The sequence below is a fragment of the Arachis hypogaea genome, chromosome 16 (assembly GCF_003086295.3).
Source record: "Arachis hypogaea cultivar Tifrunner chromosome 16, arahy.Tifrunner.gnm2.J5K5, whole genome shotgun sequence".
Taxonomy (NCBI): Eukaryota; Viridiplantae; Streptophyta; class Magnoliopsida; order Fabales; family Fabaceae; genus Arachis; species Arachis hypogaea.
Genome location: NC_092051.1, coordinates 58,545,735 through 58,617,823, shown reverse-complemented (window position 1 = coordinate 58,617,823; position 72,089 = coordinate 58,545,735). Strand labels below are relative to the sequence as shown.

Below are 72,089 nucleotides of genomic sequence, written 5' to 3'. Positions count from 1 at the left end.
ATGGACCCATGAAGTCAATGCCCCAAACATAAAAAATTTCACAGAGAAGCATAATCTGTTGAGGCATCTCATCCCTCTTGGATATATTACCAAACCTTTGGCAAAGGGAACAAGATTTACAGAATTCAGCAGCGTCTTTAAAAAGAGTAGGCCACCAGAATCCACAGTCTAAGATTTTTCTAGCTGTCCTTTGAGGACCAAAATGTCCTCCACTCTCAGATGAGTGGCAGGCCTCTAAAATGGACTGGAATTCTGATTGAGGCACACACCGTCTAATTACCTGGTCAGCACCACACCTCCATAAATATGGGTCATCCCATATATAATATTTGGACTCGCTTTTCAGCTTGTCTCTTTGATGCTTAGTAAAATTTGGAGGAAAAGTGTGGCTAACTAGATAATTAGCTACAGGTGCATACTAAGAAACTACTTCAGATACTGCATGCAAACTATCAAATGGGAAAGTATCATTGATAGAAGTGGAGTTGATGGTAAAAATTTGGAAAAACGAATTTTCAAAACACCTAAAACTCACCGGCAAGTATACCGGGTCGCATCAAGTAGTAAAACTCACTTAGAGTGAGGTCGATCCCACAGGGATTGATGGATCAAGCAACTTTAGTGGGTGATTAGTTTAGTCAAGCTAACATTGATGATTTGAGTGAAAAGTGACCAACAGAAGTTTAAATGACATGAAATTTAAAGTTGCAGAAAGTAAAATTGCATGAAACTTAAATTGCAAGAAAAGTAAATTGGCAAAATCTTAAATGACAAGAAAAGTGAATTGCAGCAAAGTGTAAAGGGGAATTGGGTGCAGAGAATTAAAGAAAGCAATAAATCAAAGCTTAGAACTCTTGCAGGAAGCTTAAATTGCTGGGAAGTTAACTGAAAGCAATGTAAATAGAGAAGCAAAATTGCAGTGAATCAGAATTTAGAGCAATTGCAGAGGAATTTAAAATTGTGCAGGAAATGTAAATGAGAATTACAGCAAGCTTAATGTAAATTGAATTGAGGAACCAAACAGAAAGTAAAATGCAGCTCAATTGCAATAGCTAAAGGAAAGTTGAAGATCTCAGGGGTTGGATGAGACTAGAGAACAAGTCTAGATCTCAATTCCTTCCTTGATCCAACAGAGGATAATTGCAGAAGAAAATAGAGAAGAAAGCAGTAAAGACAATTTAGATCCAAATCACAATTCCTTCAAATTATGTAGCAAGTAAACAGAGAGAATTCTCAAGATGAGATTGAAACAGAATTTCTTCAATTCTCAACCTGAGATTCAAAACAAAAATGAAAACTAAGAGAGAGCTCTCTGTTCCAGCCTTTAGTGCTCTCTAATGGAGCTCGCCTCCTCCTTGTGAAATGAAACTAATGCCTTTATATAGGCTTTTACAAAATGAAAATGAAATTGAAATTAACGACAAATTACAATTAAATGAAATTCCTATTTTATCTATCTCTTGTGCCTTTGAGTGATGATAATGGGCTTTCCTTGCTTTGGATTTGGGTTGAAGATGGCCTCTGTTGATTGCTCTTGGTGTTGGAAAGAAACCCACTTGTGAATCGGGCCATGAATCGTTTAAGCTTGAGTCAAAGTTTGAGGCAAACTTTGACTCAAACTTTTTTTAGCAGATTGCCCCTTTGTGCTGCCATCCAAGTTTGGCTCAAAGTTTGAGGTCAAACTTGAGCTCAAACGTGGCTCCTCCCTTGCATCTTTTTTTGGCCAACGTTTGGCCCAACGTTTGAGGCAAACGTTGGCGCAAACGTGGCTCAATTAAACCTTCAATCAGGGACTCTTCTTCATGCTAAAATGGCGCCAACGTTTGACCTCAAGTTTGAGGCAAACGTTGGCGCAAGCTTTTTGGCCTCCTGGGTGAAATTTTTCAAGCCAACGTTTGACCTCAAGTTTGAGGCAAATGTTGGCGCAAGCTTTTGGCTTCCCTGGTACATATGTTATGCCAACGTTTGCCTCCAAGTTTGAGGCAAACTTGGACGCAAACGTTGGCTTCCTCCAGGCCCTTTTTTTTCTTTCGTTCATTGGCATTTAAATGCATGCTTTGAATAATTCTTTGCTTAATGCATGCATGCTTTACCGTGAAGCTTTCTTTTATCAATTCATGCATGTATGTATAATGCTGTTAACGACTTGGCCTAAATTTAAATCATGCATTCATTTCTAATTAGCATTAAATGCTTTATGCATGCATGGCCGTGGCATTCATTCATTAAATGAATAAGCCAATGAATATATAATGCCAATTACTTTATATTAATGCGTGAAGCTTGATTGGCATTTATTAAATGCAAGTATGCTTTAATGAATGCATAAGGCATTACTAAATGCCACGGTTTCATGGTCATGGGCTACGCTTTTAAAAGCGTGGCCTAAGACTCCAAGGTGTGCTCAATCTTCAAAGCGTGCCCAAAATTCCTCTTTTCTTCTTTTTAGCTTATTTTGTGCCCTTTTGCTTCTTTTTCTTCTTATTTTCTACAAAATTTATCAAATCAAAAGATCAAGGAAATATACCAATTAAGTACAAGAGCATTTAATATTTAAGCACAAATCATCAATTTCTTGTATGAAAAAGCATAGAAAAATATGACATGGTGACATGTCATCAGGAGTCATCCTTAATGTGCCCAAGGTGACTCAAGTGGTCTGCCACTAAATTCTGGTTACCACTCCTATCCTTAATTTCTAAATCAAATTCCTGCAGTAGCAGTATCTAACGTATTAGCCTTGGTTTGGACTCTTTTTTAGCTAATAAATATTTTAGAGCTGCATGGTCTGAGTACACTACTACCTTAGTACCAAGTAAATAGGCTCGGAATTTATCCAGAGCAAAAACAATAGCAAGTAGCTCTTTTTCAGTAGTAGTGTAATTTGACTGAGCAGCGTCTAAAGTCTTAGACGCATAAGCAATTATAAAAGGATCCTTACCTTCGCACTGAGCTAGCGCCGCTCCTACTACATGGTTGGAAGCATCACACATAATTTCAAATGGCTGGTTCCAGTCTAGTCCTCTCACAGTTGGAGCTTGAGTCAGGGCGATCTTCAGCTTATCAAACGCTTGCATACAATCCTCACTGAACTCGAACTCAATATCTTTCTGCAGCAATCTGGATAAAGGCAATGCTACCTTACTGAAGTCCTTAATAAATCTCCTGTAAAAACCTGCGTGGCCAAGGAACGAACAGACTTCCCTCACGGAGGAGGGGTAAGGTAAACTAAAAATGAAATCTACCTTTGCTGGATCTACAGAAATACCAGTATTAGACACAACATGTCCTAGTACAATTCCTTGTTTTACCATAAAGTGACATCTTTCAAAATTCAATACAAGGTTTGTACTAACACTCCTGTCTAATACTCTAGATAAATTATCCAAGCAAAGGCTAAATGAATCACCATATACGCTAAAATCATCCATAAAAACTTTCATATAGTTCTCAATAAGATCAGAGAAAAGACTCATCACACACCTTTGGAAAGTAGCTGGTGCATTGCATAAGCTAAAGGGCATTCTCTTATAAGCATAAGTCCCAAAAAGACATGTAAAAGTAGTCTTTTCCTGATCATCAGGAGCTATATGAATTTAAAAACAGCCTGTATAACCATCTAAAAAGCAGTAATGGGATTTACCTGACAGGCGATCAAGCATCTGATCAATAAATGGCAAGGGGTAATGATCCTTGCGAGTGGCTTGGTTTAGACGTCTATAGTCAATGCAAACTCTCCATGAATTTTGCACTCTAGTTGTCAGGAGCTCTCCATGCTCATTCTTTACTGTTGTGACTCCAGACTTCTTGGGCACCACTTGTACTGGACTGACCCATTCACTATCTGAGATGGGGTAAATGATATCTACTTCAAGTAGCCTGGTCAATTCTTTCTTGACAACTTCTAAGATGGTGGGATTCAATCTTCTTTGAGGCTGACGGACAGGCTTTGCTCCCTCATCTAAGAATATTTTGTGTTCACAAACTTGAGGGATGATGCCTACTATATCCGCCAAGCTCCATCCAATTACTTTTTTATGTTTTCTCAACACATTAAGCAGTTGTTCTTCTTGTTGGGAAGTAAGTTCCCTTGCAATGATAACTAGGAACTTCTGATTATTCTCAAGGTAAGCATACTTGAGGTATGGAGGGAGGGGCTTTAATTTCAATTTCTGCTCATAGCTAGGCTCTGGATCATCCGGGGCTGGTGATAAAGGCAAAGTGTCCTCATTGTATTCAGAAGGTGTCCCCACACTTGGACTTTGCTCCATGTGCTTCTCTTCTATTTCTTCTTGGTGAACTTCAGCTACAGTTTCATCAATAATGTCGCACTGGAAGATAGAATGATCTTCCGGAGGGTGCTTCATAGCTTCATTTAAACTGAATTTCACTGCTCTGCCATCTATCTCAAAGGAATAAGTTCTTGAAAATGCATCCAGCTTGAATTTCGAAGTCTTCAGGAATGGTCTTCCAAGCAAGATTGATGATGGTCTTCCTGAGTCATTAGGGGGTATTTCCAGGATATAAAAGTCAATGGGAAATGTGAGCCCCTTAATGCTCACTAATACATCTTCAGCAATTCCAACTACTGTAATAATGCTTTTATCTGCTAACACAAAACGAGCTGCCGACCTTTTTAAGGGAGGAAGCCTCAAAGTATCATATATAGACAAAGGCATTATACTAACACACGCTCCTAAATCGCACATGCAGTCAGAAAATATTACACTTCCAATGGTACAGTTAACCATACATGGACTTGGATCACTACATTTTTCAGGTATACCTCCCATTAAAGCAGATATAGAACTACTTAAAGGAATGGTTTCTAATTCATTAATTTTATCTTTATGTATGCTCAAATCTTTTAGAAACTTTGCCTATTTAGGTACCTGCAGAATAACATCAAAAAGGGGAACAATTACTGGTGAACAAAATTGTGATCCCTGGTAACGGCGCCACAAACGTAATATGCACGTTCATAATCTCAATTCTTTTTCACAACTCCGCACAACTAACCAGCAAGTTTACTGGGTCGTCCAAGTAATAAACCTTACGTGAGTAAGGGTCGATCCCACGGAGATTGTCGGCTTGAAGCAAGCTATGGCCATCTTGTAAATCTCAGTCAGGTAGATTCAAATGGTTATGAGGTTTTGATAATTAAAATATAAATAAAATAAGATAGAAATACTTATGTAATTCATTGGTGAGAATTTCAGATAAGCGTATGGAGATGCTTTGCTCCTTCTGAATCTCTGCTTTCCTACTGTCTTCATTCAATCATTCATACTCCTTTCCATGGCAAGCTGTATGTTGGGCATCACCGTTGTCAATGGCTACTTCCGGTCCTCTTAGTAAAAATGGTCCAAATGCGCTGTCACCGCACAGTTAATCATTTGTCGCTTCTCGATCATGTTGGAATAGGATCCATTGATCCTTTTGCGTCTGTCACTACACCCAACACTTGCGAGTTTGAAGCTCGTCACAGTCATCCCTTCCCAGATCCTACTCGGAATACCACAGACAAGGTTTAGACTTTCCGGATCTCAGGAATGGCCGCCAATAATTCTAGCCTATACCACGAAGGTTTTAATCTTAGATTAGAAACCCAAGAGATACACATTCATGTATAGAGACTCTTTTTGGAGTTAAACGCCAGGTTGTAGCCTGTTTCTGGCGTTTAACTCTGATTTGCAACCTGTTTCTGGCGTTTAACTCCAGAATAGGGCAGAAAGTTGGGGTTTGAACGCCAATTTGCGTCGTCAAAACTCGTGTAAAGTATAGCCTATTATATATTGATGGAAAGCCCTGGATGTCTACTTTCTAACGCAATTGAGAGCACAAAAATTGGGTTTCTTTAGCTCCAGAAAATCCATTTCGAGTGCAGGGAGGTCAGAATCCAACAGCATCTGCAGTCCTTCTTCAGCCTCTGAATCAGATTTTTGCTCAAGGCCCTCAATTTCAGCCAGAAATTACCTGAAATCACAGAAAAACACACAAACTCATAGTGAAGTCCAGAAATGTGATTTTTATTTAAACACTAATAAAAATATATTAAAAACTAACTAAATCATACTAAAAACTCTGTAAAAACAATGCCAAAAAGCGTATAAATTATCCGCTCATCACAATACCAAACTTAAATTGTTGCTTGTCCCCAAGCAACTGAAAATCAAATAGGATAAAAAGAAGAGAATATACTATAAATTCCAAAATATCAATGAAACTTAGCTCCAATTAGATGAGCGGGACTAGTAGCTTTTTGCCTCTGAATAGTTTTGGCATCTCACTTTATCCTTTGAAGTTCAGAATGATTGGAATCTATAGGAACTCAGAATTTAGATAGTGTTATTGATTCTCCTAGTTCAGTATGTTGATTCTTGAACACGGCTACTTTATGAGTCTTGGTCGTGGCCCTAAGCACTTTGTTTTCCAGTATTACCACCGGATACATAAATGCCACAGACACATAACTGGGTGAACCTTTTCAGATTGTGACTCAGCTTTGCTAGAGTCCCCAATTAGAGGTGTCTAGGGTTCTTAAGAACACTCTTTTTGCTTTGAATCACGACTTTAACCGCTCAGTTGATGCCAGGGCATTTTGGCCAGTTTCACTGACCTTTTCTTTACTGTTTTAGGGTAGTTTCATGCATTTTCTTAGGAAATAAGCAAGTTTTAGGTAGAATTTCACTTACATCTTGATTCAAGAAAACATTGTGAATTTTATATGATTTCATGAGAATTATGCATGAATTTAATGACAAATTGGATGATGCATGACTCATAACTTGGATTAGAGCTTTGATGCACTTTATTTGCTTGATTTCAGGACAAAGGACGCAAGGAAAGCCACGTTAGTAGCCATGTTAGTCTAACTAACGTGTCCACTAACGTGGAATGGGAGCCAGCTTGCAACGTTAATGAGAAAAGTGATCGCTGATAAACCACTATTTTATGGTTTATAATGTGTTTAATTGTGTGGTTTTATCATGATCTTTACCCACTTATTCATATAATCAGCATGCATTTATATTTCCTTCCTAAAATTATTACACGATTGAAAACTTGCTTCCTAGAGACTTTTAATTATGTATTTTAATTCTCTCTTATTCCATTCGATGCCGTGATCTGTGTGTTAAGTGTTTCAGGCTTTATAGGGCACGAATGAGTTGGAGATTGGAAAGGAAGCTTGCAAAAATGGAAGGAACACAAGAAGTTAAGGAGATGGCCAGCGAGAAGTGACGCGGCCGCATGGCTCACGCAACCGCGCGAAAGAGAGGAAATCGTAGTGACGCGGCAGCATGGCTCACGCGACCGCACGGATTGTAATAGCACGAGTGACGCGGAGGCATGGACGACGCATCCGCGTGGAAAAGCAAAATGCCAAATGATGCGTCCGCATGAATGACGCGATCGCATGATGTGCGCGATCTGCATAATCTGCAGAATCGCTGGGGGCGATTTTGGGCCCTGTTTCAACCCAGTTTTTGGCCCAGAAAAGCAGACTAGAGCAAGGAACATGCAGAAACCAACAACAACATTTATTCTGCATTGTTTTAGTTTTTCAGATCTAGTTTTCCTCTCCTCTAGGTTTTCTTTTCTCTCTACACATTCATAGTTCTTAGGATTTTTATTGCTTTTTGCATTGGGATTTTGAGAAGAGTTATTACCTCATCAAGACTTCGTCATTTTGGTTTGTTTTCTTTACTTGGCTTTACTTTTCCATGTCCTTTAATTTACTTAATTTTACTATTGGATTATTTTAGAATTTATTAATACAAGAGTTATTTTTATTTTTAATTAATTCCTTTGAGTTTTATTTATCATGTCTTTCTTTAATTCCCTTCCCTATGTTATGAATTCCACATTCACAATGAGTGAATAGTTCCCTAACTTGATGGGGAGTTGATTGAAAGGAACCCTTGAGTTGGAATGCTCAAAGGAGAAATTGTAATTGGGTTTATTGTTGGATTGCTCTCTAGTCACTAACGCTAGTCCTTCCAGGTAAGCGGACTGGAACTTGTGAATAGAAACAACATTCCAACTTGTTTGAATTTCCCTTACCTAGTAAGGGATAACTAAACAGAACAACCCCCAATTATCAATTAATCTTGAAAGTACTGCAACAAGAATAGGGCTTCCAACTAATCTACTCCCAGTCAAGGCTTTTATTTAAATTACATTAATTCTCTGATTTAATTTCCTGTCATTCAACTCAAATCTTTTTTGAAAACCATCTGATTAATAAAATAGCACACTTTCCTTTAAGTCGTTGGAAGACGACCTGGGATTCATACTCCCAGTATTTTAACTTTAATTTTTGTGACACCCTTTTTAAATTGATAAGCAGATTTCTGGTTGGTTGAGAACTATACTTGCAACGCATATCTTATAACAATTCTTAACTCGCCAATTTCTGCCACCATCAATCGCCAATAACGTCTTCAAAGCCATCATAGCCCACGTTAATTACCACGTTAACTACATTAACGTGGTAGTTAACGTGGAGGAAAAGGAAGCTCCAAGCGTTAGTGGTAAAAGTGAGTGCCACTAACGCTCCAAAAGGGCAATTGGCCACATTAAGAGTCACGTTAACTCAGTTAACGTGAACTCTAACGTGGAAGAGGAAGATAATGCCAACGTTAGTGACACTCACCTTTGTCACTAACGTTAGACTAAGCCTATATTGGCTACGTTAAGAGCCACGTTAACTTAGTTAACGTGAACTCTAACGTGGAAGGAGCAAGGAATCGCCAACGTTAGTGACACTCACCTTTGTCACTAACGTTGGACTAAGCCACTATGAGCCATGTTAGTTACCACATTAATTACATTAACGTGGAAGCTAACGTGGAGGAAAGGGATGATGAGCCAACGTTAGTGACACTCACCTTTGTCACTAACGTTAGAGATGGCAATCAACACCACGTTAGTGGTCACGTTAATGTAATTAACGTGACGCACTAACGTGGAAAAGGGGCGTTTTGGAGCGTTAGCGAAAAAGGTAGCTGTCACTAACGCTCTCAAAGATTTGGCAAGCCTACGTTAAAGGTCACGTTAACTATACTAACGTGAACTCTAACGTAAGGAGAAAGGGGTACTCTCAACGTTATTGGGAAAGGTAAACCCCAGTAACGTTTGCAAAGGGCCAAGATGCAACATTAGTGGTCACGTTAGTGCCACTAACGTTGAAGTTAACGTGGACCATTTTGGGTTAGGAACGTTAGTGAAAAAGGTGATTGTCACTAACGTTCTCGACCCCACATTTTCACTTAACGTTAACACCACTAACGCCCTAAGCTAAGGTCCATTCCTACTGCACACTTACTCTGCAAGTGAAGCTGAGCCCACTAAAGATGATAAATGCTTCAACTCAAGATCCAAAGGCCCATATCCAAGACTTGAAGAGCCATCTAGAAGATCAAAACAGTAGTATAAATAGGAGTAGTTTTGAACTAGAGAGGAGCTTTTGGGATTGAGAGGACTACTCTCTGTATAATTTTACTTTCTCTGCAACTTCTAGTTTTACTTTCAGAATGCATTCTCCATCTTTGTTTTCCATTTCTAGAGCCATGAACAACTAAACCCCTTTCGTTGGGTTAGGGAGCTCTGTTGTAATTTGATGGATCAATAATAGTTTTCATTATTATTCTTCTTTCTTTTCTCTTGATTTTACTAGAAAGCTTTCAATCTTCATCCAATTGTGTAATTGTCTTGGAAAAGAAGCTATTCATACTTGGATCTCTTCGGAACCTTGGAAGAGGAATGAAGGGATCATCCTAGAAATGCTTTCTCATGTTGGACCAAATTGGGGGTTAGGCGGATATGGTGACATATAATTCTCCCAATACTTTGATTTGGAAATACATGTGGTACAATCAGTGACCATACTTTATCTCTTCTCATGAGCAATTAGACCAAGAAATTGGCTATTGATCAAGACTTGAGAGATTGAATTACCAAGGAATTGGAATTCAATCACTTAAGATTGCCAAGGAGATCAATGAATGCATTGATTGAGGAAGAGATGAAAATGAACTTGATCCGGAGAATGCAACATCTCCTAAGCCCAATGAATCCCCCATTTCTAATCTTACCCGTTCTCTTTACTTTCTGCCATTTACTTTCATGCTAAATTCCCCATTCCCCATTTAAGATTCTGCAATTTACTTTCCGTCATTTATATTCAGCTCTTTATTTCCAGCATTTACATTTTCTGCCATTTACTTTCCCGCCATTTAATTTCCTACAATTCTCAAATCAAATTCTGCTTAGCTCAACTAGAACATTCCTCCAATTAAAGTTGCTTGACCAATCAATCCCTGTGGAATTCGACCTCACTCTATTGTAAGTTTTTACTTGACGACAATTCGGTATACTTGCCGAGGGAAATCTGTTGAGAGACAAGTTTTCGTGCATCATCAGTCTCAAGCTTTTCACTTGACACCTTCACGCCACAAGCACATGGTTAGGGATAGCTTGGTTTAGCCGTTTAGGCCAGGATTTTATTCCTTTGGGCCCTCCTATCCATTAATGCTCAAAGCCTTTGATCCTTTTTTTATTACCTTTGCCTTTTGGTTTAAAGGGTTACTGGCTTTTTCCTCTTGCCTTTTGGTTTAAATAGCTATTGGCTTTTTCTGCTTGCTTTTTCTTTTTCTTTCTTCTCTTTTTTCTTTTATTTTCGCCATATTTTTTTTTGCATGCCTTGTTATTCACTACTTTTTCTTGCTTCAAAAATCAATTCTTTGATTTTTCAGATTATCAAATAACTTTTCTCCTTTTTCATCATTCTTTTAAGAGCCAACAATTTTAACATTCATAAATAACAAATTCAGAAGACATATGCATTGTTCAAGCATTCATTCAGAAAATAAAAAGTATTGTCTCCACATCAAAATAATTAAACTAATTTCAAAGATGAATTTGAAATCATGTACTTCTTGTTCTTTTGTGATTAAAAGATTTTTCATTTAAGAAAGGTGATGGATTCATAGGACATTCATAGCTTTAAGGCATAGACACTTAAACCCTAATGATCACGTAATAAAGACACAAACATGAATAAAACATAAAGCATAGAGAACGAAAACAGAAAAATAAATAGACAAGGAGATTCAGGAACGGGTCCACCTTAGTGAGGGTGGCGTCTTCCTCCTCTTGAAGAACCAATGGTGCTGTTGAGCTCCTCTATGTCTCTTCCTTGCTTTTGTTGCTCCTCCCTCATAGCTCTTTGATCTTCTCTAATTTCATGGAGGAGGATGGAATGCTCTTGGTACTCCACCCTTAGTTGTCCCATGTTGGAACTTAATTCTCCTAGGGAGGTGTTAATTTGCTCCCAATAGTTTTGTGGAGGGAAATGCATCCCTTGATGCATCTCAGGGATTTCATGATGAGGAATTTCCTCATGCTCTTGTTGAGGTCCATGATTGGGCTTTCTTGTTTGCTCCATCCTCTTCTTAGTGATGGGCTTGTCCTCTTCAATGAGGATGTTTCCCATTGAGCTCCTTCCACAGAATTGTCCTTAAGGACTGGGTCCAACCTTTGATCAAAATTGACCCTTCTAGTGAAAGGGTAAGGATCACCTTTTTCTTTGCCACAACTTCATAGAAGTGGCCTTGATGGACCTTTGAGATGAATATTTCCATCTTCCATGACTTAGAGGTGGAAGCAATTGCCTTCCCTTTCCTCTTTCTTGAGGTTTCTCTGGCCTTAGGTGCCATTAATGGTTATGGAAAAACAAAAAACAATGCTTTTACCACACCAAACTTAAAATGTTTTCTCGTCCTCGAGCAAAAGAAAAAGGAAAATAGTAGAAGAAGAAGAAAATGGAGGAGATAGAGGGGAAGTGTGTATTCAGCCAAGAGGGAGAATAAGTGTTTGTAATGTGTTAAAATGAAGTAGTGTTAAGGGGTTTATATAGGGGTGGGGGGAAGGTTAGGTTTTGTGTATTAGAGTTGGGTTTGGGAGGGAAATGGATTTTGAATTTAGAGGTAGGTGGGGTTTTTGGGGAAGAGTGGATGAATGTGAGTGGTGAAGGGTATTTAGGGAAGAGATATGGAAGTGATTGGTGAAGGGTATTTGGGGAAGAGTGTTATGAAAGGGTGTAAAGAGGAGAGAAGAAGAGGTGGGGTAGGTGGGGATCCTGTGGGGTCCACATATCCTGAGGGGTCAAGGACTTAACATCCCTGCTCCATTTAGGTGTGCAAAATGCCCTTAGAGTGCATTTCTGGCATTAAACGCCAGGTTGCTGCTTGTTTCTGGCGTTTAACGCCAGCTTTTCTCCCATTCTTGGCATTAAACGCCAATTAGATGCTCTGTTCTGGCGTTAAACGCCATTCTGGTGCCTGTTTCTGGCGTTAAATGCCAAGAATGGTGCCAGACTGGGTGTTTAACGCCCATTCTGCTACTCTTACTGGCGTTTAAACGCCAGTATGCTCTTCCTCCAGGGTAAGCTATTTTTTATTATGTTTTTCATTCTGTTTTTGATTTTTCAGTTATTTTTGTGACTTCACATGATCATCAACCTAAAGAAAACATAAAATAGCAATGGAAAATAAATAGATATAATTAAATAACATTGGGTTGCCTCCCAACAAGCGCTTCTTTAATGTCAATAGCTTGACAGTGAGCTCTCATGGAGCCTCACAGATAATCAGAGCAGGGTTGGGGCCTCTCAACACCAAACTTAGAGTTTGGTTGTGGCCTCCCAACACCAAACTTAGAGTTTGAATGTGGGGGTTTTGTTTGACTCTGTATTGAGAGAAGCTTTTCATGCTTCCTCTCGATGGTTACAGAAGGAGAACCTTGAGTTTGATATACAAGGTAGTCCTCATTCAACTGAAAAACCAACTCTCCTCTATCAACATCAATCACAGCTTTTGCTGTGGCTAGGAAAGGTCTGCCAAGGATGATAGATTCATCCTCATCCTTCCCAGTGCCTATGATTATGAAATTAGCAGGGATGTAAAGGCCTTCAACCTTTACTAGCACGTCCTCTACTAGTCCATAAGCCTGTTTCATTGATTTGTCTGCCATCTCTAGTGAGATTCTTACAGCTTGTACCTCAAAGATTTCCAGTTTCTCTATTACAGAGAGTGGCATGAGGTTTATCCCTGACCCCAGGTCACACAGAGCCTTCTCAAAGGTTATGGTGCCTATGGTACAAGGTATGAAGAATTTTTCGGGATCCGGTTTCTTCTGAGGTAATGTCTGCCTCATTAATGCATTTAGTTCATTGGTGAGTAAGGGGGGTTTATCCTCCCAAGTCTTAGAACCAAATAACTTGGTATTCAGCTTCATGATTGCTCCTAGATATTTAGCAACACTCTCTTCAGTGATGTCTTCATCCTCTTCAAAGGAAGAATATTCATCAGAGCTCATGAATGGCAGAAGGAAGTTCAATGGAATCTCTATGGTCTCTTTATGAGCTTCAGATTCCTTTGGTTCCTCAAAGGGAAACTCCTTTCTATCCAGAGGACGTCCCAAGAGGCTTTTCTTACTGAGACTCACGTCCTCCTCACTCTCTCCAGGTTCGGCCATGTTGGTCATGGTTATGGCCTTGCACTCTCTCTTGCGATTTTCTTCTGCATTGCTTGGGAGAGTACTGGGAGGAGTTTCAGTAATCTTCTTACTCAGATGACCCACCTGTTCCTCCAAATTTCTAATGGAGGACTTTGTTTCATTCATGAAACTTAGTGTGGTCTTGGATAGATCAGAGACTATGGTTGCCAGGCCAGAATGGCTTTGTTCAGAATTCTCTGTCTGTTGCTGAGAAGATGATGGAAAAGGCTTGCTATTGCTAAACCTATTTCTTCCACCATTATTATTGAAGCCTTATTGAGGCTTCTGTTGATCCTTCTATGAGAGATTAGGATGATTTCTCCATGAAGGATTATAGGTGTTTCCATAGGGTTCTCCCATGTAATTCACCTCTGCCATTGCAGGGTTCTCAGGATCATAAGCTTCTTCTTCAGAAGATGCTTCTTTAGTACTGTTGGATGCAGCTTGCAATCCATTCAGACTCTGAAAAATCATATTGACTTGCTGAGTCAATATTTTGTTCTGAGCCAATATGGCATTCAGAGTATCAATTTTAAGAACTCCATTTTTCTGAGGCGTCCCATTGTTCACAGGACTCCTGTCAAAGGTGTACATGATCTGGTTATTTGCAACCATTTCAATGAGTTCCTGAGCTTCTGTAGGGGTTTTCAGATGAAGAGATCCTCCTGCAGAATGGTCCAATGACATTTTTGACAACTCAGACAGACCATCATAGAATATACATATGATGCTACATTTTGGAAACATGTCAGTAGGACACTTTTTGATCAATTGCTTATATCTTTCCCAAGCTTCATAGAGGGACTCTCCTTCCTTCTGTCTGAAGGTTTGGATTTCCACTCTAAGCTTGCTCATATTTTAAGGTGGAAAGAATTTGGCCAGGAAAGCACTGACCAGCTTTTTCCAAGAGTTCAGGCATTCCTTAGGTTGTGAATCTAACCATGTTCTAGCTCTGTCTCTTACAGCAAAAGGGAAAAGCATAAGCCTGTAGACCTCGGGATCAACTCCATTGGTCTTGACAGTGTCACAGATTTGCAAGAATTCAGCTAAGAACTGATGAGGATCTTCCAATGGGAGTCCATGAAACTTGCAATTCTGTTGCATTAAAGAAGCTAATTGAGGCTTAAGCTCAAAGTTGTTTGTTCCAATGGCAGGAATTGAGATGCAATGAAGTCACCAAGCATCTTCCTTGCATTCTTGGCATTGTTGTTATTTTTGGCCATGTCTCCTTCTTTTTCGAAAAATTCTGTCAGGTCCTCTCCAGAGGGTTGTGCTTTAGCTTCTCTTAGTTTCCTCTTAAGAGTCATTTCAGGTTTAGGATCAGCTTCAATAAGAATGTCTTTATCCCTGTTCCTGCTCATATGAAAAAGAAGAGAATAGAAAAGAAGAGGAATCATCTATGTCACAGTATAGAGATTCCTTTATGTGAGTAGAAGAAGAGAAGAATAGAAGAAGGGGATGAGAGGGGGAAGAATTCGAAAATAAAATAAAAATATTTTTGTTTTTATTTTAAATATTAGTTATAATTCAAAAATTAAAAAAATTAAATTAAATTAAAATTAAAACAATTAGTTAATTAAAATGAATTTTGAAAAAGTGTGAGTGATTTTCGAAAATCAGAGAGAGGAAAGTAGTTAGATAGTTTTGAAAAAGATAAGAATTTTAAAATCAAACAAAAAGTCAAGTGGTTAATTGAAAAAGATTTTGAAAATCAATTTTGAAAAGATAAAAAGTTAGAAAAGATTTTGAAATTGAGTTTTGAAAAAGATACGATTGAAATTTATTTTTAAAAAGATTTGAAAAAGAAATTTAAAAAGATTGAATTTTGAAATTAAAGTTGATTACTGACTAACAAGAAACTAAAAGATATGATTTTAAAATTTAAAGATTGAAACTTTTCTTAATAGGCAAGTAACAACTTAAAATTTTTAAATCAAAATATTAATTGTTAGCAGATAAAATAAGAAAAAGATTTTGAAAATTAAAATTTCAAAAAAATTCAAAAAAATATATAAAAATAAATGAAAAAGATTTGATTTTTGAAAAATATTTGAAAAGATAGAATTTTTAAATTGAAAATTTGACTTGACTTATAAGAAACAACTAGATTTTTAAAAATTTTTGACTAAGTTAATCAAAATTTTTGAATTTTATGAGAAAAATAAGGGAAATATATTTTTTTGATTTTTAAATTTTTAATGAAGAGAGAGAAAAACACTAAAATGACGCAAAATATGAAAATTCAAGATCAAAACTAATAATGCATGCAAGAACACTTTGAATATCAAGATGAATACCAAGAACACTTTGAATGTCAAGATGAACACCAAGAACTTATTTTTGAAAATTTTTAAGAAAAGAAAGACATGCAAGACACCAAACTTAAAAATTTTCAAAATTTAGACACTAACAAATTGAAAATGCAAATGAAAAATAAGAAAAGACACAACATGAAAATGCAAAGATCAAACAAGAAGATCATCAAGAACAACTTGAAGATCATGAAGAACACTTTGCATGAATTTTCGAAAATAAGAAAATTGCAATTGACACCAAACTTAAAATTTGACACTAGACTCAAACAGGAAACATCAAATTATTTTTAGTTTTATGATTTTATTAATTTTTTTGGATTTTTCGAAAATAATTTGGAAAAAGAAAAATAAGGATTGAAGAACATAAAATAATTTATTTTTTTTTTGAAAATTTTTCGAAAATAAAAGCTTTAAAATTAAAATAAAATTACCTAATCTGAGCAACAAGATTAACCGTCAGTTGTCTAAACTCGAACAATCCTCGGCAACGGCGCCAAAAACTTGGTGCACGAAATTATGATCTCTGGTAACGGCGCCACAAACCTAATACGCACATTCATAATCTCAATTCTTTTTCACAACTCCGCACAACTAACCAGCAAGTGCACTGGGTCATCCAAGTAATAAACCTTACGTGAGTAAGGGTCGATCCCACAGAGATTGTCGGCTTGAAGCAAGCTATGGTCATCTTGTAAATCTCAGTCAGACAGATTCAAATGGTTTTGAGGTTTTGATAATTAAAATATAAATAAAATAAGAAAGAAATACTTATGTAATTCATTGGTGAGAATTTCAGATAAGCGTATGGAGATGCTTTGCTCCTTCTGAATCTCTGCTTTCCTACTATCTTCATTCAATCATTCATACTCCTTTCCATGGCAAGCTGTATGTTGGGCATCACCGTTGTCAATGGCTACTTCCCGTCCTCTCAGTGAAAATAGTCTAAATGCGCTGTCACCGCATGGCTAATCATCTGTTGGTTCTCGATCATGTTGGAATAGGATCCATTGATCCTTTTACGTCTGTCACTACGCCCAACACTTGCGAGTTTAAGGCTCGTCACAGTCATCCCTTCCCAGATCCTACTCGGAATACCACAGACAAGGTTTAGACTTTCCGGATCTTAGGAATGGCCGCCAATAATTCTAGCCTATACCACGAAGGTTTTAATCTTAGATTAGAAACCCAAGAGATACACATTCAAACTTGTTTGCATGTAGAACAGAAGGGGTTGTCAGGCACGCGTTCATAAGTGAGAATGGTGATGAGCGTCACATAATCATCACATTCATCATGTTCTTGTGTGCGAATGAATATCTTAGAGAAGAAATAGGCTTGAGTTGAATAGATAAACAATAGTACTTTGCATTGATTCATGAAGAACAGCAGAGCTCTACACCTTAATCTATGGGGTGTAGAAACTCCACCGTTGAAAATTACATAAGTGAAAATGGTCCAGGCATGGCCGAATGGCCAGCCTCTAAGGTCTAGGGACTAAATGTCCAAAGATGGTCAAAAAGACGACAATACAATAGTAAAAAGTCCTATTTATACTAAACTAGTTACTAGGATTTACAGAGATGAGTAAATGATGCAGAAATCCACTTCCGGGCCCACTAGATGTGTGCTTGGGCTGATCATTGAGCTTTCATGTGTAGAGACTCTTTTTGGAGTTAAACGCCAGGCTGTAGCCTGTTTCTGGCGTTTACTCTGATTTGCAACCTGTTTCTGGAGTTTAACTCCAGAATAGGGCAGGAAGTTGGCGTTTGAACGCCGGTTTGCATCATCAAAACTCAGGCAAAGTATGGACTATTATATATTGCTGGAAAGCCCCGGATGTCTGCTTTCCAACGCAATTAAGAGCGCGCCAATTGGATTTCTGTGGCTCCAGAAAATCTATTTCAAGTGCAAGGAGGTCAGAATCCAACAGCATCTGCAGTCCTTCTTCAGCCTCTGAATCAGATTTTTGCTCAAGTCCCTCAATTTCAGCCAAAAATTACCTGAAATCATAGAAAAACACACAAACTCATAGTGAAGTCCAGAAATATGATTTTTATTTAAAAACTAATAAAAATATACTAAAAACTAACTAAATCATACTAAAAACTATGTAAAAACAATGCCAAAAAGCATATAAATTATCCGCTCATCAGTTACCTCAAGGTGGATGTGAATATCTCAGGCTCCTCCCTGCTTGGGGCAACATGACTCAGAGGCTTCTTGAGGTGGGTGTATCGGCGGTGGTTGCGCCGCTCATACCTATCCAGCTTCCGGTGAAGATCTTCTATCCTTTGATTTGTGGATCTCAGTGGTGGTGATGATGAGCTCGAGGGACAAAGAAGTGGCAGGACCATGTCGAGGCTTGGTTTGTTCATGGGAAGATATTGGTATTTTCCGCTTGGGACCACATCGCCCTTAGCCGGAACCATGATCTTCTTATCCTTGACTTCCCAAGAAACACCCGCAGCAGAAACTAAGTCAGATACCAAAGCTGGAAATGGCAGGTTACCTCGGTCGTGGACTTGACTCATTGCTCGCTTGACAAGAAATAGAATGTTCACCGGCTTCTTCGTGAGGATACACCAGACAAGCAAAGCAAGGTCCGCTGTGATGGATGACCTGTGAGTGCTAGGTAACACATAGTGGGAAAGGATCTGTGCCCAGGTTCTAGCTTCCATAGTGAGGGAGCGAGCATTGATACTCTTGGGCCTCATCCGCTGGCTACCATGGATCCAAAATGCTTCAGGCTCAGCGATGACTTGGAGAATTGATTCCCAATTAAATCCGTACTCCACTCACTGACACAAGACTTCTTTGTATCCATCCATGTCAATTGGCACTGGTAAAACATTGAGCACCTGCTGAATAGCCTCTTCTGAAACTGAAACTTGCTTCCGGCGCATATACACCGATCGAAGAGAGGAGAGATGGTAGTTAGTGTAAAATTCTTCCACCCAAGAGAGGTTGATTTCCCTTGGTTTCCTCAAAAGAAACCCCCATCCTCACTTTTCGATACGGGGTAGGATATAAGGAGCAACCTTATCCGGCGGAGCGAGTAAGTGCTCAGGATGATAGTTCCTTACCGCTATGGAGGGGAACCAAAGTTCACAAAAGCGGTTAGGGAACCTTGATGAGTCTCTTGCCGGTTTGCCCTTGTTATCCTCATCAATAAGAGCGGGTGTCTTTCTGTTCTTTCATAAAGGTTTGGCTCCTATTGAAGAACGCGCCTTAGAATTTGATCCTTGGGGCACCCTTTTTGCGGCCGGTTTCCTCGAAGCTACCTCCTTGCCCTTTTTGGTGGCCATCCTAAAAGGAAAGGGGAGGAAGGAAAACATTAAACCCAAGAAACAAATTGATGAAAACATGCAAGTGATTTGTCATGCCCATGATGAATATGAATGCAGGGGTTATATCACTTGGCATGTGATGCAAGAGAAGGTAAGGCATGCAAAAGCATGAGAAGAGTAGTCTCAAGCATCCTTAGTAAAAGCAAGTTATGTTCAATTAATATGGGATTGGCAAGTATGAACCTTAAGCACATAAATTAGACTCAATGCATTTAAGAGGAAGCAAGTGAATGAGAAGGGAGCACCAATTTGAAAGTGTATGACAAAAAATGAGCCAAAATGGTAGTTGTGCATTTCGTCGAACACTTGGCGTGCAATAATCAAGCAATGAGAAATTATAAAATACTAAACCAATCTAAAGCCCAAAATAGAACATCAATCACCACATAAACATCACACAATGGTAAAAGAGTGACAAAAGATCTAGTAATGCAAATTAAGTTCAAGTTCAACATCCATGGATAAACAAAGAAAAGAGAGGGAAAATAAGCAAACAAAAACAAGAAATATCATTAACAAGCAAAAGAGAAACTAAGTAAGATGGCAAGAAGCAATTGATTAAAAGAAATAGCATAAAGGAAAGTGGAAGTAAAGGAAAGGAATTAGTTGAACCTTGAAGAGTATGAAAAAGCAAGGTTGAATCTTCTTTTGTGAAGATGAGAGAGGAAATAAGAGAAATGTAGCGCCACCGGAAAAGGTGGTTGTCACCGGTGAGTGGCCGGAGACAATGGTGTGGGTTGTGGAAGAAGAAGAAGAGAAGAGAAATGATGAAGAGAGGGGAAGAGTGAACTAAGAAAGAAAAAGAAGAGAATGTGAGTGAGAAAGGAGTGAAACGGCGCAAAGTATTAAACTGATTCGCGTAGATGGCGCGCGCGCGCAAGATGCGCTGACGCGTCGTGAAGGTGCTAACTGAGGGCGCATGCGCGGCAGTGGCGCGCGCGCGAGAGGAGTTGTGCCCCAGGCACAAAAGTGGCATAAACCTGGCTCAAGTCTCTGGTTTTTGTACCAGGGTGACCCAGGGAGGCATGCGCGCGGACGCGCACCATGCGCGGGCGCGTGCTTGTGGTATTCGAGAGCTGGCGCGGGCGCGCACTACGCGCGGACGCGTCAGCTTCGGCACAAAGTTGGCCCAATTGTGGCACAACTCTCTGGAAAATGTACCAGAGACTCCACAAAGCCCCATCGGCGTGCGCGCGCACTGTGCGCTTGCGCGTCGATGATCAACTGGCAATGTTGCACGCAGGCGGCATGTACGCGAACGCGTGGGTGCCTGGCGCGAGTTGGGCACAAAGTTGGCCCAACTCTCGGGTTTTTGGCCTGAAAATGGGAATTCGCAGCCGGCGCGTGCGCGCACTGTGCGCTTGCGCGTCGGTGCTCTTTTTTGAAAGAAAAAAATTGTGTTTTCTTTACCTCTTTCACAACCTATCTAAATGAACATTCTATCTATCTAAGAGAATCAACAAAGCTAGCATCTCTAAGCACTCAATCAATCATCAAAAGATCATAAAATTCAAGGAATTAAAGATACTACAAGATGGTATAAACAAGGAAGATCTTACCACGGTGGGGTGCCTCCCACCAAGCACTTTTCTTTTACGTCCTTAAGTTGGACGGTCCTCTTGTCAAGCTTCATCTCTACTTGGTGCATCCTCCAATATGTACACCTCTAGCTCCCTTGGAGGTTTGCAACCATGATATTTCTTCACTCTATACCCATTCACCTTGAAAGTCGCTTCACCTTTGGGATCAAACAATTCCACCACTCCGTAGGGCTTCATTTCTTTCACCTTAAAAGGTCCTTCCCACCTAGAACGGAGCTTGCCAGGCATAAATCGGAGCCTTGAGTTGTAGAGGAGGACTTCATCTCCTTCTTTAAAATCCTTCTTCCGAATGTGATGGTCATGGAATGCCTTAGTCTTCTCCTTGTAAATTTGGGCATTTTCATATGATTCGTTCCTCAAACACTCAAGCTCTTCTAATTGTAACTTCCTAGCTTCACCCGCCTTGGCCAAATCCATGTTGCACTGCTTTACCGCCCAGTATGCTCGATGCTCAATCTCCACTGGAAGGTGGCATGCCTTACCATAGACGATCCAAAAGGGACTCATCCCTATCGGAGTCTTGTAAGCCGTTCTGTATGCCCATAGTGCATCTCCTAGCCGAAGGCTCCAATCCTTTCTTTGTGGATTGACCACTTTTTCCAAGATTCTCTTGATTTCCCGGTTGGAAACTTCCGCTTGCCCATTTGTTTGCGGATGATAAGCAGTAGCAACCTTATGCGATACTCCATAGCGCTTGAGCAATGCTTCTACCTTCTTGTTACAAAAGTGGGATCCTTGGTCGCTCACGATTGCTCGTGGCGACCCATAACGGCATACAATGTGATTCCTCGTGGCGTCGTCAAGGCAGGTGGGTATGGCCTCCACCCACTTTGACACGTAGTCAACCGCTAACAGAATGTACAGATACCCACCAGAGTTAGGAAACGTTCCCATAAAGTCAATGCCCCACACATCAAATATCTCACAGAATAACATAGGTTGCTGAGGCATTTCATCCCTTTGGGATGTGTTTCCTGACTTTTGACACTGATGACAAGACACACATAGCCGTTTAGCATCCTTGAATAAGGTTGGCCACTAGAATCCGCAATCCAACACCTTTTTGGCGGTCCTTTGTGGGCCAAAGTGGCCACCACAGTCGGACGAATGACAAGCATCCAGAATTGGTTGAAATTTGGATTCCGGGACACACCTTCGGATTACTTGGTCTACACCTCTCTTCCACAAGTGAGGGTCATCCCAAATGTAGTATTTGGAATCACTCCTCAACTTGTCCCTTTGATTTTTCGAAAAGTTGGGAGGGAAGATTCTTGCAACCAAGTAGTTCGCCATTGGGGCAAACCAAGGAAAACTAGCTGACACAGCATGCAAACTTTCCAATGGAAATGAGTCATTGATCGGAAATGGATCAGTTTTTAAATTCTCAATGCGGCTTAAGTGATCCGCAACCAGGTTTTGAGATCCACTCTGGTCCCTAATCTCAATGTCGAATTCTTGCAAAAGCAAGATCCAACGTATGAGTCTAGGCTTTGACTTATTCTTTGTCAATAAATACTTCAAAGCTGCATGATCCGTGTATACCACTATCTTTGAACCTAGCAAATAAGATCTGAATTTATCTAAGGCATGAACAATGGCTAAGAGTTCTTTTTCGGTAGTGGTATAGTTAGATTGTGCGGCATCTAGCGTCTTAGAAGAATAAGCAATAACATAAGGAAGTTTACCCTCACGCTGTGCAAGCGCGGCACCCACAGCATAGTTTGACGCATCGCACATTATCTCAAACGGCAACGTCCAGTTGGGGCCTCGCACAATCGGTGCTATGGTGAGAATTTTCCTCAAGTCTTCAAAAGCTTTTACACATTCACTGTCAAACTCAAAATCCACATCTTTTTGGAGTAGGCGCGGCAGTGGCAAAGCAATCTTACTGAAGTCTTTGATGAAGCGCCTATAAAATCCTGCATGTCCCAAAAACGAGCGGACCTCCCTCATGGATGAGGGGTGAGGCAGAGTAGTAATAACATCGGCCTTAGCCGGGTCCAGAGAAATGCCTTCATGAGATACTACATGTCCTAACACTATACCTTGTCGTACCATAAAGTGACCTTTTTCAAAATTTAAGACAAGGTTGGTGTCAACACATCTAGCTAGGTCCTTGGCCAAGCTCTCCAAACAACAATCAAATGAGACACCATAAACACTGAAATCATCCATAAAAACCTCTAGACAATTCTCCATTAGATCGGAGAAGACACTCATCATGCACCTCTGAAAAGTGGCGAGTGCGTTACATAGTCCAAATGGCATCCTTTTATAGGCAAAGGTGACAAACGGACATGTAAACGTGGTCTTCTCCTGATCTTCAGGAGCAATATGTATCTGAAAATATCCAGTAAATCCATCAAGAAAACAGCAGTGAGATTTACCTGCCAAATGGTCTAGCATCTGATCGATGAAGGGTAAGGGGTAATGGTCCTTCCGTGTGGCGGCATTCAATCTTCTGTAGTCAATACATACTCGCCACACATTTTGCATCCTTTTAGTGACCATTTCTCCGTCTTCCTTCTTGACCGTTGTGATGCCCGACTTCTTGGGAACAACTTGAACCGGGCTCACCCACTCACTGTCGGAAATAGGGTATATGATATCCGCATCCAGTAGTCGGGTGACCTCTTTCTTCACTATGTCGAGGATGGTTGGGTTGAGCCTCCTTTGCGGTTGCCGAACCGGCTTGGCTCCATCTTGGAGAAATATCCTATGCATGCACTTATGTTGGTCAATCCCCACAATATCCGCAAGGCTCCAACCTATCGCTTTCTTGTACTTTCTTAGAACGTCTAGGAGTTTTTTCTCTTCTTCACTTGAGAGTTCGCTAGCAATAATAACCGGAAACCCACAGTTGTCTTCTAAGAACGCATATTTCAGATGAGAGGGAAGGGGTTTCAGTTCACTTGCTACCTTAAGATGAGGTTCCTTTTCATCAAGCTCATGGGACTCATTCTTGGCAACTTCTTTAAGTTCATCCTCTTGGTCATCTATCTCCTCAACAGTGGGGTAGCACGACTTGTCATGATCTTCTTCTTGTACTTCCGCTACCACTTTATCAATTATGTCACATCGGAGCATAGAATGTTCTTTGGGAGGATGTTTCATGGCTTCCTCTAAATTGAACTTGATAGTCTTGTCTCCAACTCCAAAGGAATATATACCAGTGAAGGCATCTAGCTTGAATTTGGAGGTTTTGAGGAAAGGTCTACCAAGTAGGACGGAGGATGAGCTTCTACCTTCCGTTGGGGGTGATGCGGGAAAAACTTGTCTCTCAACAAATCTTCCTTCGGCAGGTGTACCGAAGTTGTCATCAAGTAAAAACTCACAATAGAGTGAGGTCGAATCCCACAGGGATTGATTGATCAAGCAACTTTAACTAGAAGAATGTTCTAGTTCAGCGAGTCCAGAATTTGGGTTGAGAGTTACAGAAAATAAAATGGCGGGAATGTAAATAACAGAAAAGTAAATGCTAGAATTAAAGAACTGGAAGTAAATGACTGAAAATAAATTGCAGAATTATAAATGGGAATGGGGGATTTGCTCATAAAAGTAAATCGCAGAAATTAAAGAGAATGGGTAAGATTAGAGATGGGGAGTTCATTGGGCTTAAGAGATGTTGCAATTCTCCGGATCAAGTTCATTTTCATCTCTTCCTCAATCAATGCACTCATTGATCTCCTTGGCAATCTTAAGTGATTGAATTGCAATTTCTTGTAATTCAATCTCTCAAATCTTGATCAATAGCCAATTCCTTGGTCAATTGCTCATGAGAAGAGATGAAGTATGGTCACTAATTATACCACATGCATTTCCCAAACCAAGTATTGAGAGGGTTACAGTCACATACCCATCCAAACCCAATTTGGTCCAGCATGAGAAAGCATTTCTAGCTTGATCTCTTCATTCCTCTTCCAAGGTTCAAAAGAGATCCAAGTTTGAATAGCTTCTCTTCCAAGATAACTACTCAATTGGATGAAGATCGAAAGCTTTCAAGTAAAATCAAGAGGAAAGATAGAAGAAGAACAATGAAGATTAGTATTGATCCATCAAATTACAACAGAGCTCCCTAACCCAATGAAAGGGGTTTAGTTGTTCATAGCTCTTGAAGATGAAAACAAAGATGGAGAATACATCATAAAACTAGAAATTGCAAAGAAAGTAAAATACAGAGAGTGGTTCTTCAGCCTCCAGAACTCCTTTACAATTCAAAGCTACTCCTATATATACTTCTCTTCTCAGCTTCTAGTTCACTCTCCAAGTCTTGGGCCTTTGGATCTTGAGTTTGAAGCAGTTCCTTTCTTTATTTGGGCTTGGCTTTACTTGTAGAGAGAAAGTGCGGAGTGGGCAGAGACTTAAGCTCAGGGCGTAAGGAGTGTTAATCATTTAGTGAAAGTCCAAGTTCGGGAACGTTAGTGACACTTAACATTGTCACTAACGTTCCAATGCACCCCTTTTTCTTCACGTTAAAACCCACGTTAATTAGGTTAACGTGGCTTTTAACGTTGCCTTGTCAACCTTCGAGAACGTTAGTGACACTCAACATTGTCATTAACGTTCCAGTGTGCCCCTTCTTGCTTCACGTTAAAGCTCACGTTAACTAGGTTAACGTGGCTTCTAACGTGGCCTTTGCCATCCTTCGAGAACATTAGTGACATTCAACATTGTCACTAACGTTCCAATGTGCCCCTAGGTCTCACGTTGGAGTCCACGTTAACTAGGTTAACGTGGCTTCTAACGTGGCCATCTTTTAGCCATCCCAACATTAGTGATAATGTTGAGTGTCACTAACGTTGGCTCATCCTTCATTTCTCATCGTTAGCTTCCACGTTAACCAAGTTAACGTGGAAGTTAACGTGACTCTTGGGGGTTGTGTGGTTGCTTCAACGTTAGTGACAATGTTGAGTGTCACTAACGTTGTCGACAACTCTTCATCCTCTACGTTAGTTCCCACGTTAACCAAGTTAACATGGGAGTTAACGTGGTACTTTGCACTATAGGCCAACGTTAGTGACAATGTTGAGTGCCACTAACGTTGGCTTCTCTTCCCCCCTTTAACATTAGAGGCCACGTTAACCAGGTTAACGTGGCTTCTAACGTGGCCACTTATGAGTGATTGCCAACGTTAGTCACAATGTTGAGTGTCACTAACGTTGGCTCATCTTCTCTTCTTCACGTTAACTTGGTTAACGTGACTCTCTAACTTGGGCATTGATGGCTTTTTGAAAGTGTTATTGGCAATCACTTTTCTCATTATCCTTGCAAGTTACCTCCCCTTTTCTTGCTTCTTTTTTGTCCTTAAATCAAGCAATAAAGTGCATCAAAGCTCTAGTCCAAGTCATGAGTAATGCAACATAATATTTGTCACTAAACTTATGCAAAATCCTCATGAAATTATGTAAATGCACAATGTATGCTTGAATCAAGGCATAAGTGAATATCTACCCAAAAGTAGCTTATTTCCTAAAGAAATGCATGAAACTAACCTAAAAACAGTAAGGAAAAGGTCAGTGAAACTGGCCAAGATGCCCTGGCATCACAACACCAAACTTAAAGCATGCTTGTCCCTAAGCAAGTACTGGAACAAAAAAATGATGAATGGAATATCCAGAGGAATGAGTCATTCTTGTGGAAGTCATATTACTGATTTTATGGTGGTTTCATGCATAGCAACTTAGGTTCATTCCATTACTGGCTTTCAGACCTTTTTTCTGTCCTAAAACACCCACTTTGTTCATATCCCATGAGAATTTTATTCATTGATCCTTTTATTGTTATTACAAGGGTTGTTTGTGTTATTTAGGCTAAGTGCTCTGTAAGGGGGCAACTCTTTAAGATAAGCTTTCAGCCAACACTCCCGAACCAGTTGGTTCAAGGTGCTAGGTGTTGAGACACCCCTAAGGACTTACTCCCTCAAGCCTATCCCCCATACATACACACTACAGGCATTTAGTTTATTTATTTTCTTTTCTTGAGACCTTGGTGTCCAGCACCTCTTTGGGTTATTAAGTGTTCTGTAGTGAAGGTTACTCTTGATAGTGGACTTTCAGCTGATAATCCCGAGTTAGTTAACCCAAGTTACCAAGTGATAAGGCACCCCTAAGAGCTTATTCATCCAAGTAGATCCCTCACACAGGAGCACCACAGACACTTGCCTCAAGCTTAAAACCATTGATGCCTAGCCTTATTGCTTACTCTTTTTCTTTTGTTTTTCACTTCCATTGTTCTTTCCCTTTTCTTTTCTTAGGATCTTGTTATTAACCTAGTCTCACGAGTGTATCCAAAGCAAAGTATTCAGGATAGATAGTTGTCCTCCTAGCCTTGTGGTTGAACCAACTTAGCTAACTTATGACTACCCCAAAGATTCATGAATGCACTTCCACAATATGAACTCCACTCTGGTCTTTTAAAAACATAATCCTTTTCTTCTTCAATTTGATTTAAAAAGGGACAAGCTTACAAGAAAGCGAAGTAATGATGCAGTGACATAAAGACCAGTAATCATGGACCTATTCAGAAGGAAAAACTTAAAAGAAAGAATTTTTTAAAAAGAGTTCAACTGCAAGTAACTACAAATCAAAAGTGCAATTCGGAACTCCAACTTTCAACAATTCTAAGTACAATGGAATCAGGTAACAATACAACCTTCGGGTGATGATCTCTGGTCCCCCTCTCTCTTTGTCATCCTCCTAGTTTTTGCTGCCTCGCTTCTTTGGGTGAAGGTGCACCATTTCCTTATAAGATTCCTACAAGGTCACTGGAAGTTGCTTGTTCCCAAAGCACTTGAGACATAGTTAGCTTATATGTATGCTTGTGCCTCTTGAACTCAGTTTGGTGTGTGAACACCAAACTTAGTTCTTTGCCCAGTACACAACATTGCATATATGCAGAGACCCTCATATCTTGTTATCAACAAAGCAATGATCACCTATAGTCTAACTACACCTAAGTGGTTTCTCTTGGTTGGATGGAGCTAGCAATGTTCTTTTGGGAGTGGGGTGTAATTCTAACCAATGTCCTTTAGTGGAACACCAAACTTAGAATTACACCATCACTCTTGGATTGTTCTTGTGTGGAACACCAAACTTAGCTCCTTTCAATACAGGGGAAACCACTTGTGACTTTTATTGAAATAAAGATGAAATTGAAACTACCTGAGGTTGGGTTGCCTCCCAACAGAGCGTTCTTTTATCGTCGCTAGCTCGACGAGTTCTTAATTATTTGAGATGGTACTTTACTCTGGGGTCTTTCCCCATGTTGCCCAGATAATGCTTGAGTCTTTGTCCATTCACTGTAAAAGTCCTCTTTGAACCTTCATCCGTGATTTCGATATGGCGATATGGTGATACTTTTGTAACCAAGAAAGGTCCGGACCACCTTGACTTGAGTTTCCCTGGGAACAGCCTTAATTTAGAATTGTAAAGGAGTACTTGCTGCCCTTTTTCGAAACTCCTGGGTGCCAAATGCATGTCATGTTTTCTTTTTGCCTTCTCTTTATACATCTTAGTGTTTTCATAGGCTTGTGACCTGAATACCTCCATCTCTTGCAGTTGCAAGATTCTTTTTGCACCAGCAGCAATGCTGTCAAAATTTAGTATCTTGATAGCCCAAAGAGCTTTATGTTCCAGCTCCAGTGGTAAATGACAAGCTTTCCCATAGACTAATTGATATGGAGACATTCCAAGTGGGGTTTTGAATGCTGTTCTGTATGCCCACAGAGCATCATCCAACTTCTTCGACCAATCCTTTCTAGATGCGCCCACAGTCTTTTCCAGGATCCTCTTCAGTTCTCTGTTGGATATCTCAGTTTGCCCACTTGTTTGAGGATGGTAAGGTGTGGCTACTTTGTGTTTTACCCCATATCGTAAGAGGAGAGCTTCTAGTGGTTTGTTACAAAAGTGGCTCCCTCCATCACTGATGAGGGCTCTTGGGACTCCAAACCGGCTAAAGATATTCTTCCTGAGGAAGTTCATGACTACCTTGTTATCATTAGTTGGGGTTGCAATAGCCTCTACCCACTTGGAAACATAATCTACTGCTACCAGGATGTAATTGTTTGCATATGAGGTTGGGAATGGTCCGATGAAATCAATTCCCACACATCAAACAGTTCAAGTTCCAAGATGAAATTTTGTGGCATGGCGTTTCTTTTGGGCAGGTCTCCAGATCTTTGGCATTCATTGCAGCTTTTTACTAGCTCTTTGGCATCCTTGAAAAGAGTGGGCCAAAAGAATCCGTTTTGTAAAACCTTTGCTGCAGTTCTGTCCCCTCCAAAGTGCCCGCCATAGCATGAACCGTGGCAGTTCCACAGGACTTCTCTCCCTTCCTCTTCCGAGACACATCTTCTAAGAATCCCATCTGAACATTTCTTGAAGAGATATGGCTCGTCCCAGACAAAGTATTTTGCATCATTCATGAGCTTCCTCTTTTGGTGTTTATTGATCCCTGGGGGTAATGCCCCAGTTGCCTTAAAATTTGCAATATCTGCGAACTATGGTGCTTTATGAACTGTCATCAACTGCTCATCAGGGAAGAGCTCGTTAACATTTGTATCATTTTTTCCACCTTGATCATGAGGGATTCTAGATAAGTGATCTGCCACCTTGTTCTCCACTTCCTTCTTGTCTCTGATTTCAATATTGAATTCCTGCAACAGTAAGATCCACCTTATTAGTCTTGGCTTCGATTCTTACTTGGCAAACAAATATTTAAGTGCTGTGTGATCTGTAAAAACGATCACTTTAGCACCAATGAGGTATGATCTAAATTTGTCAAATGCAAAAACTATTGCTAGCAACTCCTTTTCAGTAGTGGTATAATTTCTTTGAGTTTCATTAAGGACTTTGCTAGCATAGTATATCACACGAACTAGGTTATCTTTCCTTTGTCCTAACACTGCCCCAACTGCAAAATCAGATGCATCGCACATCAATTCAAATGGTAGGTTCCAATCAGGTGGGGAAATGATAGGAGCAGAGGATAACCTCATTTTCAAATGTGCAAATGCTAGCATGCAGGTTTCATCAAAGATGAATGGTGTATCAGACACAAGGAGATTGCTTAAGGGCTTGGCTATCTTTGAAAAATCTTTAATAAATCTTCTGTAAAAACCAGCATGCCCTAAAAAACTTCTAATTGCCTTGACATCACTGGGTGGGGGTAGCTTTTCAATAAGTTCCACTTTAGCTCTATCAACCTCAATGCCTTGGTGAGAGACTTTGTGACCAAGGACTATTCCCCCTGTCACCATGAAGTGGCATTTTTCCCAGTTCAAGACCAAATTGGTCTCTTGGCACCTTTTCAATACCAAGGCGAGGTGATGTAGGCAACTAGGAAAAGAATCTCCGAATACCGAGAAATCATCCATAAAAACTTCAATGAATTTTTCTATCATATCTGAAAAGATAGAAAGCATGCAGCGTTGGAAAGTTGCAGGGGCATTACATAACCCAAATGGTATGCGCCTATAGGCAAACACTCCATACGGACAGGTAAATGAGGTTTTCTCTTGGTCTCTTGGATCAACCACTATTTGGTTGTATCCTGAATAACCGTCGAGAAAACAATAATAAGCGTGCCCTGCAAGTCTTTCCAACATCTGATCCATGAATGGAAGGGGAAGATGGTCCTTTCGTGTAGCCTCATTGAGCTTCCTGTAGTCTATGCACATCCGCCATCCTGTGACGGTCCTTGTAGGTATGAGCTCGTTCTTCTCATTGGTAACCACAGTGATCCCTCCCTTCTTTGGTACAACATGTATGGGGCTAACCCAAGGGCTGTCCGAAATTGGGTATATGACTCCTCCTTGCCAAAGCTTCATAATCTCTTTCTATACCACTTCCTTCATGATTGGGTTCAGCCTTCTTTGGGATTGAATGGATGGCTTGGCGTCATCTTCCAACAGTATTTTATGCATGCATATGGCTGAACTGATTCCCTTCAAGTCAGCAAGGGTCCATCCAATGGCATCCTTATGCTCCCGCAGCACCTTGAGTAGCTCGTCCTCTTGATCTTGACTGAGGGATGAATTTATGATCACTGGGTAGTTTTCATTTCTCCTAGATATGCATATTTGAGAGTGGGTGGCAATGCCTTGATTTCAAGTTTGGGTGCTTCTGATTTTTCGTTCCCTTCCTTTGGTGCATCTAGTATATGTGTTTCTGTTGTAGCTACCTCTTCACTTGATTCAGATTCTTCCTCCACCAATCTCTCGTTCTCTTCAGGTTTATCTTCTTCAAAATTCTCCTGCACTTCATCCTCAAGTGCATCTAACCTCATGCATTCCCCCAATTGTTCCGGTGGATAACTTATGGCCTTGAACACATTGAATGTCATCTTTTCATTGTGTAATCTAAGGGTGAGGTCACCCTTTTGAACATCAATGACAGCTCCAGCAGTGGCCAAGAATAGCCTTCCCAAAATGATGGAGGTTTTGGCGTCTTCCTGCATGTCCAGCACCACAAAATCTGTTGGGAATATGGAATCTCCTACTTTTACTAGCAAATCCTCCACTATCCCGTGAGGGAATTTGAACGATCGGTCTGCCAGTTGTAGAGCCATTTTTGTTGGTTTAGCCTCCTCAATTTTCATCTTTCTCATCATAGCTACTGACATCAAATTGATGCTGGCCCCTAACTCACAAAGAGCATTTTCTACTGTGATTTCTCCTATAATGCAAGGGATCTGAAAACTCCCAGGATCCTTCAGTTTCTGAGGTAGTTTATGCTGAATGATAGCACTGCACTCTTCAGTTGGTATCACAGTCTCATTGTTCTTCCAGCTTCTCTTCTTAGTCATTAGCTCCATCAAAAACTTGGCATAAAGTGGCATTTGTTCTATGGCTTCAGCAAATGGTATGTTGATTTGTAGCTTCTTGAAGATTTCCAAAAATCTCAAGAACTGGTTGTCATCTTCCTTTTTCTTCAATAGCTGGGGGTATGGAGCCCTTGAGACGTTGAGTTGGGGTATCTTTTTCTCTTTCTGCAAACATGGCGTGGGGGTTTGCATTCCATCTTGCTCCTCTTCCTCTTCAATTGAGCTTTCTTCTAGTGGTTTTTGGGGATGTTCCTTCAGTTCCTTCCCACTCCTAAGTGTGATAGTTTGACACTCCTCTCTTTTGCTTGAATGGGCATCATAGCAAAAATTGTGGTTCGGAAGCTGCTTAAAAAGATAGCTGATTTGTGTCTCCAGTTTTGTGATGGCAGCATTTTGATTCTGCATGTTTGACTGCACTTCCTCTCTGAATGCTTTACTGTCTTGAATGTCTCTGCATATTCCTTCAATGAAGGTTTCAATCTTAGAGAGCTTGTCATCAATTGATGAGTGGTTCGGAGCAGATGTGTTGTTTTGGTTTTGATAAGTATGTGGAGAAGTGTTGTTGTGGGGGTGTTGAGATGTCCTCTGGGTGAATTGTTGGTGAGCTGCATTGTTGTTGGAGTTGTAACGTCTCTGGTCTTGGTTTTGATCTTGCTCACTTCCCCACCCAAAGTTCGGGTGATTTCTCCATCCAGGGTTGTAAGTCTTGGAGTATGGATCATAGTTTTTCCTTGGTGAATTCCCAATGTAGTTGGCTTGCTCCTGACTCCCTTCTGCTTCTTGGTTTTCTCCTTCTTGTGTTGTTGATGAAGTGGAGATTGCTGCTACTTGGTTCATCTCTATCTTCTTGGTGAGGTCAGCCAGCTGCTGGGTAATGAGCTTGTTTTGGGCCAACAGAGCGTCTACATTGTTTAGCTCCATCACTCCTCTTGTGTTCCCTCTTTCGGAAGCATAGAAGTAGTCGTTTTCTGCTACTCTTTCAATAACATCTATGGCTTCCTCAATGGTCTTCTTCTTGTTCAAAGATCCTCCAGATGAATGGTCTACGGCCTTCTTTGACTCATAAGAGAGCCCTTCATAGAAAATGTGCAGCTGCACCCATTCGTTGAACATGTCAGGTGGACACCTCCTTGTTAAGTCTTTGAACCTCTCCCATGGTTCATACAAAGTCTCACCATCCTGTTGCCTGAAGGTTTAAACCTCAGCTCTTAGCCTATTGATTCGTTGAGGAGGGTAGAATCTTGCTAAGAATTTGTTCACCACATCCTCCCAAGTTGTCAAGCTCTCCCTTGGGAAGGATTCCAGCCACTTGGCTGCCTTGTCTCTGAGTGAGAAGGGAAATAAGAGCAATCTATAGGCGTCAGGATGAACAGCATTAGATTTCACTGTGTCACATATTCTCAGGAAGGTGCTCAAATATTGGTTGGGATCTTCTTGAACTCCTCCTCCAAACGAACAGTTGTTCTGAACAAGGGTGATGAGCTGTGGTTTAAGTTCAAAGTTGTTGGCATGGATTGTTAGCTTTTGGATGCTACTTCCACAATTGCCTGGGTTCGGATTAATGTAAGAGCCCAAAACTCTTCTATCCTCCCCAGCATGATTTGCTCCACCTCCTCTGCCATGGTTGTGAGTCTCTTCTTCATGATGATTTTCCATGTTTTCTTCCATGTTTGGTTCAAAGTATTCCTCAAACTGTTCCTCCTCTTCTTCAGCACCAACTACTCATTTTTCTTTTGCCTCCCTCCTTAGTCTAAGGAAGGTTCTCTCCGGTTCAGAATCAAAGAAAGTTGAAGCCGCACTTCTTCTCCCTGTCATACAACCAGCAAGTACAAGCAGAGAAAATAGGTGCAGACAGTATTTGTGTCAGAATTGATGTTAGTTGTGGGTGATGCAATATATCAAACAGTTAGTGGGTTAGCAAATAGAATTGAAAATAACAAAGAAAAACAAAAGAGTGGATGGAGAAGGGAAGAAGTTTAACTAAAACAAAAAGTAAATCACTCAAACAGAAAATGAAATTCACAAAATAAAATGCTCAATCTAGTGATCTTCCAATCTAATCATTGTTGATGCACAATCAATCCCCGGCAACGGCGCCATAAACTTGATGCGGGAAAAACTTGTCTCTCAACAAATCTTCCTTCGGCAAGTGTACCGAAGTTGTCGTCAAGTAAAAACTCACAATAGAATGAGGTCGAATCCCACAGGAATTGATTGATCAAGCAACTTTAATTAGAAGAATGTTCTAGTTCTGCGAGTCCAGAATTTGGGTTGAGAGTTGCAGAAAATAAAATGGCGGGAATGTAAATAACAGAAAAGTAAATGCTAGAATTAAAGGACTGGAAGTAAATGACTGAAAATAAATTACAGAATTGTAAATGAGAATGGGGGATTTGCTCATAAAAGTAAATCGCAGAAATTAAAGAGAATGGGTAAGATTAGAGATGGGGAGTTCATTGGGCTTAGGAGATGTTGCAATTCTCCGGATCAAGTTAATTTTCATCTCTTCCTCAATCAATGCACTCATTGATATCCTTGGCAATCTTAAGTGATTGAATTGCAATTTCTTGCAATTCAATCTCTCAAATCTTGATCAATAGCCAATTCCTTGGTCAATTGCTCATGAGAAGAGATGAAGTATGGTCACTGATTATACCACATGCATTTCCCAAACCAAGTATTGAGAGGGTTACAGTCACATACCCATCCAAACCCAATTTAGTCCAGCATGAGAAAACATTTCTAGCTTGATCTCTTCATTCCTCTTCCAAGGTTCAAAAGAGATCCAAGTTTGAATCGCTTCTCTTCCAAGATAACAACTCAATTGGATGAAGATCGAAAGCTTTCAAGTAAAATCAAGAGGAAAGATAGAAGAAGAACAATGAAGATTAGTATTGATCCATCAAATTACAACAGAGCTCCCTAACCTAATGAAAGGGGTTTAGTTGTTCATAGCTCTTGAAGATGAAAACAAAGATGGAGAATACATCATAAAACTAGAAATTGCAAAGAAAGTAAAATACAGAGAGTGGTTCTTCAGCCTCCAGAACACCTTTACAATTCAAAGCTACTCCTATATATACTACTCTTCTCAGCTTCTAGTTCACTCTCCAAGTCTTGGGCCTTTGGATCTTGAGTTTGAAGCAGTTCCTTTCTTTATTTGGTCTTGGCTTTACTTGCAAAGAGAAAGTGCGGAGTGGGCAGAGACTTAAGCTCAGGGCGTAAGGAGTGTTAATCATTTAGTGAAAGTCCAAGTTCGGGAACGTTAGTGACACTTAACATTGTCACTAACGTTCCAATGCACCCCTTTTTCTTCACGTTAAAACCCACGTTAACTAGGTTAATGGTGCACAAAATTGTTACTTGGTGCACAAAATTGTTACTCTCTTACAATTTCGCACACATTACTCTCTTACAATTTCGCACACATGACCAGCAAGTGCACTGGGTCGTCCAAGTAATACCTTACGTGAGTATGGGTCGAATCCCACGGAGATTGTTGGTTTGAAGCAATCTATGGTTATCTTGTAAATCTTAGTCAGGAAGTCAATTATGTTTATCAGTTGAATTATGAATATCCAGTAGAGCATAAATTAAAAGTTACTTGTTGTGTAGTAATGGAGAATATGTTGGAGTTTTGGAGATGCTTTGTCTTCTGAATCTCTGCTTTCCTCTGTCTTCTGATTCACGCACGCACGTCCTCCTATGGCAAGCTGTGTGTTGGTGGATCACCGTTGTCAAGGGCTACCTTCCATCCTTCCAGTGAAAACTACGCTCACGCGCTCTGTCACAGCACGGCTAATCACCGGTTGGTTCTCGATCCGGTTGGAATAGGATTTACTATCCTTTTGCATCTGTCACTAACGCCCAGCCTTCAGGAGTTTGAAGCTCGTCACAGTCATTCAATCCTTGAATCCTACTCGGAATACCACAGACAAGGTTTAGACTTTCCGGATTCTCATGAATGCCGCCATCAGTTCTAGCTTATACCACGGAGATTCTGATTAAGAGATCTCAGAGATATTCATTCAATCGGATATAGAACGGAGGTGGTTGTCAGGCACATGTTCATGGTTTGAGGAAGGTGATGACTGTCACTGATCATCACCTTCATCACAGTTAAGCGCGAATGAACATCTTAGATAGGAACAAGCGTGTTTGAATAGAAAACAGAAATACTTGCATTAATTCATCGAGACACAGCAGAGCTCCTCACCCCCAACAATGGGGTTTAGAGACTCATGCCGTCAGAGAATACAAAGTTTAGATCTGAAATGTCATGAGATACAAAATAAGTCTCTAAAAGTTGTTTAAATACTAAACCAGTAGCCTAGGGTTACAAAATATGAGTGGACTATGATGGATGATGCAGAGATCCACTTCTGGGGCCCACTTGGTGTGCTGGGGCCCACTTGGTGTGTGCTGGGGCTGAGACTTTAAGCAATTCACGTGCAGAGGCCATTTGTGGAGTTGAACGCCAGTTTTTATGCCAGTTTGGGCGTTCAACTCCAGTTTTTGATCCAATTCTGGCGCTGGACGCCAGAATTGGGCAGAGAACTGGCGTTGAACGCCAGTTTACGTCGTCTATTCTTGTGCAAAGTATGGACTATTATACATTGCTGGAAAGCCCTGGATGTCTACTTTCCAACGCAATTAGAAGCACGCCATTTCGAGTTCTGTAGCTCCAGAAAATCCACTTTGAGTGCAGGGAGGTCAGAATCCAACAGCATCAGCAGTCCTTTTTCAGCCTGAATCAGATTTTTGCTCAGCTCCTTCAATTTCAGCCAGAAAAATACCTGAAATTACAGAAAAACACACAACTCATAGTAAAGTCAAGAAATATGAATTTTTCCTAAAAACTACTAGAAATAGACTAAAAACTAACTAAAACATACTCTAAACTATATGAAATTATCCCCAAAAAGCGTATAAAATATCCGCTCATCACAACACCAAACTTAAACTGTTGCTTGTCCTCAAGCAACTTAGACAAATAAAATAGAAGACTAATAAGTTGAGAAGCAATAATATCTCAGAGTTTTTGAGTGAAGCTCAGATTCTAATTAGATGAGCGGGACTAGTAGCTTTTTGCTTCTGAACAGTTTTGGCATCTCACTTTATCCATTGAAGCTCAGAGTGATTGGCATCTATAGGAACTCAGAATTCAGATAGTGTTATTGATTCTCTTAGTTCAGTGTGATGATTCTTGAACACAGCTTCTTTATGAGTCTTGGCCGTGGCCCTAAGCACTTTGTTTTCCAGTATTACTACCGGATACATAAATGCCACAGACACATAATTGGGTGAACCTTTTAGATTGTGACTCAGCTTTGCTAAAGTCCCCAATTAGAGGTGTCCAGAGTTCTTAAGCACAATCTTCTTTTTGCTTTGGACCTTGACTTTAACCGCTCAGTCTCAAGTTTTCACTTGACACCTTCACGCCACAAGCACATGGTTAGGGACAGCTTGATTTAGCCGCTTAGGCCAGGATTTTATTACTTTTTGGCCCTCCTATCCACTGATGCTCAAAGCCTTGGGATCCTTTTTATTACCCTTGCCTTTTGGTTTTAAGGGCTTTGGCTTTTTGCTCTTGCCTTTTGGTTTTAAGAGCTTTGGCTTTTTCTGCTTGCTTTCTCTTTTTTCTTTCTCTTTTTTTTTTTTTTTTCTGCAAGCTTTGTTCTTTGCTGTTTTTTCTTGCTTCAAGAATCATTTTTATGATTTTTTAGATTCTCAATAACATGTCTCATGTTCATCATTCTTTCAAGAGCCAACATATTTAACAGTCTTAAACAACAAATTCAAAAGATATATGCACTGTTCAAGCATTCATTCAGAAGACAGAAAGCATTGCCACCACATTTAACTAATTAGAATTTCTCTTATTAAAACTCAAAATTTTATTGCTTCTTATTCAAAAGATCTACTACTTTATTCATGTTTGCTGATGATGAGAAAAATAAACTATAGCTTAATTGGAGATAAAATCAAAATAGATACTAATTACTACTATATGACTCCTAAGGTAAAATTAAAATAAGAACAGTTATCACAGAGTTAAGGCTAAGATTAGAACTCAACAACCTTGAGGTTTGGGAAGTGGATGTTCCTCTAGTCTGTGAGGTGCTTGGTCCTTCAAGAGAGAATTTCTGGCGCTTCAGTTCCTATAAATCACGCCCTTGCTCCTCTTGGAGTGGGTTGTTTTCCTTTAGGGGCCATGATCTTAGTGATCACGGACAAACACACCAAACTTAGAGCTTTGCTTGTCCTCAAGCAAAAGAAAAAGAAAGAGATGGGTAGAAGGAGAGCTCCTCCCCACCATCCTGGCGTTTGAACGCCCAAACACTGCCTGTTTTGGGCGTTCAACGCCCAAATGCGGCTCTCCTGGGCATTCAACGCCCAGTTGTTGTCCCTTTTCTGGCGTTGAACACCAGATAGCTATCCTTACCGGCATTCAGCGCCCACTGGATGCCCATTTTTGGGCGCTGAACGCCCAAAATGGCCTTCACTGGCGTTTTCTTGCCAGTAAGCTCCCTATCTCTGTTTTGTGTGTAGATTCCTTCTGTAACCCTGTAAACTTATGCAAATGATTCTTTACCTTAGTGTCAGTGAACTTTATATAAACAAATAAAATAGAAATAGGGCACAATGCTTAGAGGATTGTTGCCCCATGGCTGGGTTGCCTCCCAGCAAGCGCTTCTTTATTGTCTTTAGCTGGACCTTGCTGAGCTTTTAATCTAGCTTTAGCTTTGAGCATTCTTGCTCAGTGTTGCCTTCAAGATAATGCTTGATTCTCTGTCCATTGACAATGAACTTCTTATCAGAATCAATATCTTGAAGCTCCACATAACCATATGGTGACACACTTGTAATCACGTATGGTCCCCTCCACCGGGATTTCAGTTTCCCGGGGAATATCCTGAGTCTAGAGTTAAACAACAGGACCTTCTGTCCTGGTTCAAAGATTCTAGATGACAGCTTTCTGTCATGCCATTTTTTTTATTTTTCTTTATAAAGCTTGGCATTTTCGAAAGCTGTGAATCTGAATTCCTCTAGCTCATTTAGCTGGAGCAATCGTTTTTCTCCTGCTAATTTGGCATCTAAGTTTAGGAATCTGGTTGCCCAGTAGGCCTTATGTTCCAGTTCCACGGGCAAGTGGCATGCCTTACCATACACGAGTTGGTATGGAGAGGTCCCTATAGGGGTCTTGAATGCTGTTCTGTAAGCCCACAGAGCATCATCCAAGCTCCTTGCCCAATCCCTTCTACGGGTATTTACTGTCCGTTCCAGGATTCTCTTTAATTCTCTGTTAGAGACTTCAGCCTGCCCATTGGTTTGTGGATGATATGGAGTGGCCACCTTGTGGCGAATTCCATACCGAACCATGGCAGAGTAAAGCTGTTTATTGCAGAAGTGAGTGCCCCCATCACTGATTAACACTCTAGGGACACCAAACCTGCTAAAGATATGTTTCTGGAGGAACTTCAGCACTGTTTTAGTATCATTGGTGGGTGTGGCAATAGCCTCAACCCATTTTGATACATAGTCAACTGCCACCAGAATATAAGTGTTTGAGTATGATGGTGGGAAAGGTCCCATGAAGTCAATTCCCCATACATCAAACAACTCTATTTCCAAGATTCCTTATTGAGGCATGGCGTAACCATGAGGCAGATTACCAGGTCTTTGGCAACTGTCACAATTACGTACAAACTCTCGGGAATCTTTATAGAGTGTGGGCCAATAGAAGCCACATTGGAGGACCTTGGTGGCTGTTCGCTCACCTCCGAAATGGCCTCCATATTGAGATCCATGGCAATGCCATAAGATTCTCTGTGCTTCCTCTCTGGGGACACACCTACGGATAATTCCGTCTGCACATCTCTTAAAGAGATAGGGCTCATCCCACAAGTAGTACTTTGCATCAGTAATTAGTTTCTTTTTTTGTATTCTATTGTACTCCTTGGGTATGAACCTTGCAGCTTTATAGTTTGCAATATCGGCAAACCATGGTGCTTCCTGAATGGCAAATAGATGCTCATCAGGGAATGTCTCAGAGATCTCAAGGAAGGGGAGGGACGTCCCTTCCACTGGCTCTATCCGGGACAGATGATCAGCTACTTGGTTCTCTGTCCCTTTTCTGTCTCTTATTTCTATATCAAACTCTTGCAGAAGCAATACCCATCTGATGAGCCTGGGTTTTGAATCCTGCTTTGTGAGTAGATACTTAAGAGCAGCATGGTCAGTGTACACAATCACCTTTGATCCTACTAAGTAAGATCTGAACTTGTCAATGGCGTAAACCACTGCAAGTAATTCCTTTTCTGTGGTTGTTTAATTTTTCTGGGCATCATTTAAAACGCGACTGGCATAATAAATGACATGCAGAAGCTTGTCATGCCTCTGTCCCAATACTGCACCAATGGCATGATCACTGGCATCACACATTAACTCAAATGGCAATGTCCAGTCTGGTGCAGAAATGACTGGTGCTGTGACCAGCTTAGCTTTCAGCGTTTCAAACGCCTGCAGGCATGCTGTGTCAAACACAAATGGTGTGTCAGCAGCTAGCAGATTGCTTAGAGGTTTTGCGATTTTTGAAAAATCCTTTATAAACCTCCTATAGAATCCTGCATGCCCCAGAAAGCTTCTGATTGCCTTAACATTGGCAGGTGGTGGTAATTTTTCAATTACCTCTATTTTTGCTTGATCCACCTCTATTCCCTTGTTTAAGATTTTATGCCCAAGAACAATTCCTTCAGTCACCATGAAGTGACACTTTTCCCAGTTTAAAACTAGGTTGGTTTCTTGGCATCTTTTCAGAACAAGTTTTAGGTGATCAAGACAGGAGCTGAATGAGTCTCCATATACTGAGAAGTCATCCATGAAGACTTCCAGAAATTTTTCCACCATATCAGAGAAAATAGAGAGCATGCATCTCTGGAAGGTTGCAGGTGCATTGCATAGCCCAAAGGGCATCCTTCTATAAGCAAACACTCCGGATGGACATGTGAATGCTGTTTTCTCTTGATCCTGGGGATCTACTGCAATCTGGTTATAGCCTGAGTAGCCATCCAAAAAGCAGTAATAATCATGACCTGCTAGTCTCTCTAGCATCTGGTCTATGAATGGTAAAGGAAAATGATCCTTTCTGGTGGCTGTATTGAGCCTTCTGTAGTCAATACACATGCGCCACCCTGTAACTGTTCTTGTAGGAACCAGTTCATTTTTTTCATTATGAATCACTGTCATGCCTCCCTTTTTTGGGACGACTTGAACAGGGCTCACCCAGGGGCTATCAGAAATGGGATAAATAATCCCAGCCTCTAGTAATTTGGTAACCTCTTTCTGCACCACTTCCTTCATGGCTGGATTTAGCCGCCTCTGTGGTTGAACCACTGGTTTGGCATTATCCTCCAATAGGATTTTGTGCATGCATCTAGCTGGGCTTATGCCCTTAAGGTCACCTATGGACCACCCAAGAGCTGTCTTGTGTGTCCTTAGCACTTGAATGAGTGCTTCCTCTTCCTGTGAATTTAAAGCAGAGCTTATGATCACTAGAAAAGTGTCACCTTCTCCTAGAAATGCATATTTCAAGGAAGGTGGCAGTGGCTTGAGCTCTGGTTTAGGAGGTTTTTCCTCTTTCAGAAGAAAGTTCAGAGGCTCTTTCATGTCCCCTGAATCCTCCAAATCAGGCTGAACATCTTTAAAAATGTCTTCCAACTCTGATTCGAGACTCTCAGCCATGTTGATCTCTTCTACCAAAGAGTCAATAAAGTCAACTTTCATGCAGTCTGTTGATGTGTCTGGATGCTGCATGGCTTTGACAGCGTTCAACTTGAACTCGTCATCGTTGACTCTCAGGGTTATTTCCCCCTGCTGGACGTCAATGAGGGATCGTCCAGTTGCTAGGAAGGGTCTTCCTAGAATGAGAGTAGCACTCTTGTGCTCCTCCATTTCCAGCACAACAAAGTCAGTGGGAAAGGCGAATGGCCCAACTCTGACAATCATGTCCTCAATCACGCCTGATGCGTATTTAGTGGAACCATCAGCAAGTTGGAGACATATCCGGGTTGGTTTAACTTCCTCAGTTAAGCCAAGCTTCCTGATAGTGGATGCAGGTATTAGGTTGATGCTTGCCCCAAGATCGCATAAAGCTGTCTTGGTGCAATCACCTTCTAATATGCATGGTATCAGAAAACTCCCAGGGTCTTTAAGCTTTTCAGGAAAGCTTTTCAGAATGACTGCACTGCATTCTTCAGTGAGGAGAACTCTTTCTGTTTCTCTCCACTCCTTTTTATGACTCAAGATCTCTTTCATGAACTTGGCATAAGAAGGTATTTGCTCAAGTGCCTCTGCAAATGGAATCTTTATTTCAAGAGTCCTTAGATAATCTGCAAAGCGAGCAAATTGCTTATCCTGCTCCTCTTTCCGGAGTTTTTGAGGATAAGGTATCTTGGCTTTATATTCCTCAACCTTAGTGGTTAAAGAAGCCTTTTTAGAGGGGTTGTTATCAGCACTTATGTGTGTCTGATCCCTCACTAGCAATTGCGTACCAGAGTCAGAAGCTGGAGTGACGTTAGACGCCAACTCACTGTCTGTTCCTGGCGCCTGAATGCCAGAAATGTGCCCATTTTGGGCGTTCAGCACTGGATTTTGCACCAATTGGGCGTTCAACGCCAGATTCTTGCCCATTTCTGGCGTTGAACGCCAATCCTGCCTTGTTTCTGGCGCTGAACGCCAGTTTTGGGCATGGTCTGGGCGTTTAGCGCCAGCCTTCCACCCATTTTCTGGCGTTTTAGTGCCAGAATTATTTTTCCCTGGGCTCTTACTGTCCTCAGGGGAATATTTGGTGGGTTGCTCATTTCTTGAATTTTTGATGCCTTGAGGTGGGGCATTTAATGTTTTCCCACTTCTTAATTGAACTGCTTGGCATTCTTCTGCTATTTGCTTTGATAGCTGCTGCTTTGTTTGCTTAAACTGTTCTTCCATATGTATATTAGCTATCCTTGTCTCCTGTAACCTGTCTTTGAATTTAGCTAGCTGCTTTGTTAGAAAATCTAATTGCTGATTGAATTCAGCAGCTTGTTTTACAGTACTGAATTCAGCAGTTACTGTTTTAACCTCTTCATTCATGGAAGGGTTGCTGCTTAGATACAGATGCTGATTCCTGGCAACTGTATCAATGAGCTCTTGAGCTTCTTCAATTGTCTTTCTTATATGGATAGATCCACCAGCTGAGTAATCTAAAGACATTTGAGCTCCTTCTGCAAGCCCATAGTAGAAGATGTCTAACTGAACCCACTCTGAAAACATTTCAGAGGGGCATTTTCGTAGCATCTCTCTGTATCTCTCCCAGGCATCATAAAGAGATTCATTATCTCCTTGTTTAAAGCCTTGGATGTCCAGCCTTAGCTGTGTCATCCTTTTTGGAGGGAAATATTGATTCAGGAATTTTTCTGTCAGCTGTTTTCATGTTCTTATGCTGTCCTTAGGTTGGTTATTTAACCACCTTTTAGCTTGATCTTTTACAGCAAATGGAAACAGTAATAGTCTGTAGACATCTTGATCTATTTCCTTATCATGTACTGTGTCAGCAATTTGTAAAAATTGTGCCAGAAACTCTGTAGGTTCTTCCTGTGGAAGACCGGAATACTGGCAACTTTGCTGCACCATGATAATGAGCTGAGGATTCAACTCAAAGCTACTAACTCCAATGGAGGGTATGCAGATGCTACTCCCATATGAAGCAGTAGAGGGGTTAGAATATGACCCCAAAGTCCTCCTGGACTGTCCATCTCCACTTATGTCCATGATGGATATGTGGATATAACTTGGACTGATTTATCTTTTTATTTATTTTATTTTATAAAAAGTAAATACTTAAATAAAATAAAATAACTAAAAAGAATTTGAATTTTGAAAAAAAATTTTTTTTTTCGTAAAAAAAAAATAAAAATTAATTAGTTAAAAAAAGAAGAAATTTTTGAAAAAGAAGGAAGCTATTTTCGAAAATTAGGGAGAGAGAGAGTTAGTTAGGTAGTTTTGAAAAAGTTAAGAAACAAACAAAAAGTTAGTTAGTTAGTTGAAACAAATTTTGAAAAGATAAGAAGTTAGGAAGTTAGAAAAGATATTTTAAAAAGATATTTTTGAATTTAGTGAGGAGAGAGAAAAACAATAAGATAGTACTAGATTTAAAATTTTTAGATCTAATGCTCCTTGTTTTTCGAAAATTTTGGAGGGAAAACACCAAGGAACACCAAACTTAAAAATTTTAAGATCAAGACACAAGGAAAACTCAAGAACACTTTGAAGACTCACAAGAATACAAGAACATGAAGGAAGAACACCAAACTTAAAATTTTTTGAAAACCAAACAAAATTTTCGAAAATCAAAGGGAAATCAACAAGAAAACACTAAACTTAAAGTTTGGCACAAGATTTAATAGAAAAAAAATATTTTTGAAAAAGAATGTTTTGAAAAGAGTATAAAAGATTCAAACCCAATCAAATTAATGTTCTAGCCAAATGAGTTATGGGACCTTATTTTAAGAAAGATTATTTTTGAAAACACCAAACTTAAAGTTTGGCACAGGATTTAATAGAAAAATTATTTTTGAAAAAGGTTTTTAAAAAATATGATAGCCAATTATCATGAACATAAACACCACGCTCTAACTAACTGAGTTATAAATTTAAAGTGTTTTAACAAGGGATAAATAATAAAAGACTCTAAACCAAAAAGAAAGATTTTTTTTCCTAATCTAAGCAACAAAATAATCCGTCAGTTGTTCAAACACGAACAATCCCCGGCAACGGCGCCAAAAACTTGGTGCACAAAATTGTTACTTGGTGCACAAAATTGTTACTCTCTTACAATTTCGCACACATTACTCTCTTACAATTTCGCACACATGACCAGCAAGTGCACTGGGTCGTCCAAGTAATACCTTACGTGAGTATGGGTCGAATCCCACGGAGATTGTTGGTTTGAAGCAATCTATGGTTATCTTGTAAATCTTAGTCAGGAAGTCAATTATGTTTATCAGTTGAATTATGAATATCCAGTAGAGCATAAATTAAAAGTTACTTGTTGTGTAGTAATGGAGAATATGTTGGAGTTTTGGAGATGCTTTGTCTTCTGAATCTCTGCTTTCCTCTGTCTTCTGATTCACGCACGCACGTCCTCCTATGGCAAGCTGTGTGTTGGTGGATCACCGTTGTCAAGGGCTACCTTCCATCCTTCCAGTGAAAACTACGCTCACGCGCTCTGTCACAGCACGGCTAATCACCGGTTGGTTCTCGATCCGGTTGGAATAGGATTTACTATCCTTTTGCATCTGTCACTAACGCCCAGCCTTCAGGAGTTTGAAGCTCGTCACAGTCATTCAATCCTTGAATCCTACTCGGAATACCACAGACAAGGTTTAGACTTTCCGGATTCTCATGAATGCCGCCATCAGTTCTAGCTTATACCACGGAGATTCTGATTAAGAGATCTCAGAGATATTCATTCAATCGGATATAGAACGGAGGTGGTTGTCAGGCACACATTCATGGTTTGAGGAAGGTGATGACTGTCACTGATCATCACCTTCATCACAGTTAAGCGCGAATGAACATCTTAGATAGGAACAAGCGTGTTTGAATAGAAAACAGAAATACTTGCATTAATTCATCGAGACACAGCAGAGCTCCTCACCCCCAACAATGGGGTTTAGAGACTCATGCCGTCAGAGAATACAAAGTTTAGATCTGAAATGTCATGAGATACAAAATAAGTCTCTAAAAGTTGTTTAAATACTAAACCAGTAGCCTAGGGTTACAAAATATGAGTGGACTATGATGGATGATGCAGAGATCCACTTCTGGGGCCCACTTGGTGTGCTGGGGCCCACTTGGTGTGTGCTGGGGCTGAGACTTTAAGCAATTCACGTGCAGAGGCCATTTGTGGAGTTGAACGCCAGTTTTTATGCCAGTTTGGGCGTTCAACTCCAGTTTTTGATCCAATTCTGGCGCTGGAAGCCAGAATTGGGCAGAGAACTGGCGTTGAACGCCAGTTTACGTCGTCTATTCTTATGCAAAGTATGGACTATTATACATATCTGGAAAGCCCTGGATGTCTACTTTCCAACGCAATTGGAAGCACGCCATTTCGAGTTCTGTAGCTCCAGAAAATCCACTTTGAGTGCAGGGAGGTCAGAATCCAACAGCATCAGCAGTCCTTTTTCAGCCTGAATCAGATTTTTGCTCAGCTCCTTCAATTTCAGCTAGAAAAATACCTGAAATTACAGAAAAACACACAACTCATAGTAAAGTCCAGAAATATGAATTTTTCCTAAAAACTACTAGAAATAGACTAAAAACTAACTAAAACATACTCTAAACTATATGAAATTATCCCCAAAAAGCGTATAAAATATCCGCTCATCAGTTAACGTGGCTTTTAACGTTGCCTTGTCAACCTTCGAGAAGGTTAGTGACACTCAACATTGTCACTAACGTTCCAGTGTGCCCCTTCTTGCTTCACGTTAAAGCTCACGTTAACTAGGTTAACGTGGCTTCTAATGTGGCCTTTGCCATCCTTCGAGAACGTTAGTGACATTCAACATTGTCACTAACGTTCCAATGTGCCCCTAGGTCTCACGTTGGAGTCCACGTTAACTAGGTTAACGTGGCTTCTAACGTGGCCATCTTTTAGCCATCCCAACGTTAGTGACAATGTTGAATGTCACTAACGTTGGCTCATCCTTCATTTCTCATCGTTAGCTTCCACGTTAACCAAGTTAACGTGAAAGTTAACGTGACTCTTGGGGGTTGTGTGGTTGCTTCAACGTTAGTGACAATGTTGAGTGTCACTAACGTTGTCGACAACTCTTCATCCTTTACGTTAGTTCCTACGTTAACAAAGTTAACGTGGGAGTTAATAACGTGGTACTTTGCACCATAGGCCAACGTTAGTGACAATGTTGGGTGTCACTAACGTTGGCTTCTCTTCCCCCCTTTAACGTTAGAGGCCACGTTAACCAGGTTAACGTGGCTTCTAACATGGCCACTTATGAGTGATTGCCAACGTTAGTGACAATGTTGAGTGTCATTAACGTTGGCTCATCTTCTCTTCTTCACGTTAGAGTTCACTTTAACTTGGTTAACGTGACTCTCTAACATGGGCATTGATGGCTTTTTGAGAGTGTTATTGGCAATCACTTTTCTCATTATCCTTGCAAGTTACCTCCCCTTTTCTTGCTTCTTTTTGGTCCTGAAATCAAGCAATAAAGTGCATCAAAGCTCTAGTCCAAGTCATGAGTAATGCAACATAATATTTGTCACTAAACTTATGCAAAATCCTCATGAAATTATGTAAAATGCACAATGTATGCTTGAATCAAGGCATAAGTGAATATCTACCCAAAACTAGCTTATTTCCTAAAGAAATGCATGAAACTAACCTAAAAACAGTAAAGAAAAGGTCAGTGAAACTGGCCAAGATGCCCTGGCATCAAGAGGCATCTCAAGGATGTAAAAGTCAACCGGAAAAACCAAATCCTTAATTGCCACAAGTACATCTTCATGTATTCCCATTACTGTGATCACACTTTTATCGGCTAAGGCAAACCTCGCCGCCGACTTCTTCAATGGAGCTAAATTCAACCGCACATAGATGGAAAGCGGCATGATGCTAACACAAGCTCCCAGATCACACATACAGTCATGAAAAGTGTATCCACCAATACAACAAGACACTAAGCACGGTCCAGGGTCACCACATTTTCTTGGAATAGGCTCCATCAAGGAAGAAATCGAGCTACCCAAGGATAGTGTCTCCAATTCCCCTATTCTACCCTTGTGTGTACACAAGTCTTTCAAAAATTTTGCATACTTGGGGATTTGTTTAATAGCGTCAAGGAGTGGTATGGTTAGCTTGACCTTTTTGAACACTTGGAGCATGTCTAATTAATTCAATGGCCTTGCACTCTCCTTTTGGATTCTCTTCTGTATTGCTTGGGAGAGTATTAGGAGGGATTTTAGTGATCGTTTTACTCAGCTGGCCCACTTGTGCTTCCAAATTTCTAATCGAGGATCTTGTTTCATTCATGAAACTCACAGTGGCCTTAGATAGATCAGAGACTAAATTTGCCAAGCTAGATCGATTCTGCTCAGAATTCTCTGTCTATTGCTGAGTGGATGATGGAAAAGGTTTACTATTGTTAAACCTATTTCTTCCACCATTATTAAAGCCTTGTTGAGGCTTTTGTTGATCCTTCCATGCGAGATTTGGGTGATTTCTCCATGAGAGGTTATAGGTGTTTCCATAAGGTTCACCCATGTAATTCACCTCTGCTATTGCAGGGTTTCCAGGATCATAAGCTTCTTCTTCAGAAGATGCCTCTTGAGTACTGTTGGATGCAGCTTGTATTCCATTCAGACTCTGAAAAATCATATTGACTTGCTGAGTCAATATTTTATTCTGAGCCAATATAGCATTCAGAGTTTCAATTTCAAGAACTCCCTTCTTCATAGGCGTCCCATTATTCACAGGATTCCTTTCAGAAGTGTACATGAACTGGTTATTAGCAACTATGTCAATGAGTTTTTAAGCTTCTGCAGGTGTTTTCTTTAGGTAAATGGATCTACCTGCAGAAGTATCCAATAACATTTTAGCTAATTCAGATAGACCATCATAGAATATATCCAGGATGGTCCATTCTGAAAGCATGTCAGAAGGACACTTTTTGGTCAGTCCTTTGTATCTCTCCCAAGCTTCATAGAGGGATTCACCTTCTTTCTGTCTGAAGGTCTGAACATCCACTCTAAGCTTACTCAGCTTTTGAGGAGGAAAGAACTTGGCTAAGAAAGCCTTGACCAGCTTATCCCAAGAGTTCAGGCTATCCTTAGGTTGAGAGTCCAACCATACTCTAGCTCTGTCTTTTATAGCAAAAGGGAAAAACATGAGCCTGTAGACTTCAGGATCTACTCCATTAGTCTTAACAGTATCACATATCTGCAAGAATTCAGTTAAGAACTGAAAAGGATCTTCAGATGGAAGTCCATGAAACTTGCAGTTCTGCTGCATCAGAGAAACTAATTGAGGTTTAAGCTCAAAATTGTTTGCTCCAATAACAGGAATGGAGATGCTTCTTCCATGTAAATTGGAATTAGGTGCAGTAAAGTCACCAAGCATCCTCCTTGCATTATTATTATTTTCGGCTGCCATCTCCTCTTCCTGCTGGAAAATTTCTGAAAGGTGCTTGCTGGATTGTTGTAATTTAGCTTCTCTTAGTTTCCTCTTCAGAGTCCTTTCAGGTTCTGGATCTGCTTCAACAAGAATATTCTTTTCCTTGCTCCTGCTCATATGAAAAAGAGGAAACAGAAAAATAATAATAGGGATCCTTTTTACCACAGTATAGAGGTCCTTGTGTGGGTAGATGAATAAATAAATAGAAGGAGATGAGAGAGAAAGAGAATTTTCGAAAATTATTTTTGAAAAAATGGTTAGTGATTTTCGAAAATAGTTTTTGAAAAAGGTTAGTAATTTTCGAAAATTAAAATCAGAAATTAAAATAATTAGTTAATTAAAAAGAAATTTTGAAAAAGAGGGGGATATTTTCGAAAATTAGAGTGAGAGAGTTAGTTAGGGAGTTTTGAAAAAGATAAGAAACAAACAAAAAGTTCGTTAGTTAGTTGAAACAAATTTGAAAATCAATTTTGAAAAGATAAGAAGATAAGAAGTTAGAAAAGATATTTGAAAATCAAATTTTTGAAAAAAGATAAGATAAGAAGATATTTTTGAAAAGATATGATTGAAATTAGTTTTGAAAAAGATTTGATTTTTAAAATCACAATTAATGACTTGATTCACAAGAAATCATAAGATATGATTCTAGAACTTAAAGTTTGAATCTTTCTTAACAAGCATGTAACAAACTTGAAATTTTTGAATCAAAACATTAATTGATGATATTATTATCGACAATATGATGTAAAATTACGAAAAAAATTTTTGAAAAATATTTTAAAAATTTTTGAAAATAAATAAGAAAACTGAAAAAGATTTGATTTTTGAAAAAGATTTTGAAAAAGATAAGATTTTTAAATTGAAAATTTGATTTGACTCATAAAAACAGCTAGATTTTAAAATTTTTTGAAAAAGTCAAATCTAATTTTCGAAATTTTAAGAGAGAAAAAGGGGAAGATATTTTTTTAATTTTTGAATTTTTAATGATGAGAGGGAAAAACATGAAAAAGACTCAATGCATGAAAATTTTGGATCAAAACAATGAATGCATGCAAGAATGCTATGAATGTCAAGATGAACACCAAGAACACTTTGAATGTCAAGATGAACATCAAGAACTTATTTTTGAAAAATTTTTTATGCAAAGAAAACATGCAAGACACCAAACTTAAAAATTTTTCATGTATAGACACTATGAATGCAAGAATGCATATGAAAAACAAGAAAAGACACAAAACATGAAAACATCAAGATCAAACAAGAAGACTTACCAAGAACAACTTGAAGATCATGAAGAACACTATGAATGCATGAATTTTTCGAAAAATGCAAGATGAATATGCAATTGATACCAAACTTTCAACTTGACTAAAGACTCAAACAAGAAACATGAAATATTTTTTATTTTTATGATTTTATTAAATTTTTTTGGATTTTTCGAAAATTAATGTGAAAAAGAAAAATAAGGATTCCAAAATTTTTAATGTGAATTCTAGGAATCTTGTGCTCTTTAGTCTAAAGCTCCAATCTGAGGGTTAGGCATGGCTTAATAGCCAGCCAAGCTTTAGTATGTAACTCAGACATGACATGCCTAACATTCCCTATCCAAAAGAATTAGACATGACTTTACAGCCAGCCAGGCTTCAACATGCTTCATGAAACACTAGAATTCATTCTTAAAAATTCTGAAGAAAAATATATTTTTGAAAACATTTTTATTTTAAAATTTTTTTTCGAAAACAAAGGAGAAATTTTTGAAAGATTTTTTTAAAAAAATTTTTGAAAATAAAACAAAAAGAAAATTACCTAATCTGAGCAACAAGATGAACCGTCAGTTGTCCAAACTCGAACAATCCCCGGCAACGGCGCCAAAAACTTGGTGCACGAAATTGTGATCTCTGGCAACGGCATTAAAAACTCTGTACGCACGTCTTAATAAATCGTTTTTCATTCACAACTTCGATACAACTAACCAGCAAGTGCACTGGGTCGTCCAAGTAATAAACCTTACGTGAGTAAGGGTCGATCCCACGGAGATTATTGGTGTGAAGCAAGCTATGGTCACCTTGTAAATCTCAGTCAGGCGGATATCAAAAGGTTATGGAGTTTTCGAAATTAAATAATAAGTAAACATAAAATAAGGATAGAAACACTTATGTATATCATTGGTGAGATTTTCAGATAAGTGTATAGAGATGCTTTCGGTCCTCTGAACCTCTGTTTTCCTGCTGTTTTCATCCAATCAGTCTTACTCCTTTCCATGGCTGGCTTTATGTAAGGACATCACCGTTGTCAATGGCTACTTTTTATCCTCTCTGGAAAATGGTCCGATGCGCTGTCACTGCATGGCTAATCGTCTAGAGGCATCACCCTTGTCAATGGCTGCATCCCATCCTTTTATGAAAATGGTCCAAATGCTCTGTCACAGCACGGCTAATCATCTGAGGTTCTCAATCATACTGGAATAGGATTCACCCTCCTTTTGCGTCTGTCACTACGCCCAGCACTCGCGAGTTTGAAGTTCGTCACAGTCATTCAATCCCAGAGTCCTACTCGGAATACCACAGACAAGGTTTAGACTTTCCGGACTCTCATGAATGCCGCCATCAATCTAGCTTATACCACAAAGATTCTGATTAAGAGATCCAAGAGATACTCATTCAATCTAAGGTAGAACAGAAGTGGTTGTCAGGCACGCGTTCATAGGGAATGATGATGATTGTCACGTTCATCACATTCAGGTTGAAGTGCGAATGAATATTGATGAGCGGATATTTTATACGCTTTTTGGGGTTAATTTCACATAGATTTTAGTATATTTTAGTTAGTTTTTAGTTTATTCTCATTAGTTTCTAGGCAAAATTCATATTTCTGGACTTTACTATGAGTTTGTGTGTTTTTCTGTAATTTCAGGTATTTTCTGGCTGAAATTGAGGGAGTTGAGCAAAAATCTGATTCAGGCTGAAAAAGGACTGCTGATGTTGTTGGATTCTGACCTCTCTGCACTCAAAATGGAATTTCTGGAGCTACAGGAGTCCAAATGGTGCGCTTTCAATTGCGTTGGAAATTAGACATCCAGGACTTTCCAGCAATATATAATAGTCCATACTTTGCTCAAATATAGTTGACGTAAACTGGCGTTCAACGCCAGTTCCATGCTGCTGTTTGGCGTCCAGCGCCAGAAACAGGTTACAAAGTGGAGTTCAACGCCAGAAACAGGTTACAACCTGGCGTTGAATGCCCAAAACAGCCCAGGCACGTGAGAAGCTTTAGTCTCAGCCCCAGCACACACCAAGTGGGCCCCAGAAGTGGATTTCTGTACTATCTGTCATAGGCTACTCATTTTCTGTAAACCTAGGTTACCAGTTTTGTATTTAAACAACTTTTAGAGATTTATTTTGTATCTCATGATATTTTAGATCTGAACTTTGTACCTTTTGATGGCATGAGTCTCTAAACTCCATTGTTGGGGGTGAGGAGCTCTGCTGTGCCTCGATGAATTAATGCAAGTATCTCTGTTTTCCATTCAAATATGCGTGTTCCTATCTAAGATATCCATTCGCACCTAATTATGGAGAAGGCGATGACCTGTGACATTCATCATCTTCCTCAATCCATGAACGTGTGTCTGACAATCACCTCCGTTCTACATCAGATTGAATGAATATCTCTTAGATTCCTTAATCAGAATCTCCGTGGTACAAGCTAGAATCCATTGGTAGCATCCTTGAGAATCCGGAAAGTCTAAACCTTGTCTGTGGTATTCCTAGTAGGATTTTGGGATTGGATGACTGTGACGAGCTTCAAACTCACGAGTGCTGGGCGTAGTGACAGACGCAAAAGGATAGCGAATCCTATTCCGGTATGATCGAGAACCTACAGATGATTAGCCATGCGGTGACAGCGCACCTGGACCATTTTCACTGAAAGGAAGGATGGTAGCCATTGACAACGGTGATCCTCCAACACACAGCTTGCCATAGGAGGGACGTGCGTGCGTGAAGAAGAAGATAGGGAGAAAACAGAGATTCAAAGGACAAAGCATCTCTAAAACTCCAACATATTCTCCATTACTGCATAACAAGTAACCTTTAATCCATGCTCTCTTGTTTATTCGCAATTCAACTGATAAATATAATTGACTTCCTGACTAAGAATTGTAAGATAACCATAGATTGCTCCAAACCAACAATCTCCGTGGGATTCGACCCTTACTCATGTAAGGTATTACTTGGACGACCCAGTGCACTTGCTGGTTAGTGGTACGAGTGTGAAAAGTGTGATTCACAATTCGTGCACCAAGTTTTTGGTGCCGTTGCCAGGGATTGTTCGTGTTTGAACAACTGACGGTTTATTTTGTTTCTTAGATTAGGAAAATTTTTCTTTTTTGGTTTAGAGTCTTTTATTATTGTTCTTGGTTAAAAATATCCTTCTTCAAAACAAGTGTTACATTTACTGTCCAATTGGCTAGAGCGTTAGTCTAAGTCCGTGGCAGTTTGGTATACCTTTTTTAAAATCTTTTTCAAAAATAATAATATCTCTATTAAATTTTGTGCCAAACTATAAGTTTGGTGTTTTCTTATTGATTTCCCTTTGATTTTCGAAAAATTTAGTTTGGTTTTCTAAAAATTTTAAGTTTGGTGTTCCTTATTCATGTTCTTGTGTTCTTGTGAATATTCAAAGTGTTCTTGAGTTTTTCCTTGTGTCTTGATCTTAAAATTTTTAAATTTGGTGTTCCTTGGTGTTTTCCCTCCAAAATTTTCAAAAACATGGAGCATTAGATCTAAAAAATTTTAAATCTTGTGCTATCTTATTGTTTTTCTCTCTCCTCTTTAAATTCAAAAATATCTTTTCTCTCTATTTTAAAGCAAATTTTCGAAACTTACCTTTAAAATTCAGATTTTTTTTTTTAAATTTAAAACTTTTTTTCAAAAAATCATCATATCCTTTTCAAAACTTCCTAACCACTTTCTCTCTCCTTATTTTTTATTTTTTTTTTCGAAAATTTTCAACCATTTATGTTTATTTTATTTTAATTTGTTTCATTTTTGAAGAAAATAAATAAATAAATAAATAAAAATAAATTTTTATTTGACATCATCTCCCTTTCTCCATCATGGAGCTAAGTGGAAATGAACAGTCCAGGAGGACTCTGGGGTCATATGCTAACCCCTATACTGCTTCATATGGGAGTAGTATCTGCATACCCTCCATTGGAGTCAGTAGCTTTGAGTTGAATCCTCATCTCATTATCATGGTGCAGCAAAGTTGCCAATATTCCGGTCTTTCACAGGAAGAACCTACAGAGTTTCTGGCACAATTTTTACAAATTGCTAACACAGTACATGATAAAGAAATAGATCAGGATGTCTACAGACTATTACAGTTTCCATTTGCTGTAAAAGATCAAGCTAAGAGGTGGTTAAATAACCAACCTAAGGCCAGCATAAGGACATAGAAATAGCTGACAGAAAAATTCCTGAATTAATACTTTCCACCAAAACGGATGACACAGCTAAGGCTGGACATCCAAGGCTTTAAACAAGGAGATAATGAATCTCTTTATGATGCATGGGAGAGATACAGAGAGATGCTACGAAAATGCCCTTCTGAAATGTTTTCAGAGTGGGTTCAGTTAGACATCTTCTATTATGGGCTTGCGGAAGGAGCTCAGATGTCTCTAGATTACTCAGCTGGTGGATCTATCCACATGAGAAAGACAATTGAAGAGGCTCAAGAGCTCATTGATACAGTTGTCAGGAATCAGCATCTGTACCTAAGCAGTGACCCTTCCATGAAAGAAGAGGTTAAAACAGTAACTGCTGAACTCAGCCCTGTAAAACAAGCTGCTGAATTCAATCAGCAATTGGACTTTCTAACAAAGCAGTTAGCCGAATTCAAGATAAACTACAAGAGACAAGGATGGCTAATATAAATATGGAAGAACAATTGAAGCAAACAAAGCAGCAGCTGTCAAGACAAATAGCAGAAAAATGCCAAGCAGTTCAATTAAGAAGTGGGAAAACATTAAATACCCCACCTCATCAAGGCAGCAAAGAGCTAAGGAATGAGCAAACCACCCAAAATTCACCTGAGGACAGTAAGAGCCCAGGGAAAAGTAATTCTAGCATTAAAACGCTAGCAATCTGGTGGAAGGCTGGCGCTGAACGCCTAGACTATGCCCAAGACTGGCGTTCAACGCCAGTAACAAGCAAGGACTGGCGTTCAACGCCAGAAACAAGCAAGGATATGGCGCTGAATGCCCAAACTGGGCAAGATCTGGCGCTGAACGCCCAAAATGGGCACAGTTCTGGCGTTCAGACGCCAGGAACAGACAAGGAGTTGGCGTCTCACGTCACTCCAGCTTCTAACTCTGGCAATCAATTGCCAGTGAGGGATCAGACACACACAAGTGCTGATGACAACCCCTCTAAAAAGGCTTCTTCAACCACTTCTGTAGGCAATAAACGTACAGCAACTAAGGTTGAGGAATATAAAGCCAAGATACCTTATCCTCAAAAACTCCGGAAAGAGGAACAGGATAAGCAATTTGCTCGCTTTGCAGATTATCTCAGGACTCTTGAAATAAAGATTCCATTTGCAGAGGCACTTGAGCAAATACCTTCTTATGCCAAGTTCATGAAAGAGATCTTGAGTCATAAAAAGGATTGGAGAGAAACAGAAAGAGTTCTTCTCACTGAAGAATGCAGTGCAGTCATTCTAAAAAGCTTTCCTGAAAAGCTTAAAGATCCTGGGAGTTTTCTGATACCATGCATATTAGAAGGTAATTGCACCAAGACAGCTTTGTGCGATCTTGGGGCAAGCATCAACCTAATACCTGCATCCACTATCAGAAAGCTTGGCTTAACTGAAGAAGTTAAACCAATCCGGATATGTCTCCAACTTGCTGATGGCTCCATTAAATACCCATCAGCCGTGATTGAAGACATGATTGGCAAAGTTGGGCCATTCGCCTTTTCCACTGACTTTGTAGTGCTGGAAATGGAGGAGCACAAGAGTGCTACTCTCATTTTAGGAAGACCCTTCCTAGCAACTGGACGAACCCTCATTGATGTCCAACAAGGGGAAATAACCCTGAGAGTCAATGATGATGAGTTTAAGTTGAATGCTGTCAAAGCCATGCAGCATCCAGACACATCAAAAGACTGCATGAAAGTTGATCTTATTGACTCTTTGGTAAAAGAGATCAACATGGCTGAGAGTCTCGAATCAGAGTTGGAAGACATCTTTAAAGATGTTCAGCCTGATTTGGAGAATTCAGAGGAGATGAAAGAGCCTCTGAAATTTCCTCTGGAAGAGGAAAATCCTCATAAGCCCGAGCTCAAACCATTACCACCATCCCTGAAATATGTATTTCTGGGAGAAGGACTTTTCCAGTGATCATAAGCTCTGCTTTAAATCCACAGGAAGAGGAAGCACTTATTCAAGTGCTAAGGACACACAAGACAGCTCTTGGGTGGTCCATAGGTGACCTTAAGGGCATAAGCCCAGCTAGATGTATGCACAAAATCTTATTGGAGGATAATGCTAAACCAGTGGTTCAACCACAGAGGCGGCTAAATCCAGCCATGAAGGAAGTGGTGCAGAAAGAGGTCACTAAATTACTAGAAGCTGGGATTATCTATCCTATTTCTGATAGCCCCTGGGTGAGTCCTGTCCAAGTCGTCCCAAAAAAGGGAGGCTTGACAGTGATCCATAATGAAAAAAATAAACTTGTTCCTACAAGAACAGTTACAGGGTGGCGCATGTGTATTGACTACAGAAGGCTCAATACAGCCACCAGAAAGGATCATTTTTCTTTACCATTTATAGACCAGATGCTAGAAAGACTAGCAGGTCATGATTATTACTGCTTTTTGGATGGTTACTCAGGCTATAACCAGATTGCAGTAGATCCCCAGGATCAAGAGAAAACAGCATTCACATGTCCATCTGGAGTGTTTGCTTATAGAAGGATGCCATTTGGGCTGTGTAATACGCCTGCAACCTTCCAGAGATGCATGCTCTCTATTTTCTCTGATATGGTGGAAAAATTTCTTGAGGTCTTCATGGATGACTTCTCAGTATATGGAGACTCATTCAGCTCCTGTCTTGATCACCTAAAACTTGTCCTGAAGAGATGCCAAGAGACCAACCTAGTCTTAAACTGGGAAAAATGTCACTTCATGGTGACTGAAGGGATTGTCCTTGGGCATAAAATCTCAAACAAGGGAATAGAGGTGGATCAAGCAAAAATAGAGGTAATTGAAAAATTACCACCATCTGCCAATGTTAAGGCAATCAGAAGCTTTCTGGGGCATGCAGGATTCTATAGGAGGTTTATAAAGGATTTTTCAAAAATTGCAAAACCTCTAAGTAATCTGCTAGCTGCTGACACACCATTTGTGTTTGACACAGAGTGTCTGCAGGCGTTTGAAACGCTGAAAGCTAAGCTGGTCACAGCACCAGTTATTTCCGCACCAGACTGGACATTACCATTTGAGCTAATGTGTGATGCCAGTGATCACGCCATTGGTGCAGTATTGGGACAGAGGCATGACAAGCTTCTGCACGTCATTTATTATGCTAGTCGCGTTTTAAATGATGCCCAGAAAAATTACACAACCACAGAAAAAGAACTACTTACAGTGGTTTATGCCATTGACAAGTTCAGATCATACTTAGTAGGATCAAAAGTGATTGTGTATACTGACCATGCTGCTCTTAAATATCTACTCACAATGCAGGATTCAAAACCCAGGCTCATCAGATGGGTGTTGCTTCTGCAAGAGTTTGATATAGAAATAAGAGACAGAAAAGGGACAGAGAACCAAGTGGCTGATTATCTGTCCCGGATAGAGCCAATAGAAGGGACGTCCCTCCCCTCTCTTGAGATCTCTGAGACTTTTCCGGATGAGCATTTATTTGCCATTCAGGAAACACCATGGTTTGCCGATATTGCAAACTATAAAGCTGCAAGGTTCATACCCAAAGAGTACAACAGGCAACAAAAGAAAAAATTAATCACTGATGCAAAGTACTACTTGTGGGATGAACCCTATCTCTTTAAGAGATGTGCAGACGGAATAATCCGTAGGTGTGTTCCTAGAGAAGAAGCACAGAGGATCCTATGGCATTGCCATAGATCTCAATATGGAGGCCATTTCGTAGGTGAGCGAACAGCCACCAAGGTCCTCCAATGTGGCTTCTATTGGCCAACACTCTATAAAGATTCCCGAGAGTTTGTACGTAACTGTGACAGTTGCCAAAGAACTGGTAATCTGCCTCATGGTTACGCCATGCCTCAACAAGGAATCTTGGAGATTGAGTTGTTTGACGTATGGGGAATTGACTTCATGGGACCTTACCCACCATCATTCTCAAACACTTATATTCTGGTGGCAGTTGACTATGTATCAAAATGGGTTGAGGCCATTGCCACACCCACCAATGATACTAAAATAGTGCTGAAGTTCCTCCAGAAATATATCTTCAGCAGGTTTGGGGTCCCTAGAGTACTAATCAGTGATGGGGGCACTCACTTTTGCAACAAACAGCTTTACTCTGCCATGGTCCGGTATGGGATTCGCCACAAGGTAGCGACTCCATATCATCCACAGACTAATGGACAAGCTGAAGTCTCTAACAGAGAGCTAAAAGGAATCCTAGAACGGACTGTAAATACCCGTAGAAAGGATTGGGCAAGAAGCTTGGATGATGCTCTGTGGGCATACAGAACAGCATTCAAGACTCCTATAGGGACCTCTCCATACCAACTGGTCTATGGTAAGGCATGTCACCTGCCCGTGGAACTGGAACATAAAGCCTACTGGGCAACCAGATTCCTGAACTTTGATGCCAGATTAGCTGGAGAAAAAAGGTTGCTCCAGCTAAATGAGCTAGAGGAATTCAGATTCACTGCTTTCGAAAATGCCAAGCTTTATAAAGAAAAATAAAAAAAGTGGCATGACAGAAAGCTGTCATCTAGAATCTTTGAACCAGGACAAAAGGTTCTGTTGTTCAACTCCAGGCTCAGGCTATTCCCTGAGAAACTATAGTCCCGGTGGAGGGGACCATATGTGATTACAAGTGTATCACCATATGGTTATGTGGAGCTTCAAGATATTGATTCTGATAAGAAGTTCATTGTCAATGGACAGAGAATCAAGCACTATCTTGAAGGCAATGTTGAGCAAGAGTGCTCAAGGCTGAAGCTAGACTAAAAGCTCAGCAAGGTCCAGCTAAAGACAATAAAGAAGCGCTTGCTGGGAGGCAACCCAGCCATGGGGCATCAATCCTCTAAGCATTTTGCCCTATTTTTATTTTTATTTGTTTATATAAAGTTCACTGATCCTAAGGTAAAGAGTCAATTGTATAAGTTCACAGGGTTACAGAAGGATTCTGCACACAAAACAGAGAAAAAGAGCTCACTGGAAAGAAAACGCCAGTAAAAGTTTGTTTTGGGCGTTCAACGCCCAACAGAAGCATCCACTAGGCATTGAACGCCAGTGAGGATAGCCATCTGGGCGTTAAACGCCAGAAATAAGCTCTTTCTGGGCGTTTAACGCCAGATTTACAGCATTCTGGGCGTTCAAAAAAACGCCCAGTAAAAAAGGACTTCCTGGCGTTCAATGCCAGAAAGAAGCAGCAGCTGGGCATTGAACGCCCAGGAGAGGCAGCATTTGGGCGTTGAACACCCAAAACATGCAGCGTTTGGGCGTTCAAACGCCAGGATGGTGGGGAGGAGGTAAATTCATTTCTTCTTCATATTTTTCATTTTAATCTTAATTTTCATGCTTCAATTCATGATTTCTTGCATAAACATGTTAAGAACCCTGATTTCTAAAATCCCTAATTTCTGAACACCCTACCTTAAAAATATCAAAGGTATCTTAATCCATAAGCACAAACCCTCTTTTTCAAATTCAATCCAACTCTTTTTCAAAATTTCAAAACAAATTTATTTTTTCAGCTAATATCTTTTTCAAATCTCCACATTATCTTTTTCAAAATCTAGATTTATCTTTTTCAAAAATTTTTCATATCTTTTCAATTTTAAACTATATCCTCTCTTATCATATCTTCTATCTTATCTTTTCCAAATCAATCTTTTTATCATATCTTTTCAAAATTTTCGAACCCACCCCCTCCCTTTATATATGGGCTCGGCCTCCACCCTCTTCCATCAACAATTGCACCTAGCTCTCCTTCTATCCCTCTCCTTTCTTTTCTTTAGCTTGAGGACAAGCAAACCTCTAAGTTTGGTGTGTTTATCCGTGATCACTAAGAGCATGGCTCCTAAGGGAAAACAACCCACTTCAAGAGGCAAGAAAGAGAGCGTTCCAAAACCACTTTGGAATCAAGGGAAGTTCTTATCTAAAGAACATTCAGACCATTATTATAAAATAATGAGTCTAAGATCAGTGATCCCGGAAGTTAGATTCGATCTGAAAGAAGACGAATATCCGGAGATGCAGGAGCAAATTCGAATTAGGAACTGGGAGGTCCTAGCTAATCCTGAAACGAAAGTGGGAAGGAATATGGTCCAGGAGTTCTATGCTAATATGTGGCATACAGACAGGAAAAGACTATCTGGATCTGATATCTATGACTATCGAACCATGGTCAGAGGAAAGATTATTCATACCCACTCTGACAAGATCAGAGAGATCTTAAAGCTACCTCAGCTGACAGATGATCCAGACTCCTTCAATAGGAGAATGATGAGAACAAATAAGAGCCTGGATAAGATTCTAGAAGACATATGCATCCCTGGAGCCAGGTGGACCACCAGCACGAAGGGTGTTCCTAATCAACTCAAAAGAGAAGATCTCAAACCAGTGGCCAAAGGCTGGCTGGACTTCATTGGGCATTCTCTGCTGCCCACTAGCAACCGTTCTGAAGTCACTGTTAAAAGAGCAGTGATGATCCATTGCATCATGATGGGAAAAGAAGTGGAAGTTCATCAACTGATTTCAACTGAATTCTACAAAATTGCTAACAAAAATTCTAAAGAGGCCAGGTTGGCTTACCCAAGCTTGTTTTCTCTGCTCTGCAAGGACGCTGGAGTAAGGATGGGAATAACTGAGTATATCTCATTTGAGAAACCAATCACCAAAGCATTAATGGAAAAACAACAAGCACATGATGACCCCATCAAGAAGAAAACACAGGAATTTCTCCCAGAAATCCCTCAATCTGAATATTGGGAGTATCTTGAAACATCAGTTACCAAGATGCAAGAAGCTATGGAACAAATAATAAAGGAACAGAAGGAACAAAGTCAAATTCTTTGCTACTTGATTAAAGAATAGGAAGAGCAAGGGCGTGACTTGAGGGAATTAAAGCGCCAGAAGTTATCTCTTGAAGGACCAAGCACCCCACAGATCCGAGGAACATCCACTTCCCAGAACAAAGGTTGTTAAATTTTAATTTCTGCTTTAACTCTGTGATAGTTGTCATTATAGGAGTTTACCTTAGGAGTCATATAATAGTAATTAGTGTCTATTTTGATTTTATCTCCAATTAAGTTATAGTCTATTTTTCTCATCATCAGCAAACATGAATAAAATAGCAGATCTTTTGAATAAGAGGCAATAAAATTCGAGTTTTAATAAGAAAAAAATTCTAATTAGTAACATGTGGTGGCAATGCTTTCTGTCTTCTGAATGAATGCTTGAACAGTGCATATATCTTTTGAATTTTTTGTTTAAGACTGTTAAATATGTTGGCTCTTGAAAGAATGATGAACATGAGACATGTTATTGATAATCTGAAAAATCATAAAAATGTTTCTTGAAGCAAGAAAAAGCAGCAAAGAACAAAGCTTGCAGAAAAAAAAATATAGAAAGAAAAAGAAAAGCAAGCAGAAAAAGCCAAAAGCTCTTAAAACCAAAAGGCAAGGGTAAATAAAAAGGATCCCAAGGCTTTGAGCATCAGTGGATAAGAGGGCCTAAAGGAATAAAATCCTGGCCTAAGCGGCTAAACCAGGCTGTCCCTAGCCATATGCTTGTGGCGTGAAGGTGTCAAGTGAAAACTTGAGACTGAGCGGTTAAAGTCAAGGTCCAAAGCAAAAAGAAGAGTGTGTTTAAGAACCCTGGACACCTCTAATTGGGGACTTTAGCAAAGCTGAGTCACAATCTAAAAGGGTTCACCCAATTATGTGTCTGTGGCATTTATGTATCCGGTGGTAATACTGGAAAACAAAGTGCTTAGGGCCACGGCCAAGACTCATAAAGTAGCTGTGTTCAAGAAATATCATACTGAAATAGGAGAATCAATAACACTATATGAATTCCAAGTTTCTATAGATGCCAACCACTCTGAGCTTCAATGGATAAAGTGAGATGCCAAAACTGTTCGGAAGCAAAAAGCTACTAGTCCCGCTCATCTAATTAGAATCTGAGCTTCACTCAAAAACTCTGAGATATTATTGCTTCTTGACTTATTAGTCTTCTATTTTATTTGTCTAGTTGCTTGAGGACAAGCAACAGTTCAAGTTTGGTGTTGTGATGAGCGGATATTTTATATGCTTTTCGGGGTTAATTTCATATAGATTTTAGCATGTTTTAGTTGGTTTTTAGTTTATTTTCATTAGTTTCTAGGAAAAATTCATATTTCTGGACTTTACTATGAGTTTGTATGTTTCTCCGTGGTACAAGCTGGAATCCATTGGCAGCATCCTTGAGAATCCGGAAAGTCTAAACCTTGTCTGTGGTATTCCTAGTAGGATTCTGGGATTGGATGACTGTGACGAGCTTCAAACTCGCGAGTGCTGGGCGTAGTGACAGACGCAAAAGGATAGCGAATCCTAATCCGGTATGATCGAGAACCTACAGATGATTAGCCATACGGTGACAGTGCACCTGGACCATTTTCACTGAAAGGAAGGATGGTAGCCATTGACAACGGTGATCCTCCAACACACAGCTTGCCATAGGAGGGACGTGCGTGCGTGAAGAAGAAGATAGGGAGAAAGCAGAGATTCAAAGGACAAAGCATCTCCAAAACTCCAACATATTCTCCATTACTGCATAACAAGTAACCTTTAATCCATGCTCTCTTGTTTATTCGCAATTCAACTGATAAATATAATTGACTTCCTGACTAAGAATTGCAAGATAACCATAGATTGCTCCAAACTAACAATCTCCGTGGGATTCGACCCTTACTCACGTAAGGTATTACTTGGACGACCCAGTGCACTTGCTGGTTAGTGGTACGAGTGTGAAAAGTGTGATTCACAATTCGTGCACCAAATATCTTAGAAGCGGAATAAGTTGAATTGAATAGAAAAACAGTAGTACTTTGCATTAATTCATGAGGAACAGCAGAGCTCCACAACTTAATCTATGGAGTGTAGAAACTCTACCGTTAAAAATACATAAGTGAAAGGTCCAGGCATGGCCGAGAGGCCAGCCCCCATGATCTAAGAACTAGGCATCCAAAGATGTTCCAAAGATCAAAAGATAATCTAAAGATGTCTAATACAATAGTAAAAAGTCCTATTTATACTATACTAGTTACTAGGGTTTACAGAAGTAAGTAATTGATGCATAAATCCACTTCCGGGGCCCACTTGGTGTGTGCTTGGGCTGAGCTTGAATGTTACACGTGCAGAGGCTCTTTCTGGAGTTGAACACCAGGTTGTAACGTATTTCTGGCGTTCAACTCTGGTTTGTGACGTGTTTCTGGCGTTTAACTCCAGACAACAGCGTAGAACTGGCGTTCAACGCCCTTTTACGTCATCTAAACTCGGCCAAAGTATGGACTATTATATATTTCTGGAAAGCCCTGGATGTCTACGTTCCAACGAAATTAAAAGCGCTCCATTTTGAGTTCTGTAGCTCCATAAAATTCACTTTGAGTGCAGAGAGGTCAGAATCCAACAGCATCAGCAGTCCTTCTTCTACCTCTGAATCTGATTTTTGCTCAAGTCCCTCGATTTCAGCCAGACAATACCTGAAATCACAGAAAAACACACAAACTCATAGTAAAGTCCAGAAATGTGAATTTAACATAAAAACTAATGAAAACATCCCTAAAAGTAACTAGATTCTACTAAAAACATACTAAAAACCATGCCAAAAAGCGTATAAATTATCCGCTCATCACAACACCAAACTTAAATTGTTGCTTGTCCCCAAGCAACCGAAAATCAAATAGGATAAAAAGAAGAGAATATAGTATAAATTCCAAACTATCAATGAAACATAGCTCCAATCAGATGAGCGGGACTTGTAGCTTTTTGCCTCTTGAATAGTTTTGGCATCTCACTTTATCCATTGAAGTTCAGAATGATTGGCGTCTATAGGAACTCAGAGTTCAGATAGTGTTATTGATTCTCCTAGTTCAGTATGATGATTCTTGAACACAGCTATTTTATGAGTCTTGGCCGTGGCCCTAAGCACTTTGTTTTCCAGTATTACCACCGGATACATAAATGCCATAGACACATAACTGGGTGAACCTTTTCAGATTGTGACTCAGCTTTGCTAAAGTCCCCAATTAGAGGTGTCCAGGGTTCTTAAGCACACTCTTCTTTTGCTTTGGACCTTGACTTTAACTGCTCAGTCTCATGTTTTCACTTGACACCTTCACACCACAAGCACATGGTTAGGGACAGCTTGGTTAGCCGCTTAGACCAGGATTTTATTCCTTTAGGCCCTCCTATCCACTAATGCTCAAAGCCTTGGGATCCTTTTTATTTACCCTTGCCTTTTTGTTTTAAGGGTTATTGGCTTTTTGCTCTTGCCTTTTGGTTTTAAGAGCTTTGGCTTTTTCTGCTTCCTTTTTCTCTTCTTTTTTTTTCGCTATTTTTTTCTCTTTTTTTTTTTTCTGCAAGCTTTGTTTTTTGCTACTTTTTCTTGCTTCAAGAATCATTTTTATGATTTTTCAGATTATCAAATAACATGTCTCCTTATCATCATTCTTTCAAGAGCCAACATATTTAACATTCTTAAACAACAACTTCAAAAGACATATGCACTGTTCAAGCATTCATTCAGAAAATAAAAAGCATTGTCACCACATCAATATAATTAAACTAAGTTCAAGGATAAATTCGAAACGCATGTACTTCTTGTTCTTTTGAATTAAAACAGTTTTCATTTAAGAGAGGTGATGGATTCATAGGACATTCATAACTTTAAGACAAAGTTACTAAATACTAAAGATCATGTAATGAAGACACAAACATGGATAAGCACTTAACATAGAGAAAATGAAAAACAGAGAATGTAAGAACAAGGAATGAGTCCACCTTAGTGATGGTGGCGTTTCCTTCTTGAGGAACCAAGGATGTCCTTGAGCTCTTCTATGTCTCTTCCTTGTCTTTGTTGCTCCTTCCTCATTGCTTTTTGATCTTCTCTTATTTCATGAAGGATGATGGAGTGCTCTTGATGTTCCACCCTTAATTGTCCCATGTTGGAACTTAATTCTCCTAGGGAGGTGTTGATTTGCTCCCAAAAATTCTGTGGAGGAAAGTGCATCCCTTGAGGTATCTCAGGGGTTTCTTGATGATGAGCTTCTTCATGTGACTGTTGAGATCCATGAATGTTCTCTCTTGTTTGCTCCATCCTTTTCTTAGTGATGGGCTTGTGAGATGAATCTTTCCATCTCCCATGGCTCAGAGGTGGAAGCAATTATCTTCCCTTTCCTCTTCTTGAGGTTTCTCTGGCCTTAGGTGCCATTAATGGTAATGGAAAAACAAAAAGCTTATGCTTTTACCACACCAAACTTAGAATATTGCTCGCCCTCGAGCAAGAGAAGAAAGAATAGATGAAGAAGAAGAAGATATGGAGGAGATGGAGGGATGTGTGTATTTGGTCATATGGGTGGGATTGGGTGGGAAAGAGATTTTGAATTTTTAAGGTAGGTGGGGTGTATGGATGTGAGTGGTAAAGTAGTGATAGGGAAGAGAGATTGAGGTGATTGGTGAAGAGTTTTGGGGAAGAGTGTTTATGGGATGGTGTGAAAGAGGGTTGAGAAGAAGTGAGTAGAGGTAGGTGGGGATCCTGTGGAGTCCACAGATCCTGAGGTGTTCAAGGATTTACAACCTTGCACCAAATTAGGCATGCAAAATGCCCTTGCACACAACTCTGTGCGTTCAGCGCCAGATTGGTGCTTGTTCTGGGCGTTGAACGCCCATTTGTGGCCCATTTCTGGCGTTGAACACCAGAACCATGCTTGTTCTGGGCGTTCAGTGCCAGCTCTTCTCCAGGGTGTAATTCTGGCGTTCAAACACCCAGATGCTGCCAATTTTGGGCGTTCAGCGCTAGAACCATGCTCTGTTCTGGCGTTGAACGCCAGCCAGATGCTTCTTACTGGCGTTTAAACGCCAGTAAGGTCTTCTTCTAGGGTGTGATTTTTCTTCTGCTGTTTTTGATTCTGTTCTTAATTTTTTGATTTATTTTGTGACTCCACATGATCATGTACCTTTAAAGACATATAACTAATAAAATATAATTAAATAAAAATTGGGTTGCCTCCCAACAAGCGCTTCTTTAATGTCAATAGCTTGACAGTGGGCTCTCATGGAGCCTCACAGATGTTCAGAGCATTGTTGAGACTTCCCAACACCAAACTTAGAGTTTGGATATGGGAGTTCAACACCAAACTTAGAGTTTGGTTGTAGCCTCGCAACACCAAACTTAAAGTTTGACTGTAGGGGCTCTGGTTGACTCTGCTTTGAGAGAAGCTTCTTATGCTTCCTCTCCATGTTTACAGAGGGATGACCTTGAGTTGTAAACACAAGGGAGTCCTCATTCAATTGAAGGACTAATTCACCTCTGTCAACATCAATCACAGCTCTTGCTGTGGCTAGGAAAGGTCTTCCAAGGATGATGGATTCATCCTCATCCTTCCCAGTATCAAGGATTATGAAATCAGCAGGGATGTGCCTTCAACCTTTACTAACACGTCCTCTACTTGTCCATAAGCCTGTTTTCTTGAATTGTCTGCCATCTCTAATGAGATTTTTGCAGCTTGCACCCCATAGATTCCCAGTTTCTCTATTACAGAGAGGGGCATAAGGTTTATCCCTGAACCAAGGTCACACAGAGCCTTTTCAAAGATCATGTTGCCTATGCTGCAAGGTATTACGAACTTTCCAGGATCCTGTTTCTTCTGAGGCAATGTCAGTTGATCCAAATCACTTAGTTCATTGGTGAGCACGGGAGGTTCATCTTCCAAGTCTCAATACCAAATAACTTGGCATTCAGCTTCATGATTGCACCAAGAAACTTGGCAGCTTGCTCTTCAGTAACATCCTCATTCTCTTCAGAAAAGGAATACTCATCAGAGCTCATGAATGGCATAAGGAGGTTCAATGGAATTTCTATGTTCTCTAGATGAGTCTCAGATTCCTTTGGTTCCTCAGAGAGAAACTCCTTATTGATCACTGGACGTCCCAGGAGGTCTTCCTCCTTGGGATTCACGTCCTCTCCCTCCCTTACAGGTTCGGCCATGGTAATTAATTCAATGGCCTTGCACTCTCCTTTTGGATTCTCTTCTGTATTGCTTGGGAGAGTACTAGGAGGGATTTTAGTGATCCTTTTACTCAGCTGGCCCACTTGTGCTTCCAAATTTCTAATGGAGGATCTTGTTTCATTCATGAAACTCATAGTGGCCTTAGATAGATCAGAGACTAAATTTGCCAAGCTAGATCGATTCTGCTCAGAATTCTCTGTCTGTTGCTGAGTGGATGATGGAAAAAGTTTACTATTGTTAAACCTATTTCTTCCACCATTATTAAAGCCTTGTTGAGGCTTTTGTTGATCCTTCCATGAGAGATTTGGGTGATTTCTCCATGAGGGGTTATAGGTGTTTCCATAAGGTTCACCCATGTAATTCACCTCTGCCATTGCAGGGTTTCCAGGATCATAAGCTTCTTCTTCAGAAGATGCCTCTTGAGTACTGTTGGATGCAGCTTGCATTCCATTCAGACTCTGAGAAATCATATTGACTTGCTGAGTCAATATTTTATTCTGAGCCAATATAGCATTCAGAGTATCAATTTCAAGAACTCCCTTCTTCATAGGCGTCCCATTATTCACAGGATTCCTTTCAGAAGTGTACATGAACTGGTTATTAGCAACCATGTCAATGAGTTCCTGAGCTTCTGCAGGCGTTTTCTTTAGGTGAATGGATCTACCTGCAGAAGTATCCAATAACATTTTAGCTAATTCCGACAGACCATCATAGAATATATCCAGGATGGTCCATTCTGAAAGCATGTCAGAAGGACACTTTTTGGTCAGTCCTTTGTATCTCTCCCAAGCTTCATAGAGGGATTCACCTTCTTTCTGTCTGAAGGTCTGAACATCCACTCTAAGCTTACTCAGCTTTTGAGGAGGAAAGAACTTGGCTAAGAAAGCCTTGACCAGCTTATCCCAAGAGTTCAGGCTATCCTTAGGTTGACAGTCCAACCATACTCTAGCTCTGTCTTTTATAGCAAAAGGGAAAAACATGAGCCTGTAGACTTCAGGATCTACTCCATTAGTCTTAACAGTATCACATATCTGCAAGAATTCAGTTAAGAACTGAAAAGGATCTTCAGATGGAAGTCCATGAAACTTGCAGTTCTGCTGCATCAGAGAAACTAATTGAGGTTTAAGCTCAAAACTGTTTGCTCCAATAACAGGAATGGAGATGCTTCTTCCATGTAAATTGGAATTAGGTGCAGTAAAGTCACCAAGCATCCTCCTTGCATTATTATTATTTTCGGCTGCCATCTCCTCTTCCTGTTGGAAAATTTCTGAAAGGTGCTTGCTGGATTGTTGTAATTTAGCTTCTCTTAGTTTCCTCTTCAGAGTCCTTTCAGGTTCTGGATCTGCTTCAACAAGAATATTCTTGTCCTTGCTCCTGCTCATATGAAAAAGAGGGAACAGAAAAATAATAATAATAGGGATCCTTTTTACCACAGTATAGAGGTCCTTGTGTGGGTAGATGAATAAATAAATAGAAGGAAATGAGAGAGAAAGAGAATTTTCGAAAATTATTTTTGAAAAAATGGTTAGTGATTTTCGAAAATAGTTTTTGAAAAAGGTTAGTAATTTTCGAAAATTAAAATCAGAAATTAAAATAATTAGTTAATTAAAAAGAAATTTTGAAAAAGAGGGGGATATTTTCAAAAATTAGAGAGAGAGAGTTAGTTAGGGAGTTTTGAAAAAGATATGAAACAAACAAAAAGTTAGTTAGTTAGTTGAAACAAATTCGAAAATCAATTTTGAAAAGATAAGAAGATAAGAAGTTAGAAAAGATATTTGAAAATCAAATTTTTGAAAAAAGATAAGATAAGAAGATATTTTTGAAAAGATATGATTGAAATTAGTTTTGAAAAAGATTTGATTTTTAAAATCACAATTAATGACTTGATTCACAAGAAATCATAAGATATGATTCTAGAACTTAAAGTTTGAATCTTTCTTAACAAGCAAGTAACAAACTTGAAATTTTTAAATCAAAACATTAATTGATGATATTATTTTCGAAAATATGATGTAAAATTAAGAAAAAAATTTTTGAAAAATATTTTTAAAATTTTTGAAAATAAATAAGAAAAATGAAAAAGATTTGATTTTTGAAAAAGATTTTGAAAAAGATAAGCTTTTTAAATTGAAAATTTGATTTGACTCATAAAAACAACTAGATTGTAAAAATTTTTGAAAAAGTCAAATCTAATTTTCGAAATTTTAAGAGAGAAAAAGGGGAAGATATTTTTTTGATTTTTGAATTTTTAATGATGAGAGGGAAAAACATGAAAAAGACTCAATGCATGAAAATTTTGGATCAAAACAATGAATGCATGCAAGAATGCTATGAATGTCAAGATGAACACCAAGAACACTTTGAATGTCAAGATGAACATCAAGAACTTATTTTTGAAAAATTTTTTATGCAAAGAAAACATGCAAGACACCAAACTTAAAAATTTTTCATGTATAGACACTATGAATGCAAGAATGCATATGAAAAACAAGAAAAGACACAAAACATGAAAACATCAAGATCAAACAAGAAGACTTACCAAGAACAACTTGAAGATCATGAAGAACACTATGAATGCATGAATTTTTCGAAAAATGCAAGATGAATATGCAATTGATACCAAACTTTCAACTTGACTCAAGACTCAAACAAGAAACATGAAATATTTTTTATTTTTATGATTTTATTAAAATTTTTTGGATTTTTCGAAAATTAATGTGAAAAAGAAAAATAAGGATTCCAAAATTTTTAATGTGAATTCTAGGAATCTTGTGCTCTTTAGTCTAAAGCTCCAATCTGAGGGTTAGGCATGGCTTAATAGCCTGCCAAGCTTTAGTATGTAACTCAGACATGACATGCCTAACATTCCCTATCCAAAAGAATTAGACATGACTTTACAGCCAGCCAGGCTTCAACATGCTTCATGAAACACTAGAATTCATTCTTAAAAATTCTGAAGAAAAATATATTTTTGAAAACATTTTTATTTTAAATTTTTTTTTCGAAAACAAAGGAGAAATTTTTGAAAGATTTTTTTTAAAAAATTTTTGAAAATAAAACAAAAAGAAAATTACCTAATCTGAGCAACAAGATGAACCGTCAGTTGTCCAAACTTGAACAATCCCCGGCAACGGCGCCAAAAACTTGGTGCACGAAATTGTGATCTCAGGCAACGGCGCTAAAAACTCTGTACGCACGTCTTAATAAATTGTTTTTCATTCACAACTTCGATACAACTAACCAGCAAGTGCACTGGGTCGTCCAAGTAATAAACCTTACGTGAGTAAGGGTCGATCCCATGGAGATTGTTGGTATGAAGCAAGCTATGGTCACCTTGTAAATCTCAGTCAGGCGGATATCAAAAGGTTATGGAGTTTTCGAAATTAAATAATAAGTAAACATAAAATAAGGATAGAAACACTTATGTATATCATTGGTGAGAATTTCAGATAAGTGTATAGAGATGCTTTCGTTCCTCTGAACCTCTGCTTTCCTACTGTCTTCATCCAATCAGTCTTACTCCTTTCCATGAATGGCTTTATGTAAGGACATCACCGTTGTCAATGGCTACTTTTTATCCTCTCTGGAAAATGGTCCGATGCGCTGTCACTACATGGCTAATCGTCTGGAGGCATCACCCTTGTCAATGGCTGCATCCCATCCTCTTGTGAAAATGGTCCAAATGCTCTGTCATAGCACGGCTAATCATCTGAGGTTCTCGACCATACTGGAATAGGATTCACCCTCCTTTTGCGTCTGTCACTACGCCCAACACTCGCGAGTTTGAAGTTCGTCACAGTCATTCAATCCTAGAGTCCTACTCGGAATACCACAGACAAGGTTTAGACTTTCCGTACTCTCATGAATGCCGCCATCAATCTAGCTTATACCACGAAGATTCTGATTAAGAGATCCAAGAGATACTCATTCAATCTAAGGTAGAACGGAAGTGGTTGTCAGGCACGCGTTCATAGGGAATGATGATGATTGTCACGTTCATCACATTTAGGTTGAAGTGCAAATGAATATCTTAGAAGCGGAATAAGTTGAATTGAATAGAAAAACAGTAGTACTTTGCATTAATTCATGAGGAACAGCAGAGCTCCACACCTTAATCTATGGAGTGTAGAAACTCTAACGTTAAAAATACATAAGTGAAAGGTCCAGGCATGGCCGAGAGGCCAGCCCCCATGATCTAAGAACTAGGCATCCAAAGATGTTCCAAAGATCAAAAGATAATCCAAAGATGTCTAATACAATAGTAAAAAGTCCTATTTATACTATACTAGTTACTAGGGTTTACAGAAGTAAGTAATTGATGCATAAATCCACTTCCGGGGCCCACTTGGTGTGTGCTTGGGCTGAGCTTGAATGTTACACGTGCAGAGGCTCTTTCTGGAGTTGAACGCCAGGTTGTAACGTATTTCTGGCGATCAACTCTGGTTTGTGATGTGTTTTTGGCGTTTAACTCCAGACAGCAGCGTAGAACTGGCGTTCAACGCCCTTTTACGTCGTCTAAACTCGGCCAAAGTATGGTCTATTATATATTGCTGGAAAGCCCTAGATGTCTACTTTCCAACGCAATTGGAAGCGCGCCATTTTGAGTTCTGTAGCTCCAGAAAATCCACTTTGAGTGCAGGGAGGTCAGAATCCAACAGCATCAGCAGTCCTTCTTCTACCTCTGAATTTGATTTTTGCTCAAGTCCCTCGATTTCAGCCAGAA

At 39.7% G+C, this 72,089-nt stretch overlaps 4 non-coding genes across 4 annotated transcripts; all 4 read left to right on the top strand.

Annotated features, from left to right (window-relative positions):
* The first annotated feature begins 14,305 nt into the window (after positions 1 to 14,305).
* LOC112761600 (small nucleolar RNA R71) lies at positions 14,306 to 14,409 on the top strand. The gene has a single exon (XR_003181988.1). It is a non-coding gene; the product is annotated as a small nucleolar RNA R71 (small nucleolar RNA).
* Positions 14,410 to 32,755: 18,346 nt separating this feature from the next.
* On the top strand, positions 32,756 to 32,859 carry LOC112760294 (small nucleolar RNA R71). Its single transcript, XR_003180742.1, has one exon. It is a non-coding gene; the product is annotated as a small nucleolar RNA R71 (small nucleolar RNA).
* Positions 32,860 to 48,352: 15,493 nt separating this feature from the next.
* Positions 48,353 to 48,460, top strand: LOC112760278 (small nucleolar RNA R71). The gene has a single exon (XR_003180727.1). It is a non-coding gene; the product is annotated as a small nucleolar RNA R71 (small nucleolar RNA).
* Positions 48,461 to 68,106: 19,646 nt separating this feature from the next.
* On the top strand, positions 68,107 to 68,214 carry LOC112760277 (small nucleolar RNA R71). Its single transcript, XR_003180726.1, has one exon. It is a non-coding gene; the product is annotated as a small nucleolar RNA R71 (small nucleolar RNA).
* Positions 68,215 to 72,089: the final 3,875 nt, after the last annotated feature.